Below are 72,089 nucleotides of genomic sequence, written 5' to 3' on the forward strand. Positions count from 1 at the left end.
CCACTTACAGGCCAGTACTAACATCCATAAAATCGTTTTCCTTTGGTTGGTCCTTCCATCCTCACAGTCCTCAGAGGTGTGATTTCATCATGGAAGCACAACCCTTAGACGACACTATTCGACCTTGTCAACCTTGACATAAAAGAAGATCATTGAATTAAAAAGCAAGAAAATGAAGGAGGAAGAAAGAACATGGAGTTATATAAGAAGAAAGAGAGAGATGCGCATAAGAGGTTGGATGTGAGGTAAATGGTTGGAAACGATCATATAATGAATCTTAGAAAGTTTTTTTTTTCTCTTTTTTTAAAGAATTAAATGAAGTTGGTTGATTATCCGGTTCAATAAGGGATTCAACCTACATTAACAGGTTAACATTTGACAAACCATTTTAAGTAGATGAAACCATTTTAGGATTAATCTGAAATTAAGTTAATGGAGGATTATTATGAGAAGACAACCAAAATGTAGGATTATTCTTTTCTATTTTTCCTTTTCTTTTTATTAAACTAATTAATTATGGTCCATAGTATTTGTTGTTCTAGTATGAACACTAAATCAACTACAAGAGGGAAGGGTGAATTGTAGTTGAGGGGTAATTTTCGAATTTATAAAGCGGAATAGAAATAACTTTAAAACTTAAGAGAAAAGACACACGAAATTTTACAAGGAAAACTTCTTAGGCCCAATAGGAAGGGATTTGAATCTCAACTTTCTTTAATTAAATAGGCCAAAAGAATCTCTCTTTGCAACCTAACAAGGACCTTCTCTGTTCCTCTAGTAACTTGTTCTTAGTCACTCAGTTCCCCCTGAACTGATGACACTTACTTTGACTTCACTAGAAGTCTTCTCTTTTCTCTCGTTCTTTTTTCTCTTTTTATCTCAAAGATATTCTTTGAATTTCTTTTCTCACGCAAACACTTAGAATATTACAAGTAAAAGTAGAAGAAGAAAATTAAAATACAGAAAAACTTTCTAAATAATAATTGAGTTCTAGAGCTAGAAAGTTATATGTTTTTCTTCGACATATCTTCTTCTTATATAGTTGTTGAAATTGACCATCTTTTTTCGAAATCTTACTACTCGCTCCATGATCTCCTAATTTCATGCTTGTAAGATCGTGTGGATCATGGCCTGAATTTTGTTGTGTATGTTCCACAAATTTAGCAAAGATAAAATAGCAGCTTCCACTATTCGTTAGTGGGGAGAGATTTCAGCAGGTAGTTACTTGTGCTTAGCCGGTTGTTACAAAGGTTAGAGATCTTCAAGGAAGTGGTTCCTCCTTTTATGCACCACTTCATCCAACCAACTTGTCGAGTAACTATTTACTCCAACGCGAGTTTTAACTGTAAAGCAACAATAACAACTATACCTAATAACTAAGAATCTTTAATGCAGAGATTTTAAGTTAATAGATCATTAAATATACCTTATAATTTCAAGTGAAGAAAAGCAATATCTTGACTTAGATTATAAAATCTTTCTCTACAAGATATATAAAATTAACATGACAATATTTTTGGTATTTTACAATTTTCTAAAATAAAATAATATTATTACCTACATATTTGACATCATTAAAACATGAAATACAACAGTATTTCTCAAATCCCAACACTTCCATCTCTTCTTAGCATCCCTAAATCTTCCCACCACACAAACTAGCATTTTTTCACGCTATGCATGCATGTCATATTAAAGTTTTTTTCTCAATTAGTTATCGAAATCATCAGTATTACAAAATTTTTGATTCGAATAGACATTTATAATTATTTTTAATTTTTTATATATGCTTTTCTTAAATTAATGTTTCATTGAATTTTTAGTTATTTGTTTATCATTATTCAAATATAGTTTGAGGGGAGGACATATAAAGCAGAAGAAAGCTTGTGCTCGAATAAAATGGAAGAATTTTTGTATCAGGTTCAATCGTTGAATGTTTATAAAGTGGAAGAATTTAATTTATATAATAGTAATTACTGAATGATAATCAATATTTAGATTTTAAAATATTATTAGTATAACTATTAATATGAAATTTGAGTTTTTACTATCAATTTAATTGTTAATCAAAGGATTTCACAAATATGTTAGAATAGAAAATCATTCTCCTTAATTTAATATTTACTTGATATTTTTAAATTCAAGGAAAAATTGATTCTAATAATCTCACCTTTGGTCGATCTGCTCAAAATAGTCCCAATTTTCGGTAATCTTAAAATAATCCGACCTTGACTTATTATCTTCTTACATTGGTCCCTTTCACCTAAAACATGTAAAACAAGTTAAATTTAATTCATTAAGTCCTTTTTTCATTTTTGTACGTCAACCTCAAACCCTTAGCTTTTTCAAGAGCTTTCTCTTTCCCCCACTTGAATCCACCATTAGCACAATCCAACCCACCCACCCCACCCAGTCACCACCACCATTCGAAGTCCCACCCATCCACTACCCCAGATCCAACATCATGCACCCTAAAGTCCTACACCGTACCACCACAAATTCCTACCCCACAACCCTGATATCTACCAACCGACCTATTTGGACTCCACTAATTCCAACCTCCTTCAAGGAGGACGAGGTCAATAGTTTTGATGGTCTAGTGCCTATGAACAGGGATAGGCTGGTTAGCGTGAGGTCGCGCTTTCATTTTTTTGTTGCATGTGCTCGTCTTACATAACTGGGCAGGTCCTCCATCCTAATGGTTAGAAATCAACTCTAGTGTTCTCTTATTCCTGCTTGTTTGGGTGTTGGTTTGAGCTAATATATATGGTGGTATTTTTGTTTGTATGTGGTGTACATGTGGGACTATTTTCAATGCTTATATTGGTGAATGGTGTGTTTTACTACTACAATCGAATATGAAGGAGAGGGGTGGTGGGCTTGTCTTGGTGGAAAAATGAGGAGGGGCTGGCAGTAGAGGTGGTTTAAGAGGGTGCGGGCTTTTGGTAGGTGGAAGTGTGGTGGTGGAAATCAGCTAACTAAATAATAAAATTTAGGTGTTTAATTATACTAGTTGTTGGCCCGCGCGCTATCGCGCACGGCCCCCCAAGAAAGCGAAAATTATTATGAATAGCTTTATAGAAATATCAGTAAATTGAATTTGAGGTATTTCAAAATATATGAACATATAGGTAAGATAATAAGGCTATTAGATTATATTTCATAAATGCATTGTTTGCAAACCGTTTGATTGTTACAAAAATTACTCAAGGTTTTGTGCTTTGTCTAATTTGCTATATCTATTACAAGCATTAAATAATGCCTAGCAGCAAAAGAAATTAGTTTATATTCATTAACAAGGAACATTAGGCCGCAAAGCAAAATAACAAGCAGAAGAACATGATACTGCAATCTTCGTTGTTGAACAGCTACCGAGCGCAAGTTTCAAGCTACAAGAAGGCAAAGACAATTTAAATGAAGCAATGGAGAGGAAGTAGAAGAACTTGAAGTGATTAAATAAGCAGAAATGTAATTTAAGTTTTGTAGAACTTGGTTGTAACTAAGCATGATGGAGTAATGTAATGTATCTTATTTTCTGGCTTCATGGTAATACTTTCTCCTTAGTCCTCACACATGTCAAATATCAAACCATTTATATATGAAATCAGATCCTTAGGCCTCAATCGTCAACAACTAACAAGCTAAGCTAAGTAACTAAAATAGAAAGGAAGAGAGAGAATGAAACTCACCCTAGAGTGTTCTCTTCTTTAAGCTGCATCAAGAACAAATAATACACATAATCAATCAAAACGTCCAAGGAGAATCCAGTAATAGAACTATTGTTTAACACAGAAACACTTTGATTTCTGTTAACATACGATAACCCATTTCGGAGATCAGATCAAAACTGGTGTGGGTATTATCAATAAAATAGCAGGGTGAGAATAATACTAATTGGAATATTTGCTTTCATCGCTATTAACATTTCTTTGACAGGTTTTGGACATTGATCAACAACTCTTTAGTCAATTAGAAGCCAATTAGAATCCTAGATCCTTGAGTGAAAATATGACAACAATGAAAGGCACAAGTACATGTATATACAGCCACTGGAACATACAGAGAAGAATAAAGGACATGGCCATTCACATTTGCATCCTTTGAACAAGATTTTAGTGAACTAAAACATAAATTAAAGGCAAAGGTGAAATACATTCATAAATAACATGAAAACCTAAAAAATGCAATCATAAACCTCCACTCTAAAGAATGAAATTTACCGGGAAATGCTCAATGCTTGAAAATGATGATCCACTTGAGGTTTGTTTAGCAGATGCCTCTCTCTTTTTAGCGTTTGTTTCCTTTAAAGTAACTTCACTTGACTTGGCCATTAGAATTATCCATCACATAATTCAGATAGAAATGAAAGAATTTGGCTTACGCCTCGCTCTAATTTAGGAGGGACAACCCTCCACTTTTCCCATTCTTGTTCCGTCTTCTTGGCTGCTACTCCTGATAAATGGATAAACAAGACTGACTATCTCGAGATCGCTGGATAATAATTTCTCCCTCACATATTACTAAATGTCATGTGCAACATATTGTATAAACTAATTTGAATTTCATTCCAAATGATTCCACATTTTCATATTAACTATTGCTTAGAATAGAAACACCATGTTAATTGAAAAATGGAAACACATTTGCCAACCAAGTTTTTAAGATATTGACTAATTCTTCTTTCTTCTGCTTTTTTTCTAACCAGACCCCTGTTTGGCTGTTTCCAAACATTGCTAACCAGAACTTGTGCAACAAATCGATATAGAGCATCAGGGATGAATAAATAAGCAACTCCAAATATGTAGCACCACCACAGCAGGGTAGGTCAGTTAATAGTAATGTGAGAGAAGAGAGGTAAGTTGATGGGTCCAAGTGAAACTAAGATTTTAAGATTGAAATTGTCACTTCTCCATTTTCTTACTACATAGACGGGCTAGAATACAATTCGAAAAATCATACTACAAAACTTGCTATACATAAATGGAATCGAGACAGGATCAAAATGGAATCGAGAAATTCATCATGGACTTCACCTGGGATACAACAAAGTCAACAGAATCTGTGATAAATGGCTCATGGGGGCCATCACGAATACCCTTCAAGACATATCGTTTCAAAAGGAATGAAGGAGTCCAGCTTACACTGCATAATTGCATAATAATCAGAGCATTTCCTATGTAACATGCAATATAAAGGGGGAAATCGTGTGAACAAGATATTGGTACAATACAATAAATGGTTCCACTAATTTGGATAACATTCTCACTTGTAACCAACAACAAGTTAACATACCAGGTATAGTTTGCTACACTCTGAGCAATGTTGTAAAAGATTTATGGCCTTCTCAAGTGCCACATGCAGAGAACACAATGCCTGGATTCTTGACCTACTACGTGGGGGTGCTGCTTCTAGAGCAGGAAAGATATTCAACACTTTACAGAATATCTTGGATAAAATCTTGCACAATCCTCCATGTAACTGCAAAAGAAACAATATTTGTAATTTCAACTGGAAGCAGTAGATCAATTCATACAAGAAAATTCTTGTAGACGTAGCAAAAAAGAAATTTAGAAAACAAATATCAAACAGCATGAAAATTCAAAATAAGTTCAACTTTCTTCTTTAGGGCATGAATTTAGACAGCAACAAGTACAACTGTACAAGCAACTGGTCTATTCATCCATTCCATCTCAGACCATGATAAAAGTTAGTAGGCATCTCCAGTTTTACTGATGAGCTCAATATCATTAGTCGTCTTGAAATAGATTAATTAACCCACAAAGAATATTCCTGAACAATTATTGGTTCCTTCGCAAAGGGTAACAGCTAATAAACCTACACTTTTCAACCGCCATAACCATCTAAAGAACCACCATATCCAGCTGAGGACTGAGGTACCTATGCGAGCATATTGCCATCACAACCATTTGAGATACCATTATAACACACACCATCCTAGATACGGCCACACGCCGCAACTATCCAATGTACCACCACAACCACTATAAAAACATAGAATAGGACACTAATATACCTCCCTCAGATCGACATATAGGTTCCTGAACACAACTATTAAACAACAATTCACAGGTGAGAATGCAATAATCTAACATTTAAAAAGAACAGTAAAAAGAAGCAAGATGAACAATGAATACCTGCAGCTTATGTGTTGCCCAATGAGAAAGATTCATTATCAACAGACTCATATAATGCTTAGGAAATTCAAAAGTGTCCTTGACTTGTAAGGACGGCGTACTTCTACCTAGTCATCTTCTGTGTCAGTGAAGTCTAGCAACAAACTGCGCGCATGATCCTCTCTCCACTCTTTGCAGCCTTCTGATCTACACGGTGTAATGTTGCTGAATTGTGTCGATATCTAATCCTTTAAGTTTCACAATAGACTCAACGTGGCCTTTCAAAGTGTGCAACTCCCTCAGCCTGCATTCATACATTATATGGAACTGTTTATATCTGGATAATTCATGAAACAATTATCATACTACGCATGTCAGTGCTACTCTGCTAGATAAATTATTAGAAGTTTCTCCATAACACAAGAGGGAAAATAGACGAAATCTTGTGGTTTACAATCAAGATTAGGTAAAGTGGCAGATGTTGATAAAATTGATTACGTAGGAATCAATAATGTTAAATGTCAATCAACTTCATAACTTTATGCATTTGCGTATACCTTTTTAGAATATAGTTCATCCAATACAGGCTACAACAAACCTTGGTTTTATATGATCTGAAGCCTTTATTGCATAACTTAGCATGATTTTATCAATCCATGTGATTTCACAATCAAAGGCGGCTACTGAATCAATAAAATCATAATGGTAGTAATTTTCTTCATGCAAACATAAAGGGTTAGGTCTTACCTAGAAACTTCATCCCTCCTCTATGCTTGTTCAGCAATCTCAGAGAGTTCCCTGTAATTGCTGCTCTCATTGAAAAAGGTGTGGTAACTGCAGGTTGAAGAACGTGCGGGCTTCTTTGTTCAGTCGCCCATTGTGCTTCTTTCTCTTCTCTTCCGTAGTCCTTCTTAGTGGTAAAAGCAGTCTAAGCAAGACAAAGAAACCAATCCAGAATCAGTAGCAAAACCAATAAAGAAACTTAAATTGTTTTTCTGACTCTAACAGCAATATTAACCTTATTGTCCAGAAGGTTGTTCCAAACCCTTCCACTCAGCACATAACGAATAATGAATTTCAGAACATCAAGGGATATGTAAGTGACCAGACTGTAAACCCATACAACAAGAGCCCATCCCCATCTCATAGCTTTGATCCTTGCAAAGCGAAAATTGGCATAGACAGCTATGAGAGCCGCAATTTGTTGAGTGTAGCACACCAATATGTTATTAACGTCAGAAAAGCTTTTAAGCAAAGCAAAGGCAGAAAAACTGTCGATAATATAAAAAATCCCAGATTTACTACTACTTTGAAATTGAAACGTCCAAACATGTGTACAACAACGTCCTAAAACTAATGTCAACAACGCTATATTCATCTAATAAACAGTCAATAGGTAAATAAAGTAAAATAAACTTAAAGACACAGTACAAAGATGAATATTTGATGGAAAACAACATATATATATTGCATCTCAGAGTTTGCTCTCTACCTACTATGAACATTACGTGGAATACCCACTCCCCTGGGTGGTAGCCTATTCAGATGCAATGAGTTCCATAACTCGTTTCCACCAACCAGGAATGAGATAGCAAACCAAAACAGCTATATAACGCAAATCAGTTTAATTAAATCAGAATTTTTTACATCAATACACACGAGATAGCAACACAGCAACAATACAACACAAGCTGGCAAACAACAGGAAAAAAACGAAAAATTAGAGCAAAATTGAAAAAAAGAACGGAATAAATTTGAGTAATACCTGAGCCAATAAATTCCAGGAACACTTGGATGATTGAAAATATCGAATCACTGATAATTTAATAAAGCATAGGTCACAGAGCATTAGGTCAGAATCGCAATTGATGCAATCGAAGGAAGTGCAGCACCATTGTAGAAATTTCCCAATTAAATGGCAAAATTACATTAGGACTAACCCTAACAAGATAAATTGACAGAATTAGAAACAAAACAATCAAAACTCACACTCGAATACAAACCCTAATATGACAGAACACAACATTTGACGAACATGATTATCGAAGAATACAATAAACACCGAAACTTACAGTGAATTTGGGACAAATTCTTAGTGATTCGGAGCTCGAAAATTTTCTGGAACGATTCTCCCGAAATTTCTGGAAAAGAGAAGCAAATGAACGGTTCGCCGGAAAACCGTATCACAAAGGACCAAAAGGTTAGAGGTGGAAAGGGAAGGGAAGAAATAAGGGAAGAGGCGATGAAGATGTGGTATGGAAAGAGGACAGAGGTGAAAGAAGAGGGAAGAAATTAGGTTAGAGAAGATGAACGATTGAGAGGAAAAATGGGAGGAAGAGATGACGAGAAGAACATCAGAAGGCAACTAAGCAAAGCAAGGGCAAAACAGCCATTTCACTGTAACTTTGGGTGGAGAAGAAAGGGCAAAACAGACAATGTACTGTTACTAAGCTACAGTAGTTAGAAGTTCCCACTTTTTAATGGGTAATGGATAATGAGGGTATTACATAATTAAATTTGTTCCTAATTATATAATTAGGGTAAAAAACCTACATTTGTAGGTTATCAATAAGTAATGACTTATTTTTGGCAGATATACATTAAAGTTGAAATTATTCTCAAAGTATGAAAAGTTGTAATTATTCTCAGATTATGAAAAGTTGGGATTATTTTCATATTATAAAAAGTTGGGACCATTTTTAGAATATGGGATAAAGGTGGAATTATTCCTATCAATTTATCCTAAATTTAATTTCATTTAACTTGTTCAATATAATATATAACAAGTAAGATGAAGAAATTATTATTTAATATATATGACAAAATTCATTAAGAGTACTTCCTCCGTAACAAAAAAAATACATTTATTGTCATTTTGGATGTAACACAAAAAATGCAACAATTTAAAATTTACTTATTTAGTAAGAAAATTTCAACATATTTACAACAATACCATTACTAAAAAACTCAAAAGTACCATTATCATTCGTGCCCCATTTCTCTCTCTCCTCCTTTTTCACTAATTCAGCTCTCTAACTACAATTACCAAATTTTGATTAAGAGTTCGTGCCGAGTCAAATTGTTACCATAATTTTTTATAAAGGAAGTACATAAGATCTTTTGCAAGAGAACACCAATCTTCCTCCCTCTTCATTTATATAACTAGTTTTTTTTTGCCCGGGCGATGTCTCGGGTCAATTACAATAAAAAAATATGTTATTATTTTTATTTTGCTACTTTTCGTATTTTTTGTCCATTAAGAAATTGAAAAGCTCACGTTACGACGTGATAAGTAAAAAAAAATTGAAAGGTTTGAGTTTGAAAACAATACTTAAAAGGAATTGTGGTAAGAGAATATGACATCAATATTCTCTTGTAAGTTACGTAATAAGAGTGTTAGAGATGTATATGCTTGTTTAAATTACCATTATCATCCGATAAGAATAAGAATCTCTCTCCCCCCACAACTTGTCTCAAGACCTCCCTACACGCGCAGTCCTCTTTCTAGGGTGCCTTCTCTTCAACTTATTGGCCATGAACTTATCTGAACTGAACTTATTGAACCTGAACTGAATTGATTGGAACTTATTAAACCTGATTGGACCTGAATCAACTTATTGGACCTGATTGAACCTGATTGGAACTTATTGGACCTAATTGAAACTTATTGACCTGATTGAAACTTATTAGACCTTATTGACCCTGATTGAAACTTATTAGACCTTATTGGACCTGATTGAAACTTATTAGACCTTATTGGACCTGATTGAAACCTATTTGACCTTATTAGACAAAAAAATTAACGAGTAATAACATAAATATTACCCATAACGTAGATACTAGCCCTCAAAATTTATTATGAAGTAATAATTATTAAAATTCGTCCTTTAAAAAAATTATTATTATTAATTATCTCTTATGATAAATAATTTAACAAAAATTTTTTACTATTTATATATTTTCCTATACATAACTTTCACCACTAATATATCTAGTAGTCTTGTTTTTATTTCATAAAGCACTTGTAGAAAATCAAAAGTTGATTAAATATCTTTCATTTTTATTAGTAAAGAGAACATGTTATCTCTAGTTATTTAAAGACGAATTGCAAAATATTGTAATTATAATGATTATTATTGTAACCTTATTTGACCATGATTATAATATTTTTTTAATAATAATATAATCAGCTAATAGTAATATGAATAATCAAATAATAGACAATAATACAAGTATAATACTATATAATCATTGTGGTACTTTAATCAAAATTCTAATAATAACACAATCAGCTAATAGTGATATGAATAATAAAATAATGGACAATAATATATATATTTATTGAACATTGAGTATTTGGACCTTATTAGACCTCATTGAAACTTATCTCTATTATATAAGGGAAGGGGGGAGCTATGGTGTCCCCGAATGAAGAGACTATTTTATTCTCCTTTCCTTTTTAAATTACAAACTCACTTACAAACCAAGGGGGCTTCAAACAAAAATACTTGGAATAAAATTATAACAATCACTCATAAGGCAACTAAAATCATAAAATTGCATAATTTACATTATACAAATCACTCAAATGAGGAACTTTACAAAAAACTGAAAAATTCACTTTACTGCAACCAATACACTACAACGTCAATACATACTCACAAAAATATTCACAAAAATTTGACTTGAAATAGTTTCCACTTCCTTCACAATCTATGAATTAGTGTAATTAATTCAAAAATCAACAAAAAAATTTCATATTAGAAATCATAAATAAATTCAATAAAATCTCTATTCTGTTCATAGAATTTACCTTTGAATAGTAAAAAAAAAAAAATAAAATTGGTGAGAGATTTAAGTGATAGAGACTAAACTAATCAATTTTGCAACTAAAAACAATTATACTTCCTATGTCTCAAAATTTGCCTCTTACTTGTGTCGAAAAAAACCGAGTTTCTGTCTCGAAAAAAATCTAAGCGTGCAAAAAATGCTAGTTGCACCTTATTAGAACTTATTGGACCTTATTAGACCTGATTGGAACTTATTGCATCTGATTGAAACTTGTTGAACCTTATTAGATTTGATTGGAACTTATTTCTTTAATTGGACCTGATTACAACTTATCTAACTTATCTGAACTTACTTATTTTTTTTTAAGTTGGAGAGGACGCACCCTACTCCGAACACTACCGCTCTCTGCTCCCATTCCAGTCCACCACCAGTCCACCACCACCCACTTTCTCTCTATCTAAAGACTAAATATCTGCCCCTCTCCTCCCGTTGGCTCAAATTGTTTTTGGTTTCTAATGAAGCAGCTTTAAGGAGAAGCTACGGATTCAAGTGGAGCAACCATGAATGTCAATGAAGTTGTAAAGAGACGTTTTTTTTAGGAAAATACAGGGCGGGGAATAGCAAAACCCCGAGTTATGATGGCCCTTTCTCATCCTACAATAATCCTACTTTCTGGGCCTAAATCATTTATTTTCCTACCTTCTTCAACCTTAAAACCATGGAAGATGCATTTGAAAACCCTCAAAATCCACTGTAGTGCAGCTAGCAGTAATGGAGAAGTTCATGATTGGAGAAAATGGGTGCCCAAAAAACTCAACTTTGGGCCTGATAAAGTACTACAGTCCATTGCTGGGGCAACTTCTAGCCCAATTTGTCAGTACATCTCTTCCCCTCCAACTGTCTTGCATTCTGTTGATCCTAGAATTAAACTGGTAATCTCTTATTCTCTGTATTTGCTTTGTGGTTGTTTCTGTTATTCTCAATTGTATTAGAATATGGTGGTACGTGTAATGAATTTATTTGTAATAGAGTAAGAGACGGTAATGGCAATGGAAATAATTGGTTTTTGGAGAATTACAATGGTTTAAGATTTGAAGGTCTCATGAACTGCTATATTCGCTAGGTAGGTTAGAATTTAAGATTTATGTGTTGCCTCCAGCCTCCATCGTGTATCTAGTTTATGTGGTATTTGGGAAATAATTGGTGTTTGGAGAATTACAGTGGTTTAAGATTTGAAGGTCTCATAAACTTGTAATATTGGCTAGGTAGGTTAGAATTTTGTAAGCAATATGCATTTGCGAAACAAATTAAGGCATTTGTTTGCTTTGTTTTTCGCTTTATATATTAATACACTAGCTTAGCTTTCATTTGAACTAAAGCTCTCCTTTTGAATATATGTAATTGAATTCTATGAGAAGCAAAATTGATGTGTTTGAGCATTTCTGTAGGTTGAAGAATGTTTTTTTTCACCTGAATAGAGTAAGTTTCAGGAACAATAAGCTCTTTGTAAGCTCTATTAAGTTCCGATATTGCTACCTAAGTTCAATGGACTAATATAAAATGAGGCCATAATGAGGCTGTTGATTGGTTAGGGGTAAAATGTTTTCTTGGAATGTTATGCGATTTTCAATTGGTTTACGAAAGAAACGAATAATTTTTCTGTGGATTCCCCAATGAACCTTCTTTTCTTCTTTTTGCCTAATTGAAAAGTGAGAAGTTCATTTCATTCTATGCTCTGTTGCGGTGACCAACTTCAAATCTCTCAGTTGTAGCTAGATTTAGTACTTGGCTAAAGCATGTTGTAACGCTTTGCTCTTTCAGCAGTTGTGACCACATTGAGCATATAGTATTTACTATTTACAAGCTATTCAGTGCTTCAAGAGTGCCGGTTCTAGTCTATAATGGCAGCAATGTGAGAACCCACTGAGTGCTTCTCTCCCAAACACTACCAAGGAGGGAGATAGAATATGGTTTGAATGGTTGTAATAAGGTTGTTTTTGTGGTCTAGAAGGCCTAGGTGACGACCCTTCCTACAAGATAACCTCTCTTTTATTGTTTTGTTGAGTTGATTATATCAATATTGCTCCTTTACAACAACAACAAAGCCTTAGTCTCGAAAATGATTTGGGGTCAGCTAACATGTTTATGTGGCAAATGAAGCAGTAGCAATCAATTAAAGAGTGTAAACAAAGAAAAATGAGAAAGTGAAGTGGAGTGAGGAAAGTCGGACGAGAGAAAACATAAGGAAGAAGAAACTGAATGAGTTGTAAAGTGCAAACCAAAATATATGAAAATAAAATTTGAGAAAGTTTTGTAGATCGGTATAAACAAAAACTCACTATATTAGGATCTTAATTTCGAAGTTCTATAAAAGAGGGTAAAGAGAGAAAAACAAATGTGAAGAAAAGCGATGAGAGATTCCATATGGGCACTTGGAAACTTTCTTACTTAAAGAGCGAGTTTCAGCTAACATGTATAATGCTGTCAATTGACTAGATTGTTGTCTTGTAAGTAGCTGTTAGGCAGTACATCATACATAGCTCTTTGTGGCCTTTGCATATATAATAATATTCAGGGGTGATCAGACATAGCCATTATGGAGTTACTTTGATTGGTTCTATCCCTAGATCATACTTTTTTTTCTCCAGATATGCAGTGAGGATTTTTTTCACAGGCTAAGGTGTAAGGGTTTCAGCCTATCCTCTTCCTTTCTCTCTCCCTTCTTACATTGTAAGTCAGACTAAAGGTGATGCACTATTTTGTATATGTTCAGGGATTTCATGTTGGCTCTCTTGTGCAATAATAAGAAAAGGCATCTGCTGTATACAGTATACTAAATCGATTGCAATGGGTTAGGCTTTAGAAATCATTGGACATTTTGGGGACTTTTTTCTTTTCTTTCAGCGAAAATATAAATGCATGGATGCACTCTTTTTATCGCTTGTCCTATGTCAATGAGCATCACCATATGTCTATACCATCAAACCTTTATGTGAAGTTTGATGATTAGTTGTACTTGATGATTGGATGATCCGATTATTATTTAGTCACTTAACATCTGTAGTACTGTTGAGCTGCTGCCCCTACAAATTAAAGAGCCTAAGCGGAAAATTGTTTATTTTACTCCCATTAAGTTATGTGCTTGCATTTGCTAAGTGTATTTCAGCCATCTTAAGTCTATGGTTCTTCTGATGTCAGAAATTTTGTTTTTAAATCTGTGTAAAGCAATATGGAAAAAGTGAGCTTCTAGCCTTGATTTTCTTTATTGCTCCTTGGCTAATAGATTAGCAAATTGAGTTTGTGGTATGTATAGCTGATGTATAAGGGATTAACATGTAAATATGTAGGCTTCAATTGAAGATGTTCAATTGTTCATTATGATTAATATTGGAGCGTTGTTGTCTTTCATTTTGTTGTGCAATACGGCACATGACAGTCTTAGACTCTTAGGCTTTCCTTATTGTTTATGGGTCTATTGCATGGAACTGCAATTATATGCAAGTGTTTTAGTTACAAACATTTATAGATGGAATAAAATGTTACATATTGCGCGAAAGGTTTCCAAACTACTTAAATATGAAGTTATGAAAGGGAAATGTTTCTTTGGATGTCCCAGCTTCTAATACAAAAGAGAAGCCCCGTTCAACTTAGCCCTTAGTTGACAAAACTCCCAGCCCATTCTCTTTCTCACTTGTTGGTGGCGGTAGTGACTTTGCCTAATTCCATTGGCCATGATCTTTTTGGCATAAAATACACCTCTCCCGAAAATCTAAGATATTTTCTTTTTTGAAATTATGACTGAAAATAGTGATATTTTATCTTTGTTGTGAGTTCATTTTTGATAAGCAAACTCATGGAAGAAATCTTGTTAATTATTTTTGTAACATTTTTTTTTTTGTCTTTCTCATGTATTTTGGAATTTTTTTTCTATGTTTTAAGGAGTATGTGTACTTTTGCAGGTTTGGCTTCTTGTGTTAGTTTTTTTGCCAGCACGTTCCAATATTTACATGCGCTTTGGGATTGTTTTTTCTCTAGCTCTTCTGTCCACATGGATACTCCCTGCAGATGTGTGCAAAGTAAGTTTCAATCTTTAATTAGGAATTCTTTTGGTGCTGCTTTGGTGTAGCTTGCAATTTGCATATATCTCCAAGTATTATTTATGTCGGAAGAAGTCTCATTTTTTACTTTTTAATGATTTACTTCTTTGCTTTTGACTCGTCAACTTCTCTTTAATACTCCCTCTATCCCAAAAAAAATCTACGCAACATTTTGACTTGCACATTTGCCAACGAAATTTTTTGACTATGAATTGTTACCTATTATAAAATAATATGAAATTATCATTCAGATAATCTAAAAGCATCTTATGGACTAACATCTGTTTTAATATTAGTAATAAATTATGGTCAAAGTGATGTATGTGAATAGCTTAAATGTCAAATACTTGGACTGAAGGAGTATATTACTGCAGTGGAATTGGTTTCTTTTTTTAAATTTTAGGAGTGGAGTTTTGTAATGTGATGTTCATAGCTAATGAGTCGTGCTTGATGCAAGGAAAAGAAAGAAAGGAGTTGTGTCTAAGTTTTATATCGGAAAGAATTTGGTTTAGATTGCATTTATCTCTTCTTCTAGATAGGCCTAAAATGAAGGGCATTCTTTGAATAGTTAGAGAAAATGAATTTGTGTTTTGTTTTTCTTTTGTTACTTTTCTTCGTAATGTATTCAAGGAGTGAGTTTTAAATCCAAAGAGGGAACTTCAAATAAGAAATAAAGGGATTTGAAATGACAATGATTTAGGGTCACATAATATGGGATTGTGTGAAACCTCTTTCCCCAAACAAAATATTTTAATGAAATGATTTGTGCCCTAGGTTTAAGACCTTAATATTCCTTTTCAACTTTCTTATTTAAACAGTGTTTCATGCAAAGTTTATTAGGTTTTCAGTCTGACATTACAGAAGCATGTAAATTTAGACTCTTCTAGTGTCTTCTTTATGTTCTTTATACTGGCAGAATATTCATACTCAAATACTTTCTGGACATGGGACTTAATTTTGGATCCAGCTAGTTCAGAATTATCAGATTTTGATTCATACATGTACTACATGACTAACACTCTCTCCCTCTCCCCCTTTTTCTATTTCTAAGAGTTCTATATTGTATATCAATATACTCCCTCCGGTCTTTATTAGTTTACCCCTTTCTTTTGCACAGAATTTTAGGAGAAATAATGTTGTATGTCATAGAAAGAAAGAGAAACTATTATTTTATATTAAAGTTGAATGTATGTGTGATGAAAAGTTAGTGGTCCCATTCCAAAAATAGAAACAAAAGAAATGGGTAAACTAATAAGTGACATCCCAACAAGAAATACGGGTAAACTAATAAAGACCGGAGGGAGTGCTATTTTTCTTCTAAAAGGTTAGTATCTCCATCTCGGAGGCATTTAGTGGGCGATGCTAGGGAAGATTCATTGGATCGTTTCTAATATGGCATAAAATTTCTTGTTCTTGTTGTGGCTGGAATCACCATTTCATGGTTTGGTTTAGTGGTCTTATGATCAAACACAAATTTCAAACAGTTTTGGGTTTCAACATTCACATGATAATGATTTGGTGCAGTGAACTGTGATTAGCATTGTAAGGTATAAAAGCACAATTGCTTTGCTTGAACTTTATGTATCTGTTTCAAAAAATAACTTTTGTATTAAACGAATACGTGAATGATTGAATTGGAGACTACAATCATTTCAGTGAGCAGTAGTGTTTCATAAGTCGTATATTTGGGATTATGCCTTAAATGGAAACGCATATCAAACGAGCATCATATCTTTCAGTATTAGCGATGCCGTCCCTTTTTACCAGCCCATATCTGTCTTATTGGTCTATGTAATTTACTTATGGTGATCCTGTACAACTCAGGCTATATTGGTTTAACGAGCTGAAAGTCAAATATCGAGCTATATAAGAAGCCATGAATAAAGTCAATAGGGCTCAATAGACTTGATGAGAATTTAAACTGCTGGCCTCGCTAATTGTTTCATTTTTTGGGAGAACCTTACTAGAGGAGCCTCTTTAATGATTGAAGTTTTGAGTTTGACTTGGAAATGTGAAATCAACCTTGTATTTGTGTTTAATTTCTATTATTTTATTCAAGCAATAATAATATGTTTTTTTTTCATCTTGGGTCTTTTCTGACTTGGTCCCTCTTTTCATCAAAAAAATAATTAAAAGTGAATTTGCATCTATCTTGGTCTCCCAAGATTCCAATAGAAGGTGCCTGTATTTTTGGGGTCCCTCTTTACATGCATGCACTCAATTTGGCATCAAGGAATTCTTTCTGTATATGTATTTCATATTGTGGAATTTCTGAGATCATGTGAAGTGTAAATATGACTGCAAGGAACTTCTGGTTCAAGTATTTAAGCTTCTTTCAAGATTCCCTCGCTTGAGTTTCTTCTTTCCATTTTGCAGGATCAATTGGGTAGAGTGGCATTGTTGTCTCTAATTTTATTTATAGTGCTGGGACTGACTGCTGATGGTGTTCTTCCCAGTGTCTCTAGGAGGACTCCACCACCATCTTTGTCCGGACTTCCAAGTATTCCTTCATCAGTTAAAGGTTATACATATATGCTTTTTAAGTTTGGACCTTTACAGATGACAAGGAAAGGACTCTCGGTAGCAAGTACATCTGCATGCCTCACATTCACGGTAAGTTGTTTTCTCCTATGCTTCCCAAGTTGGTTATATCAATTATCAAGGATGCCTAAGGTGTAAGGAATTCCTCTGCTGAATGGAATATCCTTCCTCAAGGCCTGTGATTTTCTATCACTTATTTTGTAAATATTGTAGCCAACTTTCTCCATACTACCTCTTCTGTTTGCATTTTTATTTACCTTATACTTATATTATTTTTCTTCAACCTCCTTGATCATGTGTGCTCAAACTCAAGTTATTGTATTTTTAACTGTCCGTAGAAGTGAGTGTCTGTTGTTGTGACAGATCTTACAAAGTGCTAGCCTCTGTTTGTCAACAACCCCCCCAGAGCAACTTGCTTCAGGATTACGGTGGTTCTTGCTCCCTTTTGCACCTATTGGTGTTCCAGTAGATGAAATTGTTCTGACTCTTATGCTTTCACTAAGGTTCATAAATCTTATTTTTGATGAGGTATTTTTATTTCCTCACTCTGCTCCTTTTCTTTTATGGGACAATTGGGGAGGGGAGGCTGTTTTGCTTTCTCTTTTCACGTCCTCTGTTGAAATTTTAGTTTCAGTTGCCTTTGATCAAATCTTTATGTTAAGTCCTCTTACCTTTCTCATATAACTAGCTTGTGGCAGGTCCGAAATGTAGCTCTTGGAATTTTATCTCGTAGAATTCATTGGCAGGACTTGACACTCCTGGAGAAAATTGATGGTATGTTGAGGACTCTAGAAACTGTTTTCAGGAGTTTGTATTGTCTGGCTTACTGAAAATTGTGCCACACTTTGTGGCCATATAATTGGTGAAATCCTTCCTTTTATCTCCATACATCTCATGAAATTTTCTAATTGGCCTCTTTTTCTTCTTTCTTCCTTTCGCCTCCTATGGTATTCTCTTTTTTGCTGAGAAATCTGGCACATTCTGTGGCCAAAGAAGTCAGTCTACTCCCCGCTTTCTTTCGAAATCAGTGCCATTGGATTCTTTCTCTTTCTTATATCTCTTTCTGCACTTCCTCAGGCTCCCCCCTATCTGCCCTTCACATAAAAATTCTTGAAATGATTCTTATGCCAGACAATTGATGCTTCTAATTTATTTTCCTTTATCTTGCAAAGAATTACTATCCTTGTTATCGTTTGCTGTAGAGCTCTCTGCTGGCACCACTATTTATTTTGGTGGATGGTAAATATCACAGAACTTTTTTTATATAGTTTTATTTCTGCTCTTTATTTTGGTGGATGGTATACAGGTGGTATATAGGGACTTACGAAATTCTGTTCCCCCCTTTTGTAAACTTCCCACTGTGTTATAATTTAACTCTGCTTTTAAAGAATGCCATTTTCTTTGGACATGCAGTCTTCGTAATGTATATCAGACGGATCTTCAAGAATATTTTTAGCCATGCAGAGCAAATATCACAGGTAAAATAACATCTAACCTAAAACTCCTTTAGTTTGGACAACCTACTCTTTTTTTCCCTAAAAATTCTTCTGAGATGGTTCATGCAGTACGGAATGGTGCTGTAGATTATTTAATTATGGCCGAGTGCTTGAAATTGTGTATATCTGGTTGGATGATAGAAATTGATCAAATGTAATTGAATTATCTGAGTGTTGTTTTGGAAATTGGATACAAACAAATTTATAGAAAGGAGAAAGAAAAAAGAAAAGAAATTGAGTACTCTAGCTGTGACATCTCTGCAATGCTTCCACTGCCTCCGGTCAGTTAGTAACCTCAATCAAATGAAAAACACACAAATAGAGAGAAGAAAGGATTGATTGAGTAATTAGCAAAAAGAGGAAAACGATTACAGTGAGCTTTCGAGAGGCTCCACTCTCCCAATAAACTACTACTACTCAATACTTTCAGGATAGTTTTCTCTCTCTTCTACTTCCCTTTTTATTCCCAATTCCCTGCCCCTAACAACCAGAGGACACCTCATCTTTTCTCTAACAGAATTGGCAGACAACAACTTTCCTCTCCACTCACCTATTTACAATCATTGCCCCTAACCAAAAATAGTAAACTCTAATCCTTCTTGTGTCCATCCCCTTTCTTGCGTCTCGCATAGGTGATCTTGATAGGAGGCCTGATTCGGTGCATTGCATTACCCTTTCCTGCAGCAATTGTTGAGCTCTCATAAGATGAAAATGTAAGTCATCCAACATGGCGTCCCTTTCCTGCAGCAACTCTTCTAGTGAATTAACTGGTGTATGCCCTCGACCTAGCCTCAACAATTGCGGAGGGTCCCTCCCATACACCACCTTAAACGGGGTCATCTTGGTGGACTGATGCACAGAAGTATTATGAGAGAATTCGGCCCATGGAAGCCATTGAGCCCACATTTTCGGGTGGCCAGCTACAAAGCAACGTAAATAAGTTTCTAGCCCTTTGTTGACCACTTCCGTCTGGCCATCCGTTTGGGGATGATAAGCTGTACTATGCTTAAGTGTTGTGCCCCGCAACCTGAATAGTTCCTTCCAGAAGTTACTCAAAAAAATTCGGTCCCTATCTGATACGATCGACGTTGGAAACCCATGCAACCGCACTATCTCCCGGACAAAAATCTTAGCCACAGTCACCGCCGAGAAGGGATGACGTAACCCAATGAAATGCACATACTTGGATAACCGATCTACCACCACAAATATCGTATCAACCCCTTTTGACAATGGTAACCCTTCGATAAAATCCATTGTAATATCATCCCAAATCTGAGAGGGCAAGGGAAGAGGCTGTAACAACCCCGCTGGATGCTGTTGTGACAACTTATTTCGCTGGCAAACTCCACATTTTTTCACATACTCCGTTACTACTCTCCGCATACCCACCCAGTACCATTCCGCCGCCATTCGTAGATACGTTTTAAGTTCCCCGTCATGGCCTCCAGTGGGTGAATCGTGGTACTCATGCAATAAATGAGGAATAAAGGATGAGTTGGAAGGAATAACTAACCTCCCTTTGTACAAGAGCCGATTGTTGATCACGTTAACTCCCTTATGTTCACGTTGTTGGAGCACCAGATCCTCTCTAATCTGCCTTAGAAGTTTGTCTCCTGCAATTTCCCCCTCCAACACTTCCCAATCCACCCCTTGTACAGTAGCCATCACTCCCAATTCCCTTGTACCGTTCTTCTTCCGCGATAGAGCGTCTGCCACACGATTGGATGCACCCGGTTTAAATTGGATTTCAAAATCGAACCCAATTAGTTTACTTACCCACCTCCGGAAGTCTGCTCCAATTTCTCGCTGTTGGGCCATGAACTTCAAGCTCTGTTGATCGGTTCGTATTATAAACCTCCTGCCGAACAGATAATGCTTCCACTTTTGCACAGCTAGACAAATCGCCATTAACTCCTTTTCATAAATCGATTTTTGTTGGAAACGAATGCCCAGAGTCTTACTATAAAACGCAATAGGCCTCCCTGCTTGCATGAGGACTGCACCCAATCCATACCCCGAGGCATCGGTCTTAACCACAAACGGCTTGTCAAAATTGGGCATAGCCAACACTGGAGGCTGGGTCATTGCCTCCTTTAGCTGCTGAAAAGCCTCCGCTGCCATTGCATTCCACCCGAAACTATCCTTGCGAAGCTGAACAGTTAGTGGTCTTGCTATCATAGCGTACTTGGCGATGAATTTTCTATAGTACGCGGTGAGACCGAGAAACCCCCGTAACTCCCTGAGATTCTTCGGCTCCTCCCACTCCAACATTGCCTTGACTTTCTCCATATCCACTGATACACCAGCCTGTGAGATTACGTGACCCAAATAAGCAACTTCAGTTTTCCAGAACTCACATTTTTTGAAGTTTGCAAATAACTGTTGTTGTTCCAATATCCCCAGAACCTTTCGTAAATGTGTGTGGTGCTCCTCCTCACTCCGGCTGTAAATCAATATGTCGTCGAAGAAAACGAGAACAAACTTCCTCAAAAAAGGCCGAAAAATCTCATTCATAAGAGATTGAAACGTTGCCGGGGCATTAGTGAGCCCAAACGGCATCACCAAAAACTCATAATGGCCTTCATGTGTGCGAAAGGCTGTTTTATGAGTATCCTCAGGTCTGACCCGTATTTGGTGGTAACCGGCCTTTAAATCCAACTTCGAAAAAATTACTGACCCGTGTAATTCATCCAACAATTCGTCAATAACCGGTATTGGGTACTTGTCTGGAACCGTTTCTTTGTTGAGGGCCCGATAGTCCACACAGAATCGCCAAGACCCATCTTTTTTCTTCACTAGTAAAACTGGGCTCGAAAATGGGCTTGTCGAAGGCACTATAATTTTTGCTGCCAACATCTCTTGGATGAGCTTCTCAATTTCATCCTTCTGAAAATGTGGGTATCGGTAAGGTCTCACACTAACCGGGTCACTGCCATCTTTGAGTAGTATTGAATGCTCGTGTCCCCGGTGAGGCAAAAACCCCTCTGGAGTGGCGAAAAGCCCCCTGAATTCTGTGAGGATTCTCTCCAATCCCTCTGGTTGCACTTCTCTGCCCTCAGTTTGTTCCTCTATCTCCCTTTTCTGGACCTGGTTAACTTCCACCCAAAAACCACCCCCTTCCTTTTGTAAAGTTCGGATCATGGCTTGTAAGGAGACTCGAGACCTGGCCAACATAGGATCCCCCCTTAAACGAGCAACCTTCACTTCCACCTTATACTCCATAACTTGTGTTTTCCAATTAGTGACCACCGCACCTAACTTTTCGAGCCACTGGACCCCAAGAATCACATCGGAATTTCTAAGTTCAAGTGGTAAGAAATCCTCCAGCACCTCCACAACCCCGTTCAACACCAACCGAACTTGTTTACATATGCCTGACCCTCTAATGGCCTCCCCATTGCCCAAAGATACTCCAAATCCTCTTGACCCAAACACCTCTATTCCCAATTTTTCCACAGCCAACAGTGAAATAAAGTTATGCGTAGCTCCGGGGTCAATCATTACTATTACTTCCGATTCGCCAATTTTACCCACCAATTTCAGTGTTTTGGGACTAGAAATTCCAATTACAGAGTTTAGAGATACCTCGGTGGTTAAATCTGCCGGTGGTGAGGGCGGCGGCTCCGACTCCGGTTCCTCCGTGTCTTCCTCCGTGTCTTCCTCCGCGTCACCCTCTAGCAGAATTACACTCAGCTCCTTCCTACGGCAACGATGCCCGATACCCCACTTTTCGTCGCACTTAAAGCATAATCCCTTGGCCCTTTTTTCTTGTAGCTCGCGGTCACTGAGTCGCCGGACCTCCCCCATCGATTTCGTCGGAGTGATGGTGGATTTGGGTGATGAGAATGAAGACTAGGAATCCGTCGCCCACGATTTAGTGTTAACCGAGTTCGTGGACCCCCCATATGAATACGTGGAGGCAGCTGGTCCTCCCACTCTAATTGACCCTCCATTTGGGCCAGCTTTAAAAGAACCCCCATAAGTCTTCTTAGGCCCCAAGCCCATCACCCTGTTTTTCTCTTCTATTCTGCTAGCCATCTCCATGGCCTGTTCCAAGTTAACTGGGCCCAATAGTCTCAACTCAGCCTTGATTTCATCTTTCAGCCCATTTATGAATTGACCCATTAAAAGAGTCTCAGGTATGCGCTCCAAGGGAGCAGCCATCTCAATGAACTTCCTCTTATACTCCGGCACCGTGCTGGTCTGAGTCGTCGCCAGCCACTGTTCATACAACGAACCGGCATGTTCCGGCCGGAATTGTCGAAGAACAAATCCTTTGAAATCTTCCCACAACCGGATCGGGTGGCGTTCGTTCTCCCACTGCCACCATCGAAGGGCGGCTCCTTCCATTGCTACCACCGCGGCTTCTAACCTCTCTTCGTTCGACAACCGATAAAACGAAAAGTAACGCTCCACGCGCAAAATCCACCCGTCAGGATCAGTTCCATCAAATATTGGCATATCTAACTTCCGGTAGCGCCAGATTCCACCACCGGGCCCATTTCCTCGGTGTGGTCCACCACCCTGACTTCCTACAAACCCCGATTCCGTGGCTTGAAAAGCCCCATACCCTTCATTTCCTCCGTTCAAACCACCCATCGCTGCTATCTCCGTGAAATTCGAGTTACCCTCTGTTTGAATCTGGTTTTGGAGGTTCGTTACCACCGTACGCACCTCCTCTTGTAACTTCAATTGATTTTCCCTCAATTGATTAACCTCCACCCCTTGATTCTCTCTAGTTCTACCCAACCTCTCTTCCAGACGAACCACCACCGCTTCCATATCTTCCCCCAATTTCTTGGACACCTCAGCGTGCCCCTCCATAATTTGCTCCGACAAGGTGCCGCGCATAGCCGAGATTGCCGCTGCGATGGCTCTTTCCACCGCGGCATCCACCTTCGCTGCGATCGACTGGTCAAGGTTAGCCAATCTCTCTTCCACCATATCCAACCTATGCGAAGCGTTTGCCGGTGCCATGATCGGTAGTCTGATACCACTTGCAATGCTTCCACTGCCTCCGGTCAGTTAGTAACCTCAATCTAATGAAAAACACACAAATAGAGAGAAGAAAGGATTGATTGAGTAATTAGCAAAAAGAGGAAAACGATTACAGTGAGCTTTCGAGAGGCTCCACTCTCCCAATAAACTACTACTACTCAATACTTTCAGGATAGTTTTCTCTCTCTTCTACTTCCCTTTTTATTCCCAATTCCCTGCCCCTAACAACCAGAGGACACCTCATCTTTTCTCTAACAGAATTGGCAGACAACTTTCCTCTCCACTCACCTATTTACAATCATTGCCCCTAACCAAAAATAGTAAACTCTAATCCTTCTTGTGTCCATCCCCTTTCTTGCGTCTCGCATAGGTGATCTTGATAGGAGGCCTAACTCGGTGCATTGCAATCTCTTACTACCTTAGCAAATTGGTGATGGAAGATGTAAAGCATTGTCTTTGATGCTGTCTACCTGCACTGTTTACTTTGTGCTGTCTGTGTGTGTCTGGTTCAAATCCAATCTTTAGTGAGGCATGGACAACTATTTTGGCAAAATCTCACTTTTTCGATTTTGCAGGCCATGATTGTTCGAGGTTTCCGAGGTGATAGCAATTGTCACAAGATACACTTTCAACCCTCGTCCATTACGATGGCAAATGTTATTTCCTTGTTGGCTCTATGTGGTGTGATCGGTGCTACCAGGCTGTCAGGATCGATGCTGGTCTAAAAAGCAGCAAAGCCTCCATTGTTCTGGAAATGTTTTCATACAGCCACCCAACACTCACCACTCCAAGTTTGATCCTAAATAGCATGTCACTCATATCTTCAACCCCGTAAATTGCGGCTCTACCTCACGGCTCTGACTCTGGAGTTTTCCAAATGATGCTCAATCTTGTCTGGCATACACTTGGAAAGACAGTTGACTTGGTTGAGGCCTCGAAGGGGTCATCCTTAAGACTGCGACAAGCAACCCAAAAATGGATATTTGAGGATTTCTAAGCCTGCTAGTATTCTTTTCAGAGTTATGTTAATTTGCTGAAGGAATTATAGAGTATAATCGGTATATTTTACCGCAGTTTACTTCTGTACATCTTCCATCTATATATTGTATAAAAGAGTTTGACAAAAGTAATTCATGCTATGGTATATCATTGTTGTCAAATCAACTGCAGCGCTAGGTACTAACACGGTTAGTAGATGGTAGACTCGTGTCTACCATGAGAATGGTAGACACGAGTCAAAACGCAAGTCAACGCAACATAAAACGCACCTTCATTTAATATAAACGTGATCATTTTGAGTTAATATCTAACATACCCCTAATACCTGCTTCTTTTTCCACACCAATTGAAGCAACAGGAAGATACTTTCGTTCAAAATTCCCACCAATTGAAGAATACAATATGCAACGAAACTCACCTTTTCCCCCTCCTTTCCCAACAAACGAAGAAAAATAATTGAATATCCAATTCACCATTCTTTCGCCTCATACTTGGGCAATTGAAGAACACTAAATTCATTACAGAATTTGAAGCAATTTGGGGAATTTAATCTTTGGTTAGCATTTTAGTATGTTTTATTGATGAATTTGTGAAAATGATTAATTTGCTATTGTTCAAGCAAATTAGCTTAGACAATTTCCTTATTTCGTTTACTATACTGAATATAGGTCCTTTACTTGATACAAATTGAATTAAATAGCCTATTTTATTTCATGTAGATGTAATAGTTCAATCTCTATTTCTTTATTCAACTGAGTTGAAAACAGCCTCTATGATTTCATTTAGTGGGGTTGAAACGGGAGTAGCTATTTCATTGCAGTATCATGAAATAGCATTAGCTTTTTTCACCTCGTTTGTTCTAAGGCTCCGTTTGGTAGGGCGTAAAATGTTTTCCCGAAAAACTGTTTTCCTCTATTTTCAGTTTTACATTGTTTGGTTGGCAAAAGAGTGTAAAACCATTTTTCCTTGGGGTAAAATTACTCTCCCAATGATGGAAACCCACTTTCCTTTCAAAATGAAGGGAAAACTATTTTCCTTATCTCTCTTGTACACTCCTCTCACTACCTCCTTACTTTCCCTTTCATTTTCCTTTCATTTCATCATTTTTTTTACATCGAACCAAACAACGGAAAACTAATTTTGGAATTGTTTTTTCATTGTAAATTGTTTTCCATGAAAATAATTTTACACTGAAAATGTTTTACACCCTACCAAACAGAGCCTAAATGCTCCATGCTATATTCACTAGAACATACTCGTAAGTTTATTTCAGTATTAGTTTTTGTTGTGAATCTAAGTCAATGTTATTTTAATGATGATAAACACATGCTATTTTGATGATGATAAACGATTTGTGCCATAACTTGTATGAGTGTAACAGTGAACTAAGAAAGTCATGAAGACTGGACGTTCATGAAAGATTGAAGAACTTGAAGATATGGAAGCTTAGATTTTGTTATACTCTTAATTATGTAATGTAAAGTATTGGAACCTTGTGCTGAACTTTGTGCTAAAATTAGAAATGTGAAATTAGAATGGTTAATTATTTTCTTAGAGTTAAGAAAATAGGTAAGCATATTAATTTCATATATCTATATAAAAAGGGAATCTTAGTTTCGAAATTAAGATATTAAAGAAAATGTTTTTAAAAAGGATTTTATAAAAAAAGATTTTAAAAAAAGGATTTTAGAAAAACCGAGTTTAAATATATTTTGTAAAAATCGATTTTAAGAAAAATATTTTATAAAAGAATTTCGAAAGCAAAAGGATTTTTAAGAAAAAGAAAAACTAGTTTGTGGTAAACTATTTTGATAAAAAGGATTTCGAAATAAATGAGGAATATGAGATAGAAAGAAATCAAATTGGTTATCAAGATTATAAATAAACATTAATTGAAAGAAAACTTATCTTTTTGAAATAAGGATAAAGATGAATAGGATAAAGTTTGTTTTCTTAAGAGAAAAGGTTTTATCCCTTAATCTTAGGAGTAAAAGATAATCATAACTTAGAGAAAGATTTTCAATCATAATATATGCTATAAAAGGGATTGAAAATTAGTCTTATAATTCACGTTTTCAGAGAGAGAAAATCGGAGATATTCAGAGCTGAAAACAGTCTCCTAAGACACAGAGTATAACAATGTTCTAGTCAGATTGAGTAACTATTCAAAGTTTGTAATTGTCCTCTATTTGCTTGAATAAGAAGCACGCTTTTAAGGAATCATTCTTTCGGTAATTTCATAATTATAAAGAGTGGCAACACTTAGAGTTAAGTGTTGGGGAGCACTACTAGGGTTAATAGTGGGGGAATCTTATTGTATCAAGGGTTTGATATTTTAGGACTCAAAATAATAAAGAGTCTGGTTTGTGTGGGCGTAGATCTCAGAGGTGAGATTGAACCACGTTATATCTTATGTTTAAGTGTTGTTTCATATTGTTTTAAGTTTAGTTTTCGCAAAAACTCAAATCAGCGATTTACAAGCGAATCGCATAGTGCCTGGCACAGTGTCATAACCAAGGTTTTGCGAAAATCAATTAGATTTAGTCACTCAATTCAACCCCCCCCCCCCTCTTGAGTGTCACCTTGTGTTCCAACAAGTGGTATCAGAACAGGCTATTCTCGTAAGACTAATCTCTAGAGAATAGAAATCATGAATATGCAAGATGACTCTTGAAAGAGACACTCAAAGTGTCCAATTTTCAACGGAAAGGACTACGGATGGTGGAAGGCTAGGATGAGGATCTACATCCAAGGATTGGACTATGAATGCTGGAAAATCATACGAAAAGGACCAATCATTATCCAAGCCAAAAATGCTGAAGGAAAGATGGTCGACAAGGATGAAGACGACTACAATTCAGTTGACTATGCAAAAGCCGAAAAAAAACTTCAAAGCTATGAGTATTCTCCAATATGGAATTGGATCTGATGAATACTCAAACATCTCAGTTTGTACTACAACAAAAGAAATATGGGACACACTGGAGTTGGCCCACGAAGGTACGAATGAAGTAAAACAATCTAGAATAGATTTGCTTGTCCAACAATATGAATTGTTTACTATGAACAAGGACGAATCTATTAAAGAGATGTTCACTAGATTTACATTAATCAGTAATGAATTACGTTTCTAGGCAAAACATATACTTCTGAAGATTTAGTGAGAAAGGTGTTAAGAAGTTTAACCAATCGATGGCTCCCAAAAATAACCACTATTCAAGAAGCTAAAGATTTGACTAAACTTTTACTAGAACAACTTATTGGATCATTAATGACTCATGAACTTGTCTTAAATTCTAAAACTAATGAACCAAAAAGTAAAGGTATAGCCTTGAGAAATGAATTGGAAATTGAAAATAATGATAGTGATGATGATATTGATTTTCTTACAAGGTGATTTAAAAATTTTCTCAAAAAGAACAAAAACAACAATCCTGGAAAAGATGAAAATTTCAAAGGTAAGAGCGCTACCTCTAAGTTTAAGAAAGTGCTACTAATTCTGATTGTTTCAAGTGTGGTGAGTACGATCACAGGATAAAGGAATGTCCCTTATGGCATGATGAGAAGCCTAAAGAAAGAAGGGAGCAATCCAAGAAAGAATTTAAAAAAGCTATCATAGCGCTGCCGTTTGGGGAGATTCGGATTCTGATGAGAACAGTCAGAGGCACAATGCCATGAATCAAAATTATGTCTAAATGTTGTACGGACATCACAGAGAAGGGCCCAGTGCCAGGACGACTCAAGCTTGTCTTTAATGGCGAAAAGTTCGAACTCCCAAGATGAAACTGAAGACAATGAGTTAAGTCTCCTTTCTCTAAAACCAATACATCTTCTATCAAAAAACCAACTTGTTACTTTGCTTGAAAATGTCATTGACGATTGTCAAGAAATGAATGATGATTTTTCAATCATGAAAAAGAAGTGAAAATTTTAACTAAGCAAAAGATTGGGTTGGAACTTTAATATGAAGATCTGTTAAAAGACATAAGATACTGATAAAAGAATGATGAACTTGAAAAATTTGTTGAAGAGAAAGATGTTGAGTTAAACGCACTAAGATACGAAAAGTCTCTCGCTAAAGAAATCGTTAACCACACAGTGCCATACACTGTGCTAGAAGCTGAAAATTTCGAGTCTTGAAAAACAAATTGAATCGCTAAATCATGAATTAATCGAGTTAAAAGAATCAAGACAAAGATCCAGAATTGTTCCACTCATGCTACCTCATGATGTTAAGTTAAGTGACGAACTTGATAACTTGAAAAGAGAATTAGAAATTTCGAGAAAAAGAAATAGTGATCTAATTAAATACTTCTGTAGAATTCTTGGAATCACAATTGACTATTGCTCGAAAAATGTATGAAAAGTGGTCATATGGTCTAAAAGCTCTCGATAATTTTTCTAGTACAACCCACAATCGAAACAAAACTGGTTTAGGTTATATAGGTCAACAACACAGGGTACGGCATAATGCCAGAAATTTCGAAAGATACTTTCGCAAAAGAAAATATGTTGATCTACCTGAATATTTGATTTGCAACTTTTGTGGAAAAAATGGACACCTTATGGATAACTGTAATATCAAGAAAAGGAGTTTTGCAAAAAATGTAAAGAACGTAAATCAAATATGGGTTAGAAAAGACTAGTTAGAAGCTTAACGAAAGACAAAGGGACCCAAGCAGATCTGGGTTCCTAAAACTAACAAGTGATCTTTTTGCAGGCAAAATTAGTCTTATAATTCACGTTTTCAGAGAGAAAAAAATCAGAGATATTCAGAGCTGAAAACAGTCTCCTAAGGCACAGAGTATAGCATTGTTCTAGTCAGATTGAGTAATTATTCGAAGTTTGTAATTGTCCTCTATTTGCTTGAATAAGAAGCACGCTTTTGAGGAATCATTCTTTCTGTAATTTCATAATTATAGAGAGTGGCAACACTTAGAGTTAAGTGTTGGGGAGCACTACTAGGGTTAGTAGTGGGGGAATCTTATTGTATCAAGGGTTTAGGATTCAAAGTAATAAAGAGTTTGGTTTGTGTGGACGTAGATATCAGAGGTGAGATTGAACCACGTTATATCTTGTGTTTAAGTGTTGATTTCATATTGTTTTAAGTTTAGTCTTCGCAAAAACTCAAATCAGCAATTTACGAGCAAATTGCACAGTGCCATAACCAAGGTTTTGCGAAAATCAATTAGATTTAGTCACTCAATTCAAGGTTTTTGGTTGCATTTCTTCAAATGATTTCTGGACCGCTTGCAATAGCATAAGAATTGTGTTTGGCCTTTCTTTATGCTGGAGTGTTTGATAGTCAATTAATTTGTTTTTTTTAGGGTTTATTCGAAATTATTTTTTTCTTTATTTTCGGATTGTAATTGTTCTGTGATTTCACTATTTTTTTTTTTTGCTTCTTTTTCAGTTCATTGTGTGTAATTTTTTTTTTGGCAATTTTTTGGTAATTGTTTGACTAGTGTAATTGTTTTTATAATTATTGGTTATTAATTAGTGTAATGTTTAGTTTCATATTTATTTGATAAAAAAAATATTTATTTGGATGTAGATCCTTGTATGTGTGTTGGAATGATTGAGTTAGAATTGCGTTGCATTGTCAATTTATTTGGATGTCTTATTTTCTGCAAAACATCCATAAGATTGAAGGGATACTCTAATCCTATCTCCTTTTTTTTCGTAAGAGGATGAGGTTACATTTACAAAGTAAGGATCATTTATGGCTACCTCTAAATTCTGAAATACAATGCAAAGTTTTACTCTTTCTCTCTCGCTATATATATATATATATATATATATATATATATATATATATATAGAAATAATTGAATTTTAATAATTTTGTTAGGTTTAGCGTACCAATAGGTCGTTTGAAATCAAATAAGAAAGATCTTATTTTATCTGTTTCAACTGAATTATAGTTTAATTTAGATCAATTATAAAAATCAGGTTGAGGGAATCTACTAGGTCTAGTCGGGTTCTGGGTTAATATCTGGTTGGGTTACGGTTAGGTTTGGGTTTGAATGCATGTATGTATGGCAGGTCAAAATATGATCTTGTCAGGGGCTGGTTAGGGTAATCTCAGTTTAGATTCTGGTCACGTTTAGGGACTGACCTTCATCGGTCGAACCAGGTTCAAGTTGATTTGATATCAGTTGACCCATCGGTCAAGCCTGTTTCTAATACCACTAGTATCAAGTATGGCCATAAAAAATCTACCGGTCCAAAGTGAATCGAAAATTATTAAAAGAAATTGCATCTAGAATTATTCTAAATTGGTGGGTTTTAAATGTCATATCTAACATCACTTATTATGGTAGTGTGGAAGAGTGAATTATAAGTGTTAGAAATTATTGTAGTAAGTTAACTAGTGTTGAATGATCAAATCTTCATGTTATTGGTGACATTGTTTACCTCCATCCACTCTCTTATTCAGCATCATTATTCCTTAGCATGTGTTTAAGATCTTCTTTCAGCATCCAGTTGTGGATATGAGGATGTAAGGGCTTTTATACACATCTGATTGTTGGAGTCTTAAGGGCCTTTTCGTTAAATAATCTAGTTATACAAAGGGGGCAAGTATTTTCAATCCATACGCACTTGTACTTATTAGTGGACTATGCACTCGAGAGCATGTGGAGGACTATGCTCTCAGCCTAAAACAACAATCCTTTACAAATAAAACATAGAGAGTTAGGAAAAGATTTATACTATCCCATGATTTGCGGTCATCAAAATCATTCTTATTTGGATTTTATTTTATCGAACTAATGTGAAATGTCTTGGTAAAACCCTTGATCTGTTTCTGGAAACTTCACTACATTATTTTCATAAAGGATATTTTGATAATTAGATTTTTATTCCTAAATATAGCTGATATCGGAATTTAAAGGATATATTTACCAAAAGATTAAAAAAAAAGAATCTTAAAAGGATATAGAACCGACCAAATCAACGTTGTGTCTTACGCAACACATTGCGCACGACAATGACCATGCCGTACACAAAAACGAAAAAAACACAAAGCTAGTATGTGAGATACACATATCGTGCACCAAACACACAGGCCTTGTGTCTGGCGCACAAGCCGTGCATCTGGGAATAGTCCGTGCGTCTGGCGCACAAGCTGTGCATTAGACACACAATTTTCTTTTAGGGTTTTTCTACATAGTACCCTTGTGTTTTACGAAATTCTATGTTGTACCCGACTTTTTTAAAATTTCCACGTTGTACCCCTAAGATTTCTTAATGTTACCCACAATACCCTTATACACGATATCAAACAATAGATTTTGGGACTTTCTTACCTTGTGGGGATAGAGTAGGATGTTTTAGCCTTATTGGTTGACTAAGGTTTGGGATATAATCTGATAAATTGAAAACTAAGTGAGGTTTGGAGTAGGATTTTCTATTAGTAAGGGTATTTTGTGTGACGTTTAGAAAGTTTAGGGGTACAATGTGGAGAGTCCAAAAAGGCTGGGTACAACGTAAAATTTCGAAAAACACAGGGGCACTACGTAGAAAATCCCTTTCTTTTATCTCCTCGCATTATTTTTGGATTTCTTTACTTATAAATAGGTGGCTTTCTTCAAACGTTTCTAATACTTTTTCCCTACGCTTCAATACTTCGACATACACTTAAACATACTTGACAAAACACATTGGTCAGATACATTCAAAACTCTATTCAAATTCATTGAAGCTTCAAGATTGCTCCTCAAAAAGATTGTTACATATGACCTAGGCAACAAAGATATAATTTCCCGAGGGTTAATTCCAGTCAATCTCTTCTTTTACTAATAAACTACTTGTCATAATGTAGATCTTGAAGGAATTCAAGCTATTCTGGTATATTCTTCCCTAATCTATGATCTTTTCATTTCTTTTCTATTCATTATTATTCATATGCATGATTATATGATTTAATACTTTCATCACCTCACATGATTATTTTTGCTAACTACAAGACCTAAATAAATGTTTCAAAATTCGATAATTTGGACAATTAAATTAGGTTCCTAGTTATTTAATTGTTTAAATAACATGTCACCCAAAAGTTAGTCTTTTATGTGTTCAATGAACCGACATAGATTAATTTTTAGATTGCATTAACATATTACTTAGTTATTTAATTTCATACATCTTGACATCAATCGATATTACATATGGGCCATCAATGAGCGAATTTGATTCCTGGTCATATTTTTGTACCCTCACCCTCGGACTCAATTTTTGGTTCATTGACCATTCATGGAGTCATGATAGGAAAATCTACATTGAGCAAGTCCCTAATTTTTCCCTACGATTTCCCAATATCCACTTAGGCTTATGAGTCTTTCGATATCTAAAGACTTGTTGACGAATTCTTTTATTTCAAAAAAAATTCAATAAAAAATCTACAATGAGGTAGTCAAATACTCGCTCATTCTGCGTAGGCAATAAAAACACGTCTACACTAATATTGTGTCTTCATAGTCAACAACTAACAAATAGTACTCAAAGAATACCCAAATTCTTGTGTGAAATCCCTAAACATTGTAGATGTGTAAATTTGACCAGCATGTCTCAACATGCCTGCCATAGGTAAATAATACTTAGGGACAAATATATAATCGACAAACTCATCATTGGTTTCAGTTTGTCTCCATCTTAAAATAGTGCTATGGAATATACCACAAAATTCATACAAGCTCGTTATCTTGGAAGCTTGAAAGTCTATAGCATGCGTTTTAGTTTGTCTCCACCGTAAAATATGCTCTGGAATATACCACGCACAAAATTCATCTAAGCTCGTTTATCTTGGAAGCTTGAAAGCTTGAAAACCTATAGCATTAATATTACTTTCACTATGTTGAGAAGACAAAATTCCAACTGAGAATAAGTCTTTGCTCAATGTTATGGACCACGTATCCTTCAACTCATACAAATAAGCAAATCACTTGTCTCCTATGAGGTCATACTTCTCCATCATATACTTCCAACTTGCCTCAAACTCAATACTATCATAACAACCACGAATACATTTCTTAAAAGCATCAGAAAATGTGTCATCGCACATCAAAGTTCCAATGTGACTCGATGCATTATTGATGAAGATGTCACCGACATAGCCTCAACCTTGTGTTCGAAAACACCTACATACCACAACTCTATTAGAAATATATTTATCATTATAGTACCTAGATAAAACCATTAAGTAACCAATTCACGTCATTTGGTGATGAACATAGTCCCTATAGATTACAGAGTAATTTAAAGTCATTTAGTGTCTACTTTATTCATTTCGTACCCAATATACTTTTATAAATTACCAGCTTAAGTCATTTTTTGACCATTTTTACATATAAGAAAAAAATTCAACAAAAATACCCGAGCCAAAGCAGTGGTGATGAACTAACCCTGGTTTGTAAATATTGAAATAGGACAAACTCCACTCATGCATACATTTCTTGAATACCTCAAAAAGCTACAGAAATAACTCAATGCAGCCTCATTGGACAAAAAAGCAACACCCAAACATTACATTTTTCCAGTGATTGTGTTACGCCAACAAATGCACCACATATTAAACTATATTTATTTATATAATACGTGGTATCAAAAACAATAACATGTCCATACAATTCATAATCATCCTTCATAATATAATCACACCAAAACAAATTACACAACCTACCCAATTTCATTTAGAAAAAATCATCCTTTTTAGAACCCTTTGACTAAGCTCATCAATGACAGCATATGCATCACCTACCTCAAGTGCCTTTCTTTTAAGCCTATTCACAAAGTTGTAATGCTCACCAAAAGTGTGCCCAAGGGCCTCTGCACCATCATCCATACTGGTGACGTTTGTAATGATATTGTAAAAAAGGTCGCATTGATGCTTCTGTCATCACAATAATCTCATCACTTTGCCATCCCAATGGCCCTCCCGAACGGTGGTAATGCTGCTACTCAGGACGCGTAAACTCATGATTATGCACAAGCACATGAGATATCACTTTATACATTCCTCCATCATTCAACTTCCTCTCATTGGCATCGTCATCAACAACAACATTAGGAACAAAAACAAAATCACTTTGACCATCCGATTCTCCATGACAAGAACAAACAAAATACTTCTCCTTCATTAAGTATACATTCTCTTAAACCCTCCCAACCCTAAACATATACTTCCTAATGCTAAAACCAACGCTCCGAAATGCAGCGGATACAATTCATACATTTTCTCTGTTGTTTTCCTTTGCACACCAATAAGACTACCACTAACATTAAGATCATGATTAGCAGTATTTTCTTTCACACAAACATAAACACAAAGAAACCGGAAAACCTTAACAAGTTTAGGCAATAAAGTCATCACTATAACAAATTATATAATCTACTTCTCGAAAATAAAATTAACACAAGCCACTGCAGTTAGGACAAATGATAAATACTAACAATCAAATATATATTATAACATAATAAGAAGCAACAATCAAAGTATAAGAAACACTACTAGAAAATCAACACATAAATAAAACAAAAAAAATAAGTTTAATAATCATTGCATTCTTCAAATTAAATCAACTAGTTGTAGTTGATTATGCATAATTGAATCAACTGATTGTGCTTCATTATGTGCTAGATCTGTCAATAAAAAATTCTTTAAAACCTTCATATATTTCGTAATAAATTCTACAAACTAGAACAAACATGTAGTCAAAGAATTGACCAAAATGTATTCAAATTTCCGAAATCTACTAAATTCTAACTCATAATTTGAGGTCTACAAAGAATACGATTTGTTGGATTTACAATTCTAACTAATAATTCAAAAGGATTACTAATTCTGTAGAGAGAGAGTTGATTGCACGATATAAATCAATTTGATTGTATTCAATAATTACAAATTGAGTAAGAACAAAATGTATACCAAATACACTAAAATCTTCTCTAAATTGAACGTAATACATTTAGGATTATGAATAAAGTACCTTGATCGAGCTAGAAATTATAGCACAAAATTTCAAAACTGAAAATTCGAGATTATATGCAGCAGCTATTTGCGAAGAGATTTTGTGCAAAAAATGCGATATTTTCGAACACTTGATTACTCATCTTGTGGATTGAGAATTTATTGCGAAAAACAAAGATCACCATCGTTTTTCTGGTTTTTCAAATTATGTAGAGAGAGAATTTAGAGAATTGAATGTGCGAATTGTAAAACGCGACAATATAAATGAGGATATGTGTTAAATGTTAAGAAATAGGAGGTGAATATTATTGATGTGACACGTAAAATGGTATATGTTGCTGCATGATTTTGGGCTTGTCGACTCTCACTTATATGGACTTGACCTCCACCTCATCTTAGTGTTACTAGAATTTTTTGCACGCGATGCGTGCTTGAATTTTTTTCGAACATAAACTCAATTTTTTTCGGCATAAGAGTCAAAATTTAACATATATAATATAAATGGTTTAGTTGCAAAATTTGATTGGTTAGTTTCTGTCACTTAAGTCTCTCACCATTCTTTTTGTTTTTTTTTTTTATTTTCAAAGTCAAATTCTATGAATAAATAGAATTTTTTTGAATTTTTTATGATTTCTAATATTATAATTTTTAGTTGATTTTTGAATTAAGTACAGTACTTCATAAATTGTAAAGAAAGTAGACACTTTGATTTCAAGTCAATTTTCATAGGTTGTAGTTTGTAAGTGAATTTTTATTTTAAACTTTCCTCATTTTAGTGATTTGCATAACGTAAATTATGCAATTTTATGATTTTAGTTGACTTGTGAGTGATTATTATAATTATATTTTTGATATTTTTTTTGAAGCCTCCTTTGATTTGTAAGTGAATTTGTAATTTAGAATGGGAAGGGGGTAAGATAGTCTCTTCATTTGGGGACACCATAGCTCCCCCCTTCCCTTATATAATAGAGATATGTTGTACTTTAAAATTCTTGAATGATATTTATATAAACCTTTTTGATAATTTATCGCTATTATATAATAGAAAAAAACGTCAAATATATGTAAGAGTTTCATTATATATAAAACACTATAAAAAAGTAAATAATTTTTTTTTCTAATTTCTAAATTCTGATTTCACTACAAATACACCTCTATTTTTTATCATGACCCACCATTAATTGTGAATGGTTCTTGAGAATAGTGATTTGTTAGTAAATTTTTGTAAATGTTTTTGTATGTATTGACGTTCTAGGTTATTATATTAATTTTAAGTTTTAATAAAGTTTCCTGATTATTTGAGTGATTTGCGTGATTTCTATAACATGATTTTCTCAATTGTATGGGTGAAGTGTTGTAAATTTATTTTCGGTATTTTGATTTTGACATTCCTTTTGTAATTTAGAAAGAGAAGGGGGGCAAAATAGGCGTTTCAAAAGAGGACACCATTGCTCCCCTTCCCTTATATAATAGAGATAATTCTACAGCCTAACCTAATAATTTGTGATGAGTCAAAACATCCCGTCAACCGAGGCAGCATAAGTTGCCACTTTCAAAATAGGCGTTCTGGGGGGCCTTGGTTAGGGTCTTAGGGATACACCCAGAGTCCAGACCCAGTAATGACTAATGAGTTATGAGTATGCTCTAAAACCCTTAACGAGCTGAGTTCTACTTCTGAGTCTGTGAAATTGGAGAGAGATAAAAGATGTTGTATCTCTGTGTATTTTTCCATAGATTGTTAGATTATCGTAAATCGGAAGTTGAAGCTCTTGCTGAGCTCTTTGGTGCTTTTACAGACCCCAACAATGGCGAAAACCACTATCTTCATTGGAAACTTCCAGATGATTTCCATCCTGATTGTCCCTTTCACTTCGTCAATATCCCTTCTGAAGACATTGCTCGCAACATAGCTCATCGAAGTGAGTATTACTTGAAAAGATTTACAATTTTCTTTTCGTCATGATTTCTTGTCTACTACCTCTTTCATTATGTGGACAAAATGTCAGGATTTGTATGCTATTTAGTATTCAGGTTTTTAGTTGCTCAGTTTATTAATTGAAAGTATGGTGATGTTAGGTTGTTTGTTTGTTGGCAATTGAAAGTATGAACTCGTAGTCAAGTGCTTGTAGAATTTGTAGCTGTTCTAGTTGTCGTAAATAATTCGATTCCATAGGGTTATGCTTAGGGACCGTTTAGTTTGATGGAGAACATTTTCATGGAAAACATTTTCTGGTGGACCATGCAAATGAAAATTAGCTTTCCGTTGTTTGGTTTGGTGGGAAACTATTAAGCTAAGAAGGGAAAATGGAGATGCTAGAAATGAGAGAGTGATGGAAGATAGTTTTTTTTTTTCAAATTTTGGAGGAAAATATTTACAAAGGGATGGAATACTCTTTTGCACCTTCGTTTTCCTTTTCAATCCCCTGTCCAACCAAACAACGAAAATGGGGAAAATTGTTTTCCTGGAGAGCGTTTTCCTCGAAACAAACGGAGCCTTAGTATAATTCTTTTGGCATGAATTCAAGTGAAGAGGATTTTTAATGGTGATAGTAGCTAGTTACTTCCAATTGTTGTTCTCCTATAGAGGATATTTTTGTGATTTGTGGGAACTACATGAAATAGCAACCATTTTGAAACAACTACCTGTAGTTTTTTCCTCCGAAAATGATCTACCTATAATTGAGTTTTAATTTATGGTACTACCAATTGACGGCATGTGAAAAATGGTTTTAAATTTGATGCACTTGAGATTTCCTTAGAATGTAGTATGCAGCTGGTCAATTGTGGCACTTTATTCCATGTTTCTGCAACTGAAACATTTTAGGGATTGCCATTAGCAGAGAGTTGTGCTCTTTAAACTTCAAAGTACTTTAATAATAATTTTTTTTGTCAGAGAAAGGGTGGTATATGAAATCTACGCTTGATGCAAGCTAGGGGATGTAACATTTACTTGAATCTCTTCTACCTAAGACTTCAAAAGTAGTCATTTCTGCGCAGTACATAATGTGTACGAGTTTTAATGTTGCAGGTATACTTGTGAAGGGAATGTATGAGATATGGGGGGAAGGAAGTAGTTATGAACAGCTAGAGGAGGCTGTGAATGCCTATCCTGATGAGAGAAAGTCGCCGTATTTGACATCTGGAAGCACTTTCAAAGTAAATATTGACAGCTTTGGCAAGACTTTCAGCACCCAGGAACAAAAGAAACTCCTCGACAGGCTTGCTTTCATTCCATTCAAGGTATATTTTAGTGCATTTATCTGACTTATCATTTATATTCCAATACAGTCGAGCACAACAATGCATAATTTGATTCTCTGTATCCTCCAGTAATGTGGCACGGATAACAACTGTCGGGGTTAAGTATTACTATTGTTTATATGATTTACTTGATTATGGAGTTGGAGTCTTTGTACTTTCTCCATCATGTAACTGTGAACCCTCTTCTCTAGTTCTCTTTGACGAGTAAATTATTTGTATGACAATGCCATAACAATTCCCAGCACAATGTCTAAATTTGTTACCCTTTTCATGGGAGAAGTAAATGTAAATTGTAATCATGAAATTGAAATGAGAAGGCGAGATATCTGTTCATTTATGAGAAGGTGCAATATGGAGTCCTAGATATTCTGTGGATCTGAAAGAGGCATTCTAGGGAAAAGCCTCCAGCGTTAGTCCAAAAAATATGATGTAAGTTACCCTTGAAGATATTTAACCATTATGATAAGAAGCATCATCTCATAAACTTATATGGTTCCTTTTTTTTTTTTGGTAATCAAGTAAGTATATTGATCCCAAAAAAAACACCAAACATCTTAAAGGAAGCTAGAAAAAACTAGCAAATGCCCAGCTATTTACAACCCTTTAATTTTCGAGCTTAAAATTTGTACAATCCTATTCTTCACCATATACTTAATGTCTATAACTGTTTTATGAATAGTCATGATCACTTGATTCCAATAAGCAGAATTTTGGTTTTTCCAAACCATATATACAGTTGCAGCTATGGCAACCATAGCCACCATTCTTCTGAACTTTGTCCCTCTGTAACGATCCTTGAGCCATCTACACAATTGTAGCAGCCCTCTTCTTCCCCATCTAATTCCAAGCCAGCTTAGAACTCTTGTGATATATTGTTCACTAAACACGCACTCAAACATCAGGTGCTTTGTTTTTTCAGTATGCTATTGACAAATTATGCAGGAATCATCCACACACAAGCTCATATTCTTCAGTCTCTGCCTAGCTTTCAACCTGTCTTGCATAGCAAGCCACATTATCAACCTGTGCTAGGGTTGAGTATATCTGCTCCAAACAAACCTACTCCTTTTGAATCTGACTGTCCACACCCATCAGGTTCTTGTATTGCTTTTTAATGCTGAAATTCCCATCATTCATCCACTGTTCACTGTGAATTTTCTCAATCATTTCATTCTTAGCTTGGCTCACATATTTCCAAGCCCAACTAGCATTATCCAGGGCTGCATTTATATGTTTTCTTTGCAACCATAGACCATTTTTCTCTTTCTACCACTTAGCACTTATACGGGGAGGGTTACAAGTACCCGAGTGGGCATACTCATGACAGTGACGCTACCTTGAGAAGCCTGTTAACTAATAACCCGACATCTTTTATTTAGAAGAGTGAAATTCCCTCGTAACCAGAGTCTTGCAACTCAGTGCCTTTGTAACCTTATAATGTCTTGATCTAAGGCGATAGAGAAGATGTAGACCCCACGGGGTGCTAGCGAAGGAGACAACAAATGGATGGAAATTCTCTACTTTTTTATGGCAGTCGCCGCTTCTATCTTGGATCATTGCGGTTGACTTTCGACTCTGTACGACCAGTCGGGAGCAACGATCCGGGATCCCACTCCTAAAGAAGCAAAAAGGAGGTGTTCATGATTCATGAATCGATGACAATCGGGTTTAGGGTTCCTAAATTTCTTTCCTTGTTCCACTTTAACATTAGAATAATAATAATAATAACGAGGCTACTTTCCAGCCCAAATTTAATTAAAATAATAATAATGAGGCTACTTTCCAGCCTAAATTTCTTTCAAGAACGAATCTAAACCCCTTTCTCAACCTTGCAGTTGACTGGGCAAAAGAATTGGCAAAACCTGAGCTATAAACTTCTATATGAGGGCTCTGTTTTCCAGAACTTCATAAAGATGTAACTTATTGTTGCTTCACTAATTGCTCTTCGTATCCTTTGTTTGGCCACAATTATTAGAAAAACCACTATGTAATCTTCTTACATCTTTTCCCCCTCTTCAATGTGTTGTCTTAGCCACTTATGCCTCTTCATAAGATGTAGATAAATAATAATAGGGGTTGGCCTGATGAAAATATACGTTATTGCTCATATAGTTTTCGAACATAGAAAACTGAAACATCTGAGTGGCTAAAAGGAATGGAAATCAACTGAGAGCCCCACTAAGTCAAACATGTTCCTGGTGCAAGACATGCAGTTTTCTAAAAGTGGCTGGATTGTGGAGGAAAATAAGTCATTTGATTGGGTGATCCTGAAGTGAGAAAGAGGTTCATGGTGAAAGTAGTGAAAGTAGCAACCTGCAAAAGCTATGGCCATTATTTCCCATAATGCTATGGACTAAGGGTAAGAAAAACAATTTCAATCAACACACAAGAAAGGTTAGTCACCAAATACTCGGATAATAATTGTATTGATCAAATCAGTGAGACCTAATCAAATAGAACCATTCGAGAGGTTTGAGACTTTGAGTACTCTCCCAAGGATCCACTTGTCTCTCTAGATTTTTGCATACCTCATACAGCTCACCTAGCTCTTTATTTATACCCCTCAAAGAGGCCTAACTAACTACCATAACAAACTACTGACAACATCTTCTTTTCCTCCTATTTTAATTAAAAGCTAATTACAATAAGTATATATTTAGCTATAATAATAAAAGACTCAAGTACCCTTCCAGTTTCTTCTAGAATACGTGTATCTGAGAGGTATGCCATGCTGATGTGTTGCATTAACCGATGGGAACAAGAGGCGCAAATCTTCATCGGGTTCCCAAGTAGCATCAAAGTCAGGGAGGTCCTGCCACTGGATCAGTACTTCAAGGACATGAGGAGAAGGTCTAGTGCCCAGGACTGCAGCAGGTTCAGCCTGTAATACCATGTCTGGGGTGAGGTGTGGTTGAATAGTAGGAGCCACCTGTTGTGAGCCCACAGCAGCCTTCAATTGGGAAATGTGGAATACATTGTGGATCCTAGCAGTGGGGGGAAGGAGCTTGTAGGCCACCTGCCCAATCTTCTAAAAAATCTCATAAAGCCCATAATACCGGGGGGTGGCATTAGCTCTCCTAGCCAAGGAAGTTTGTCTGTATGGTTGGAGTTTGAGGTACACCTTGTCACCTACCTGAAACTCCAACTCTCTCCTCTTGTTATCTTCCTATTGCTTCATTCTCTGCGGAGCCCTAGATAAGTGAGCCTTTAAGTCATCGAGGATGGCATCTCTTTCTAGCAGGATTCTTCCAAAGAGGCTACTGCAGTGCTGCCTTGTGTGTATCTAAGAAGGTGAGGGGGATCTCTGCTATATAAGGCTTTGAATGGAGTGCAATTGGTGGATGTATGAGTGGAGGGGTTGTACCAAAATTCAGCCCAAGGTAACCATTGAACCCTAAGAGGTAGGTTTTCCTTTAAAGCACCTTAGGTAGGTTTCCAGGCATTATGCACCACTTCTTCCCATCAGATTGTGGATGGTAACAAGTACTTTGCTTTTGGAGCTTGAAGAGTTCTTTCCAAAATAAGCTCATGAATATTCTGTCCCTGTCTGTAACTATAGTGACTGGAAATCCATGGAGCCTAACCACCTCTTTGACAAAAATCATGGCCACTGAGTGTGCTGTAAAAGGGTGTTTGAGGCTCACAAAATGACTATACTTAGTCAGTCTATCCACAACCACAAAGATGGTGTCAAACCCTTGAGACTTGGGTAGACCCTCTATGAAATCCTTAGAGATATCCTTCCATACTTAGAGAAGGTATGGGCAAGCCACCAGAGTAAGGTACTTCTGATGTTGACAGATTGCAGAATCTCACATAAGAAGAGATGGTCTTGCTCATGCCCACCCAATACCACTCTTAGAGCAATCGTTGGTAGGTCTTAAATTCTCTAGAGTGACCCCCTATTGGTGAATCATGGTATTCACTCAATAAAGTAGCAATCACAGGTGATTGTTTTGGAATGACCAATCTACCCTTGTACTTGAGTAGATCAAATTACATTGTATACCCAGGTGTGACTTGTCTAGAAATGAAAGGGTCCTGTTGTAATTCCTTGTACAAGTCATCCCATAGAATGGAACAAGAAGTGGTGAGTGCACATAGTTTCTTGGTGTGGGCAAACTCCTTGGATAGGAGATTTACCACTGTGTTGTGACTCTAGTTCTATAACATATTATCAAAATCAAACCCAATCAGCTTACTTACCCACCTTTGGTATTCAGATGCCACCTCTATTTGCTAAGTAAGAACTTCTTGCTAGTTAGTCTTCACCAAGAATCTCCTCCCTAACAAATAATGTCTCCATTTAGGCACTGCTAATACTATGGCCATCAACTCCTTTTCATAAATAGATTTCGTTCTTGCTCTACTCCGTAACACCTTACTGAAAAATGCAATGGGTTCCCTCCTTGAGTGAACAGTTGCGTCTGTCTCAACAATGAAAGGTAGGGAAAAATATGGCATTTTCAGTATTGGAGCTTGGGTTATGGCTGTTTTGAGAGTCTCAAAGGCTGCAGTAGCAGCACGTGTCCACCTATAATTGTCTTTTTTCAACTATTCAGTGAGGGGGAGGGCTATCTGAGCATAGCCCTTGATCAATTTTCTTTAGTAACCACTTAGGTTGCGGGGGAATTGGAAGGGCATCACCAACCATTCAGCTGTCTTGTGGATATCTTGTTCTCTCATTCTTATCTGGTGATCACCAGATTTGAGATCCAGCTTTGTGAAGATGGAAGCTCCATGCAATTCATCAAGTAACTCATCTATGATGGGAATAGGATATTTGTCGGGTACATCGACTTTTAAAGCCCTATAATCGACGCAGAATCGTCATGATCCATCCTTCTTCTTCACCAAGAGCACGGGATCGGAAAAAGGACTTTGAGAGGGTTGAATGATCCCAGCTCCCATCATATCCCCAATCAATACCTACATGGCCTAACACTCACTGCCAAAGACTTGTTTGTACCGCCAACAGCAGGTGGCACCTGGGGCCACTCCTCCTCAATGGCTTTCCCCTCCATAGCTCCTTCTAGGAGGTTACACTCTACTAGCACCCCATGTTTCTCCTTCCCTAAGGTCCTGATCATGGCCTTGGAGATATTCTTGCTCTCCCAAACCTGGGGTCCCCTTATAAGGTGAAAGTGTTCCCTCCCATTTGGAACCTCAGAGTTTGAGTTGTCCAGTTTGTGGTCATAGTCCCTATCTTCTCCAACCATTGTATTCCCAAGATCAAATCTGAATTTCCTAAGGGTATAGATAGGAAATTCACCTTAACAGTAAGACCCTTTGTATCTTTAAAATCACTCCTTCACACTCCCTTATTCCTTGCACAACCTCCCTTATTGCCAAGGATACCTCAAAAGTGCTAGTTGGAGTTAGTGGGATTCCTAACTTCTATATGGCTTGGGTAGAGATGAAATTGTGAGTGGACCCTAGGTCCACCATCACCAGTACCTCCCGGCCATGTATTGTTCCTAGCATTTTCAGAGTTCTTGGGCTTGTTAAACCCATCACAGAGTTAAATAAAATTTCTGGTTGTATTGAAGCATTAAACTAATGTGGGTACTCACCAAGGATGGTATGGTCAGCATTCAACTGTTCATCTTCATCTCCATCGTTGGTGAGTAAAACACTCGATTCCTTCTTTTTATGGTGGCCAGGCCCCATTTTTCATCACATTTGAAGCACAACCCCTTCTCCCTCTTGCTCTGTAGGTCAACCCCTTCTCCCTCTTGCTATGTAGGTCAACCCCTTCTCCCTCTTGCTTTGTAGGTCCTGTTCACTCAACCTCTTAATTTGTCCCATGGTGTCTACTTGAAGAGATTGAGGAGATGGATTTTGGGCTGTTAATGGAAGCATTACTAATGGAAGAATTCCCAGAATATTTATTAACTCGGGTTCCTTGAAAAAGTCTAGTAAAACCCCCTTTAAAACTCGTGGGTTCGAGCCCACTTGTCCTTTCCTTGGAAATTTTCTCCCGCTAACTCCATCACCTGGTCCACATTCCTTGGGCCCAACAAACGACTTCAGCCCTAATCTCTTCCTTCAACCTTTTAATGAAATGCCCCTTTAATGAACCGCCCCTTTAATGAACTGCCGGAGCTATCTCCTCCGGTATCCTAGTCAACGAAGTGATCATTTCTATAAACCTCCGCTTATAATCCTTAACAGATCCTTTTTGGTACACCGACGATGGTGGGCCGGAACTGCCGTAATAGGAGGGTTTTCATTTCCTCCCACCTTTCCAACCGGTCGGCGAGAGCTTTCCCATTGGTACCGCAAAAACGCATCTCCCTCCACTGTGACCACCGAAGCCTCCATACACTCCTCCGACAGTCTATAGAATTTAAAGTAGCGTTCCATCCTAAGGATCCACCCATCTCGGTTTTCCCCGTAGACTTCTTATGCTTCCATTGAGACCTTCCGCTTCCACCATCGCCAATCTCCTCATCCCCAGATCTCCCAAAGCCTCCGCCAAAACCACCGCCAACCCACCTCCGATTTGCGATCCTCTACCTATCCCATTTAGCTTCTTCCTCGTGATTTGGAATTGGACCTTGACCCCTCAAGGTTCGGACCTCATTCTCTAAATTTCTCATGATTTGCATCATTATATCATACTGTTCCTTCGATTTCTCTATTTTCTCTTCCAAGTGGTGGGAGCTGGCCCCCAAATCTTCCTTAAACTACGCAACCATCTTTTCTAAAATCGACGTCATGTTTTGCAATCCCTTGGTAACCTCACTCACCGCCATAGTAACGTCATTCTCGGTGGTGGAATGAACTTGCTCTGATACCAAGTTTGCTATGAACTAAGAATAAGAAAAGTGATTTCAATCAACACACAAGAAAGGTTAGTCACCACATAGTAATTGTATTGATCAAATCACTCAGACCTAATCAAATACAATCCTCAACAAAGGTTGAGTACTATCCCAAGGATCCACTTCTCTCTCTAGATTTTTGCATACCTCATATAGCTCCCCTAGCTCTTTGTTTATACCCCTCAAAGAGGCCTAACTAACTACTGACAGCATCTTCTTTTCCTCCTATTTTAATTAAAAGCTAATTACAATAAATTGATATTTAGCTATAATAATAAAAGACTCGAAGTACCCTTCCTGTTTCTTCTAGAATACGTGTATCTGAGAGGTGTGCCATGTTGATGTGTTGCACATACATAGCTTGCACAGTTGAGAATTTGATGCTATTTTGAGATCACTCTTTGGTGGGCTTAGGTGTAGCCCGGTTCTCAATTCTCATACCACATCTAGAAAGCATGTATGCCATCATTTATGTAATTTGCTTCTTTGTAGTTTTTTTTTAAAAATAAGGTAAGGAGAAACCTTGATAAGTTGAGGGGACTAAAGGGGATCCCAACTTGCCAAGGGTGAGAATCGATCCCAAGACCTGGAACCGAGAGGGAAGCTCTAACTACTAGACTATCCCTCACTCTCTGTTTCTTTGTATTTTAGTAGCATAGAAATTCTTGTGTATTCTTAATAGGAAATCTTTAGAAAGATATATGAATTCTTCTGCTGCTTATTGACAGCCTTGTATAAGTCCATTTTTTGGGAACTTCTAAATAAAGTATTGCTTATCAACTCTGCACCCTAGACTGGATTGATCATGTCGGAAACCCTCATTTTTTTGGGAACTTCTCTTTAGTGTTTTTCTCTCCTCGGGGCTCACTAGTCACTAATATGTAAATTTTTATTTTGAACACGTAGATTTAGCACCACTGTTATTATCAAATGTATATCTAATATCTGTTTTGCCTCATAAGTTCTTTATGAAATATCACGTTTGCCATCATCATTTACTGTGTAAGATTTTGTCAAAGGATAGTTGAAGATATACTAGTAGTTGACATAAGATTTTCCTTTCAGGGCAAAGTGAATCTTCGGAATCCAGATCATGATTTTTGGTTTATAGAAATTGATAATTATGACTCTAATAATGGTCTGCCACCTATTGTGGGGAAGAGAATTTTCTTCGGACGAGAGATTGGTGCAGCAGACAGAAAGCTCTTGCCAACTTATCAGCTAAAAAGCCGTGTTTACATAGGCCCAACAGCCATGGATGCTGAATTGGCATTTCTAATGGCCAACCAAGGACTTGCTGCCCCCGGGAAGCTTGTATATGATCCATTTGTTGGCACTGGGAGTATATTGGTAGCTGCAGCGCATTTTGGCGCAATGACAATGGTTGGTCCTTCTAACACTTGTTGTGCTTTTGGTGTAGCACTTTATTGGGTTTTTGCCGATTACTATATGGCTTTCTGGAATGGGTACTGATGAAAATTTCAGGGTGCAGATATAGATATAAGGGTGGTTCGTGATGGACGAGGACCTGACCGTAATGTTTGGAGTAATTTTAAGCAGGTAACCACAAGTCCTGGTTTTAACACGGCTAAGAATTTATCTGGATATGTCAAAAGATCACAAGTAGCACCTCATTTGTTTCGCATACATCAAAAATATTTTGAGTCTGAGAACATGTAAGCTGCAATTTTTTTTGTGGCATGTAGAATTTGAAGCTTATTCAAGCCATATTCTCTCAGCGCTTCACTTTTTCTTTCTTTTCATATCTTGAAGAAAAAAGATTGTATTTTTTGGCTTTGTCTTGGCAATTTTCCTCACGGTTGTAAATTTGTTTTATGCAATTTCTGCAGTATGGTTTGCAAGAACCGATATCCTTGTTAAGGGCAGATAATAATCTTCCTCCATGGCGTGTTGGTCTTAAAGAGGTGCTTTCTTACTCTTTCTTATGGTGTACATAAGTCATATCACCACTGAATGTTGGGCATATACAGTTAATTGAAAGTCCAACATGGCGTTTAGATTCTCCTAGCTCTGGGTCTGGCTGATTTTTGGGGTAATCATACTATTGGTATAAACATTGTATGCATGTTTTGTCAGTATTCATGAGGCCATTCAGTAGTCATGAGGCTATTGTTCTGATTCTGTATGGAGCTGCCATTGTGAAAATTGAATTCTTACCGATCTTGGTAAATGTTGGTACCTTTGTGAATACTCTGAAATATTCTTTAGCTGCTTCAGTAATTATGTTAAGAAATAGCTTGTAACACTTCCTGTGTTATTGCTCTCCACATTCCACTTGGAATTTTTCATTTGGACACATGTGAGCATAGTTGGACTGTTATCTAATCCACACTGTAGTGCAAAATTTCATTACCGTTGTTAGTGTGGGTGTATGAAGTTGGTCTCTATTTCACAGGTCTTAGTATCGTGTTACGACTTCCGATCAAAGGGATCTTTGTGTCTTCTCCAGAGTGATACAGGTCTAAGTAGATCCTAATGTTACCTAATTCGCTATCTAATTCGCCTTTTGAATTCGCGAATTCACCCAAAATGAGCCAAAAATGAACCAAAACCAACCATAATTCGCTTTTCTCAATTTCGCAATTCGCGGGGGAATTAGGGAATTAGGTAACACCGGTAGATCCTATAATTGAATGTGTCATTAGCCACTCATTTCTTTGAATTGAGTAGTCCAAGGAGATTTTAAGCTTTCTACGTTAATCTTGATGCTTAAGTGATTAGTGGCAAGTCTAGTTTCTATACAACTTTTATCATATATCCAGCTTCTAGTGTATCGTGGGCATGGTATACGTAAGCATAATGGGTAGAGCTTAAAATGAGCGAATGAGCTAAAAGAGTAGTTTTGGATGTACCATGCACATGGTACACTATGAATGCACTTTCTACTCGATTAGTGTCCAATTGCAGTTGTCAAGTGTTTGTAAATATTCTTGAAAAGCTGGAACGTGTAAATCGTTGCACTACGTGATAATCAATTTGCTATAGTGTTGATATGTTGCCATAATTCTATGTATTATTCTTTCCATTATTTTTGTGTTAATCATTTCCATTATATTGTTTACGTACAAGTTTGTTTCTTTTGTTCACTTATTAATACACGCGTCACATGGATTCATGATGTATTACCACCTTAGTTTTAAAGGCGCGCCTAGGTGGACCTAGGCGACGGCCGAATCGCATCCCAAGAGTGAGGCGAGGAGGCGCGCGCCTTGAACCGCCTCCCGCAGAGGCGCAAGGCGGTCGCTTTCGGTAGAGGGGCGCGGGAGAAGGGGGTAAAGAGTAGATCTGAGTTTAAAAGTTGGAAAAAACCAAAAATTCTTCAAATTTTAACTTACCTTGGCTTTGATTTTTAGTTTCGAGCAAAACCCCTTTGTGAATTGCATGATATCTCATCAAAATCGAACCCTAATTAAAAACCCTATTTTTTGGGGAAGAACCCTTATTAATAAACTAAAATCACTTGATTGTCACCAACTAGCCAGACTGATAGAGGACGCCGGCGAGCACCCTCGAAAGTCCGACATCTTATCTCTGGTGAAAATTCAGGTTAGTCTTTCTCTCTTCTTCGATCTTCTCTTCTCCGGTCCTCTTCTTCTATTTATATCTTCGATCTTTCTTCTTTTTTTCCTTTGAACTTTTCTGGCGAGCTTCTTTCAGTTTGTCCGATCTTCTTCTCTTTCTTTGCTTTTCTCATTCTTCTTTGTGGAGCTTTCGAGGCTTCTGGCCTTCTGGTTCTGATCTGTAATAGGGCTGTTACATGGTCAGATGACCAAGTCACGTGATATCTTTTACCTTTTTCTTTTCTTTTTCTGTATTTTTTTTATTCTTTTTCTCGCCTCCTTTTTTCCCTCTTTCCTTCTCCTTTCCTTAATTTGTTGCTTCTATTCTTCTTACCTATGGCTAGTTTTTAATTTTTTTAAAAGAATACCAGCCCCGCAACTACATTGGTTCATTGTAAATAAGTAATCATAAATTTTAGTATTTTACAGCACCTTTAAAAAAAAATAACAATAGCTCATGTATATTTCAAATATTGTGTTCTTTTGAGTATAAAAATATCGTTTTATTAATTAATTAAGTTTTTGGCACCAAAGGTGCGTCTCGCCTATGAGATGCGTGTGTCTTCGCCTTGCACTGTTCTGGAACAAGAGTGAAGGGGAGGGGAAAGGGATGAAGATATGTAGGGCATATTTGGATTATGTGTAAAAATCTCCTTATTGTATTGCCTGAAATTAATGGAGTTGTTCATAGTTGTATCTAATTTTCTCGCATATACCCCCCTTCCTTCAGTACATTTTATTCCATTGACATTGCAAAAAGAAATACTTATGTTGGTTCATTTGCAAGGTGTTTGATGCGATAATTTGCGATCCACCTTACGGTGTTCGTGCTGCGGGACGTAAATCTGGAGGTAGGAAATTGCTCAAGGGTGTTGTGGGCCCTTATACAGTTCCTGACGACAAGAGAGCTGGCCACATACCATCAACTGCAGCATATAGCTTGGTTGAATGTGTCCATGATCTGCTTGATCTAGCTGCTAGGATGCTTGTTATGAGTGGAAGGCTTGTTTACTTCTATCCTGTTCTTAGAGAAGAGAATTCACCTCATCCCACTTTTCCAGAACACCCATGTTTCAAATTAGTCGCTGTCTCCGAGCAAATAATTAGTTACCGCTATAGCCGAGTGTTATTGACAATGGTGAAGGTAGCAACATATACCGAAGAAGTTGCTGAGGCAGCTAGAATTATGCATTTAGATTTCAAAGCAAACCATTTGAAGTGGCTAGAAGAAGGCAATCTTCACTCTGTCATCTTTGCTCCTGCTACGGATAATCTCAAACAGGAAGAAAATGGGGATGAAAAGTTCTACAAAGAATCGAAGCCCAAATATAGAGGGAAATATGTTTAGGGCATGATTTTGAGGTTGATTTTTAGATGTTGTTGCCCACTTTTGATATGTGTTTCCTCTTCAAGATGCCATCTCTAGGCCTAACCTGTTCATCCATATTTTGTTGTCTGATGTGCCGGTCTTGGGTTAGCCTTGGAAGTAAAAGAATCCAAGTATGCAACTTTGGCGCATACTTAGTCCCCAGGGGGTTGCTAACAAGTAACACATACACAAATACTTCAATGGTGGTTTTTTCTTCAGTAGAAACGTACTTTCTCTTTTTTTTTTTCTTCGATTTTAGCATTTTGACTCATGCTGTTTGCATCCTAGTCTTGATTGGAGTCATCGCATTGTATATTTTCAGTCTGAAATTGTCAAAGCTGGACACTGAGAAATGTTAAATTCATAATGATGCATTAAAAAAAGAACAAGAGGAAGAATGATTTTATTCATACTAAAAATTTCGTTTTGCTCAATGGGAAAGACAATTGTCTTCGAACTTAGGTCAATTTTAGTTATCATATCAAGTGCAGATTTGCATTGTGGCTTAAAAAACTTCTTTCATGGTTCCTATTTGCTTTGTCATGAGTATATTTCTAAAAATACTTAGGGTTTTTTTAGTTGAAATTGAATGAATTTTTCTTAATCTTTTTGAACTTTTCTTTGTCAGCTTCTCCTAGTATATTATAGATTTAAATTTTCATTTTTTTTTTGAAAAACAAGTAAATAAAAGTTGAAAGAGAAGACCCTTAAGTTTTTTTCGTATGAAAGCACAAGAATGGATAACGGTTGTAAAGTGGGTGGATCATGTACAAAATCCACCAAATAGTATTATAGAAGCATATTACCAAATGTTTTGGGAGGGGATATAACGTGGTACGTTGCCAAAGAAAGAGCAAGCAAGCACAAGACTAGATAATTCTTTTAGGGTATACTCCTACAATATCTACCTCCTTGCATTTAGATAGCGTTTGATTGAAAGAGGGGAAAGGGAAAGGAATAAAGAAAGGATTAGGTAAGAAAAGAAATCTAAAACCTTCTATGTAGCCTAGATGTTGGGTTAAAATTGGGTAAGGGTTACAAATTCCTTCCTTCCATATGTTTTTCTCCTCGCCCTGATTCTCTCTCATCCAAACCAAATTAGCGGCACTGGCACCAGCGTTCTCCTTCAGCCCAACTGGCTCTCTCACACTCTTATCGCTTCACCGAGGGTTGTCAGATCAAGGTTTCGTGGTAGTTGCACTAAACTGGGGATGAATTACAAGGCGCTGAGGTTTTTTGAGTGAGTTGGGTGGTTTTCAAGGAGCTGGGGGTGGGTAACGGGGTGGTGGGGTTTTCTTTTGGATTGGGGGTGGGTGTGCTACATGGGAAATTTCTGGTGTTTTCGGTGTGGGAGTGATTTTTCATTGAGTGTGGTGATGGTGGCTGGGGTGGCGTTTCTGATGGCTGGTATGGTAGTGCTGGTGGCTGGAGTGGCATTTTTGATGGTTGGTATGGTAGTGCTGGTGGTTGGTGTGGCAGTGTGGTGAATCTGAGGCTGAAGTGGTACGGTTGGGTGGTAGTATGGTGGCGAAGGTGGCAGTGCTATATGGTGGCGAGGATGGTGAATTCAGGTGGTGGTACGATGGTACTGTGCTGGTCAATGGTTGATGAAGGTGACCATGGAAGTAGAGGAGTGAAAGGGTAAGTGAAACCTTAAGGGGGTAGGGGAATGAATGTAGAGGATTTTGGGGGAAAGAAGGGGGTAAAGAGAATGATTAAAATGACCAACCATGAAGAAAGGGAATCAAGACCTTTGTTTCTCTTACCCTTTCTTGAAGCCCTTTAACCAAACGTCCCCTTAAAGGGTTTAATTGAATGGACCAAATTGGACCTTGTTAGCTCCAAGATAATAGCACACTAATTCATGAATTGAATCAAATAGATATTTTCTTTTTTTTAATAAAAAGTTGTTGAGTCACACTCTATAAAGACCTTAAAAAAGAGGCTTAAGTATTCACTTAAAATTCGATAAAGGGGTTACACGAAACTCCTATCTCAGTCTCCATATTTTATGTTATGGATTGGACCTTAATTTAAAACTTGAGTGTAAATTTAGTTTAAACTTTTTACAAGTCAGGTAAAATATATTTTTAAAAAAAGTTTTGAATTCAGATTTAGTCCAATATAATGTTTTATAAAACTTTTTTTTTCGCTTGTAGGTCATAATTTTTTTTAGAGAAAGGTTATAATTATATAAAAAAGAAGTTGAATTCAAATCAAATTAATTGGTTACCTTGGTTGATTTTAAATTATAGATTGAGAATAGTGATGGCCATTGGTTTAACACCTCGATAATTCTCTCTTTTTAAAAAATACTTTTCAAATATAAAACTTAGAGAATCATCAAACGATTATCTCCCGTGTGATAACGTATCGACTTATTCAGAATTTTGCAGCGAAAAACATATATTTAAACTTTAGAATTGAAATATGATAAATAGCAAAGTAACTTTAAAACCAAACAACATTGTTAACTTCAACTTCAAACCAAACTTAAATATAAATGTATCAATATGCTACACAAGCTCTCTATTCTCGAAATCCCATGACGCATCATTTGCACACCTATAGCTGTCAATGCACTAGAGAATCTGCTCACTAAGAATGGATCATCACAGGATCAATAAGGCAAAACCATGATCAACACATACAAACAAAGCACGTAGTCAGCAAAGCTGAGTACTACATAATAATAAATAAACATTCATAACATGATACTAATAAATATAAAGTATGGATAAATAACAACATAACAATCTGCAGATAATTTTTTACTGAACTAAACTTTAACAACTTTTTTATTAGTTTAATGGAATAGTCATCGGACCGAGTTGTCTAACTAAAACCAGCCTTCGCCTAAGAAAATGAAATACGGGCACGACTCCATATTCTAAATGACCTACGATATTAATGAACCTTTTAAATAAAATAGGAACGGTGATCAGTCCAATTCCCAGAAAACGCCATGGCACGCTCACCATGTATCCCAACTCCGGATTGTCTAACTTCAGACGTGCATCAATCTAAAGTTTATGATTATCCAAGTTTCACTTTACATGATTTACCAATTATTACTTGTTATGACACACAAGCAACACAGATAATATATAATCAAACATCCACAACTTTATTTATTTTATCTTAGAATTAAATAAGTGATCATACAATACCCAAGATTAATTCCTTCTTTAATCCAATCCTTCTTATTCGTTGAACCTAGCCAACAACCAACTTATCTTTCAAAAACATAGATTATCAATTTACCAAATAAGGCCCACAATCCTCATTGAGTAGTGAAAATAATGATATAAAGGGAACACATGATTCAATCATGATCCAACTAATAAATATACTAATTCCCTCATGTGAATTAATAAATAAAGTTCCCAACCAACATGCTTGCATCAATATCCATACAAACATGATATCAATCTCATAATTAAATCTCATACTTAACATATTCGCACACATGTATAAAACATGTAAAATCCAACATAATAGCAATCATATATGAACTCACAAAGTTCCTATACATGATACTACATAACGTTCCTTTCTAAAATCATGATACTACATCAAACAACACATAGGTATGTACGTACCTTGTGTAGAAAAATTGATAGGCCAGTTTTAACAACTTTAGAAGTCGCCTACAGAGAAATCTCCGCCTAAAACAACCAACAGAATTTATAATCAATATTCCAAATAAATTCCAGCAACTTTAAAATACTTTAAATTCCCTTTAAAAATATTTAAAAGTTGTTTTATTATTAAAACTTCAATTACTTATATTCCTAGCATAGTATTACTATAATAGTCATTAAAATCCATAAAACTCCATTAATAACAATCTTTCTAAAATTTCAGCAACTTATAATTTATTTAAACTCCCTTTAAACATACTTAAACATGCTTAAATCTATAACTTAAATCATGTGCTACTATGATTTTCCAATCTTTAACACCCTATAAATTCATGCTTTGATAATTAAAATTGTAATTTAAACATAATCAAATTTGAATTTTTATTCTTTCAATACATAATTTATTTAATTATAGATTCATCACTAAAACAGTAAATTAAAACTTCTAATCATAATTAATACTAAAATAAAACATAAAATCATAATCTTTAATCAAAACTTGAGGAAGAAGAAAAGAAATCAAACCAACACAAGCAAGAAGTACAAAGGAAGAACGCCGGCCAAGACAGCAGTGGTACAGGCAGCTCAGTGATGGTGGTTGGTGGTGAAAATGGTGGCAGTGGTGGATTTCTTGGTGAAGAAGAAAGTATTTCTTGAAAGAGGAGAAAAGAAAGTAGGAAAAGAAAAACGTGAAGAGGGAAAAACTTAAAGATACCGTCGGTTATTGGGGTGAGGGGAGGTGAGAGAATTTTGTGTGGGTAAAATATTTGGGTTTAAAGATATTTATAGGTAAATTTTCGTTTTGGGCTTAGGAAAAGGCAATTGGATTTGATGTAGGATTGAATCATGAATAGGATTGATGACTCCTAACATCACTAGAAGTTTCTTTTCCTATTAGTATTTGGGTTCCTCAAGCCCATTTAAACTCCTTTTTCAAATCGAAATAGTGTTTCACATATTTTTTAAAGCATGCCTTAACAAAATATTTTAACTTTCTTAAATACTTAAAATAATTACTCTGACTTTCAAAATAGTCAACCTTTTAAATAAATAAATTATTTTAAACTAAATTATATTTAAATATAAATATATATACACTAAAATATATTTATAAAATCCATAAATTTCAGGAGATTACAGTCTACCTCTCTTAAAAGAAGTTTCATCCCGAAACTTGACACAAAACTCCCATATTTCGAAAAATTTGATCCAAATTTTCATATGAGAAATACTTGCGTTACTTCTTGAACACACTTTTCTATGCGGAGAATCTATTTATTTTGCACCAATATGTGCAAATCGCCAAAATAAGCATAAAAATGCATAAAAGATCTCATAAAAATAGGTAAAAAGGCCGAAATTCTATCACATTCTACCCCCCTTAAAGAAAACGAGTTACGCCCTCATAACTCACCTCAAGGAAGAAGTCTAGATATTTCTTCTTCATTTCATCTTCGGCTTCGTTGCCTCTTTAGACTCGTGGTTAATTAGACCAAAGTACTTTCATGATATGGACATCCTTATTGCGTGTGCTACGCACCTTCCTGTCAAGGATCTTCACAAGCCTTTCCTCATATGTGAGGCTACTATCCATTTGGATCCGCTCAGGCTCCAGAACATGACGATCATCATGGATATATGCTTGAGTTGGGAAATGTGGAACACATCATGCATCTTCTCAAACTTCATTGGCAATGCCAACCTGTAGGCTACTTTCCCAATTCGCTCCAAAATCTCATACGGGACTACATATTTGGGACTTAACTTGCCCTTTTCCCAAATCTCATGACGTCCTTAGTTGGTGATACTTTCAAAAACACTTTATCACCTACTGCAAACTCATCCCCGCATCGTTTTAATTCGGCATAACTCTTTTGCCTATCTTGAGCAGCTTGAATTCTAGCCTGAATCAGTTTGACATTTTTTACGGTTTCCTCAATAAATCATGTCCCCAAGACTATATTTTCACTAAAATCATTCTAGTAGATGGGGCTTCTACACTTTCGTCCATATAGTGCGTCAAAAGGTGTCATCTTAATGCTCGCATGATATATTGTTATAAGTTCGATCAGGTCTAATTAGTCCTCCCAACTACCTTGGAAATCAATAACGCACGCTCTCAACATATCCTCCATGGTCTGGTTAGTCCTCTCAGTCTGACCACCAGTCGCAGGGTGAAAGGTTGTACTCATCTTTGATGTTAGCCAAGATTTATTTGGACCTTTTTCCAAATTTTCGAGAGGAACCTCGAATCACGATTAGACATAATATCCCTTGGAACCCCATGCAATCTCACTACATGCCTAATGTAAGTCTTTGCAAGTTGCTTCTTTTTCAATGTCTCCTTAATAGGTATGAATATGGAGGACTTCGTCAATCGGTCCACAATAACCCAAATTGTATCATTGCCACTCCTCGTTCTAGGCAAAGCAGTCACAAAATCCATAGAAATAGAATCTCACTTCCATCCAGGAACCTCTAAGGATTGAACCTTCCCCATGGGTCTCTTGTGATCTATCTTCACTTTCTGACAGGTTAGCCACATAGACACATATTCGGCTACCTCACGCTTCATGTTTGGCCACCAATAGATACCCTTAAGGTCTTTGTACAACTTGTCACCCCCAGGGTGCATAGAATATGGAGTGTTTTTCCCGTCATCCATAAGATGTCTCTTAAGGTCATTAAATTTTTGTGGTACACACCTTCCCTTAAACCTCAAACTTCCATCATCATGGATCTTAAAGTCGGCTTCCTTACCTTGCTTCATTTTCATTCTTATCTAGGTGCTCATTCCAACTTGACCCTCTTTGATCTCGTCGAAAATTGACAACCCCAAAGATAAAGCGCTCAGTCTTGCCTCACTTTCTCCAGCATTTAAAAATTCTAGGCTCAGCCTTTCCATATCTCGACACAATTCATCAGGGACTATCTAGGCACTCACGCTATGGCTCGACTTTCTACTCAAGGCATCGACAACTATATTTGCTTTCTCCTCATGATACTGGATGTCTAGGTCATAGTCTTTAATCAATTACAACCATCTTCTCTGCCTCATATTAAGGTCTTTTTAGGTGAAAATGTACTTCAAGCTCTTATGGTCGGTAAATAATTTACAGGTTACCCCATAGAGGTAATGTCTCCAAATCTTCAATACAAACACTATGGCGGCTAACTCTAGCTCGTCGGTAGGGTAATTAGCCTCATAAGGTTTCAACTAACGCGACGCATACGCGATCACCTTCCCATTATGTTGTAATACTCATCCCAAACCATTCTTATAAGCATCACTATACACCTCAAATCCCTGATTCTCATCAGGCAGGGTCAAAACAGGTGCGAAGGTTAAACATTCCTTCAAAATCTGAAAGGCTTTTTCACACTTTTCATTCCACTCAAATGTTGACTCTTTCTTCATCAAATTGGTCATGGGTTTCGCTATCTTCGAGAAATCTCTCACAAATCTTCTATAATAGCTAGCTGACAAGCTAAAGTTGTATCACCTTATCAAAAGTAATCCTAAAGTCCTCTAACAAACAATAGTCAGGGAAGTAGGGTCGAATCCACAGAGAAACAATGTTCTTTTCCTAATTGTCAGTCAAATCTAGAGTATAGGAACGAGTTTTTATGAGTAATTATACTAAACTAGACTATAACTATATAAAGAATTATCAATAATAAGAAGTCTAGGGCATAGGTTCACCAATGATCAATATTTCGGGATGAAACACAAAAAATCAACAATTAATAATGCAGTTAAATAGGTTGATTCGCTCTCTCAAGTCTAAATCAACCATAGAACGGTATTAACAGGCTCTCGCAATTTATTAATACCAACTCTACCTATTGAAACTAGCCCTAATATCAAGTTTATACCTCTTGGCGCATAACCTAATATTGCAACACTATAACGATCAAATCTGGCCAAATTCGATTGAATAGACATAAAAACATTCAATAGGAATCAATATACATCAATAAAAATCAATACTTTATAAACATCCCTTCCTAATTGATCATGGATCCCTCTAAACCCTAGAAATAGACTACTCAATCATAATTGGGGAAAACATATTCATAATTAAATAAGCAAACATGAATTAATAATCAAGGATTGAATAGGAATAAGAAGAGAAGAGAAATAATACCAATTGTAGAACCAATCTTGCAAAATCAAAGCTTCTATTGAAAATTCAATGTAAATTGGGGAAAAAACTAAACTAGGGTTCTTGACCAATTGAGAGAAAAAGAGTTCTAATCTCCAATGAATTAATGATGGAAAACACCAAATAGAAAATAAGATAGGAAATAATAATATTCCCCCGAGTCTTTATATCTTTCTATTTCCTAAAACAACTAGAAAAATAGAGTCTAGTTCGTCAAAAGATAAGGCCCTATTCGACTAAACAACACGGAATAACCCGCGTGCGCGGGTTTTCGTCCTGCAAAACAGCGCCAACTTGTAAAGACCATATCTCGCAAACTAGAAGTCGTATCGGGGCGTGTGATACATAGTTGGAAAGCTCTTCAAGTCTAGTTTCAAACCCCACTGGAATCACTAAATTCAGATCTCTGGATAATGAGTTATGATCAAAAGAGTGCACATGACTCAATTTCCATACTTCTTTTAATATGTTTCCGCTATGTTTGGGTTGCAATCTGACTCGAAGATGCCCTTTGGACTTCTCATTTGACTTAGCTCCTTGCTAGATGCTTCTCATGTTTAAGCTTGTCCAATAATACTCCAATTGTGTTCTCAATACCTGAAAACTATCAAAAACACCGAAAACACACACAAGAGTGATATCTTCTCAACTTAAGTAACTATATGCAATTATGGACTAAAAATGCAACTAAATGATCCTAAAATGCAACCTAAATGCATCATGAAATACCTATATTCATATGACTCATCAAACTCCCCCAAGCTAAATTGTTGCTTGTCCTCAAGCAATCAAACAATAGACACAGGAAGAAAATGATAACCTACAGTATGGGACTAAAACAGGGTTAAGTACACAATCCAAAACACGAGAGATATCAATACTACACGAACCAAGCATCGAGTATCTACGAAACAAAGCCACATAGCACGTCATGTGACCAATCAACTCAACAATCTTACCACAAACCCTTTCCCCCAAGCTGGACTTAACAAAACTTGACAGACCTCACTATAGATATGTGCACTAATACCCTCTTGTGTTTAGGGCAGAAATCAATGACACTCAACGGTCTCAACCTATATATATCAAGTCAGAAGAAGCAATACTCTTTAACTTTGACCTTTTGACTCACCTTCAACACGAAAACGCAACACACAAAGATCAAGAGGACTTTCAAGGGTTGTAACGAGGCTAGGGTTAAGGGTATGGATCATATTTTGGGAAATGTGGTGGAAAAGCCAAGAAGGGAAGCAAATATCAATGTAAAAATGGCCGAACAAGGCATTCACAACTTCATATAACACCATCATTACCAAAATATCGCCACAATATCTTCCATGCATAGTAACCCATATATGACCTTTTCACTTTTCTTTCAAAATATGTTCACTTCCTTTGTTTCTTTCATTTCTTTTTCTACATTGCCAAAATCTCTTTGAACTACATTCGAATTCAATGATAAAGCTCATTAATAACACTTTCCTACAACAAAACCACGCATCAACTACATCTACGTAATACAGTATGACCAAAACTAACACTTGCTCCCCCAAGCTAGGCTTGGGACAATAATCAAATGAGGTTAAGGGTTGTAATATGGGTGAAAGTAGCAAACAAAGGTCAGGAAATCTCAGTGGGGCTAGAGACGGGAAATATGTAAACAAGTAGAACTCTGGAGCTAAAATCATGAAATGAACGCTTCAATCATATCAAATAGTGTACACAATCAAGTATCAAGGAGTACCAGGTCAAAATCAAGACCAATACATCCATTGAGGAACTAATCACTCATGAAAGAACATAACTGACAGTAAAGTCAGTTTATTAGGCACATAAGCTCACATGGGTCAATTTTGTCTGCACAGTAAAGTTAAAGCCAGCCAGAGAGATCAAACAGTCTTACCAAGGCCAATCAATCGTATCACAATTATGCTATGAAGAATCATGAAACCACTGTACAACAAAGCTGAAGAGCTGTAGTAGAGATATCCACAAAGTTCTCGAAGGTGTGCCAACAATAGTCCCATAGATGAAAACTAGAATGAAATGAGCTAGCTAAAATGCAACTATGATGCAACTAAGAAAGCAGTACATTTTTTCGGTTACAAGTAAAATCCTATTCCTAATGAACAGGCAAAAGCGTGTAACAACTACAAAGCAATAAAAACTACACTAGAAAGCAATAGAGGATATAATATCCCTCCCCCAAGCTAAATAAAGCACAGTGTCTCACTGTGTAAAAAGTAAGGGAAGGGAAAAAAGAAAGCTAACGCAACGGGTGCTTCGTCCATCGAGGATGGCTCAGGAGTAGTGTCGACGCTAGAAGCGATGAGGCCAGAAGCGTCTAGCGGCCGACGTAGATCACGGACCTCGGCACGAAGGTCCTCCACATGACGCTCAACAGTCTCGAGGCGAGATAATATCGTCGTCTGAAATAATGCAAAAGAACTCATGAAGCGACTAAAGCGGGCTTCCATGGTCTCAGGAAACATAGTACTACTGGACGAGGGGTCCTCGGAAACTGGAGGTGGGGGTGCTGCGAGTGTGGGAGAGACGACAGCTTCTGGGGTTGATAATGCAACACACTGAGGGCGCGGGAATGTCCCCTGAACTATGCCGCCTACCTCTATAGTTTCAGAGATAGCACGGGGATTCCATAACCAAATACTAGAATCCTGAGGATGAGCACTAGGGAGAATATCATAGATGATTCGCTTTTCTGTGTAATGACAAGGCTTAACGAACCATATATACATGTTCTTAGTGTGGTAGACGAGCCATCCATAATGATCCATAGAGGTGAGGTTAAGGAGGTTGGTGGAGGCAGAAGTCACTTTAAAGGCTAAATCGATGCCTCTGTCCAGAGCAAACACGGAAACAAACCCACCCATGGAGATATCACCTTTTTTAACATCCCGCTCCCAACGAAATCCACCCATAAGGAATTTAGCAAAGTTCACTTTCCGTGCACAGTCACGGGAGATAGAGAAAGAAACCACAAAAGTTTCAAATCTTGTAGAGTTACTTGCTCTGATTCCGATTTGGGACGGAAAAGTTGAAGTATAAAGCGGTGAAGCAGGCGGAGAGCAGGACAACCAATAGATGAGGAGTTGCTAGAACCCGATGCCTAATCAGAACGCCCAGTAATCTTCTTCCAAAAGGAGATGGGATCAAAATTATCACAATTTGGGTCATCTTGTAATTGCATGAAGGTAGATGGACCGACATGACCCCCTGTAGGCCAACCAAACAGAATATTTATCTCATCCCAAGACATGATATGCTCGGTACCCTCAAGGGTGAATACTACACCACCTTTCGACGTCCCCACTGCAAGGGAATCCAGAAATTCAACCACGAGCTCAGGACAAATCCGCTCGTTCAATCGGAATACTCGGCCCCAATGATGTGTCTGCTCAACGTACTCAAAAGCCCAATCAAAACCTATCTTAGTCACGACATTCAGAGAGAAATAGAGGGTGGGGGCGATGGTGCGCTTTTGGAGTGTAGCAAGGCGCATTTGGGAAGTGGAGGGTGAGAGTGAGGAAGAAGGTGGAGGGGGTGGAGGGGTTGAAGTGGATGTGGTGGCTTTGGAAGTGGTGGTTTCAGAAGTGGTGGCTTTAGGTGCTTTGGATTTTGAAGTTGTGGAAGTCATTGAAGGTGGTTTGGAGGGGTTTTTTTTATGTATTTTTCGTGAGTGCTAATTGGGATTGTAGATGGGTTTAGGCTTAGACAAGACTCTCGCGGATGATCTCATGACACTTTTGAGCACACAACTAAGAACAATCACCACGAAACAATCACAATAACTTCACAATCAATCTAATCACCACACAACCAATGTGATACCAAGCAATTCAATCTCAACTATATGTCGCCACCAAGGGACCCAAAATACTGTCAATTGCAATTAGAAATTCAACACGATCTAGGCACCAATCAAGATTGATCAACAATAAACAACTTGAATAGCAACCAGGTACCAATAATGAGTAGTAGGCACAAACAATAAGTGTTCAAAATTCGGAATGAAAGTGAACAAATTGAAAACTTACTACCACGTGAAGTACAAGATGGATTGATGTAGGGGACTTGATTGTGGAAATCTAAGTATGTGTCCAAGAGTCCCAATTGAAATTTTAAAGCACATTCAAGAAGAAACCCCAATTCAATGAGAAAGTTTAGGGTTTGAAGAGTATGTGAATGGAAAAGGGGGGAGGTGGCGTTGTGGATGGGCAGTGGCCAAGGGAGACGCTTCGCCGGCGGGTCGGGACTGGTCGGACGCCCGCCGGTCGTCGGTCGAGATGAGGGAGGGTGAGGGCGAGGGTGTGGGGTCGAGAGGGGTCGAGAGGGGTGCGGGGTCGAGAGGGGTTGAGAACGGTTGAAAGGGGTGCGGTCGCTTCGCCGGCAGGTCGGGGCTGGTCGGACGCCCGCTGGTCGTCGGTCGAGATGAGGGAGGGTGAGGTCGAGGGTATGGGGTCGAGAGGGTGTGAGGGGTGGTTTTTTTTTTATTTGTTTTTTGTTTTTGGGTTGTGTTCGGATGGTATTAGGACACTCGAAAACCTGCGGGCGCAGGCTCGACCCCGCGGCCCGGCAGAATATTTGTGAGATGGGAAGAGTGTTGGCCGCGGGCGCGCTCTATACCCCGCGGGCTGGCAGGAGAATTGTGAGAGTGGTTCGTTGCTGGCCGCGGGCGCGGGCTATACCCCGCGAGCTGGCAGAAGAATGGTGAGGGTGGAACCGAATTCCTGCGGGCGCGGGCTAAATCCCGCGGTTGAGCAGTAATTGTCAATGTAAAGCATGTGAAATCCCGCGGGAGCATGTTTGAGCTTGTGCTTTCACCTAGGGTCAAAATTAGCTCACCAAAACCACTAAACAACACTTGTTAGCATGGTTAGTCTAATAAAAAAAAATGAAGATTGAATTCAAGTGAATTCAAAAACTAAAAGAAACTACGAAAGAAACTAACTAAACTAAAAAATAAGAAACGAATTCAAGTGAATTCAAGTGAATTCAAGATGAAAATATTTTTGTTCTTTGCTTTTTTTTTTTTTTTGAAAATAGGTAAAAGAAAAGGAAGAGTTAGAGATTCGGGTTGCCTCCCGAATAGCGCTGGTTTATGCAGGTCCCGCACGACCGTTTACCTCTTTTCAATGACTAGTAAGGGGTAGGTGTTTGGAGGTAGAGTACCTCAACTAGACCCACAGGAGCGCCTTCATAGTACAACTTCAGACGTTGACCATTCACCTTGAACCTTCACCTTTTTCGTTCATAATCTCACAGAACCGAACATGTTCACTCTGGTAACTGTGAAAGGGCCTGACCATCTAGACTTTAACTTTCCAGGAAAGATTTTTAGCCTAGATTATAGAGTAAAACCTTATCTCCAATCGTGAACTCCCGAGGGAGGATCTTTTTGTCATGCCACTTCTTGGTTTTCTCCTTGTATACTCGTGCACTATCATAGCTACAACCGAAACTCATCAAGCTCATTGAGTTGTAGAAGACGTTTCTCCCCTGCAAGCTTTTGATCCATATTAAGCTCCTTGATCGCCCAAAAAGCTTTATATTCTAATTCAACGGGGAGGTGGCACGCTTTCCTATACACAAGCCTATACGGTGAAGTACCAATTGGTGTCTTGAATGCAGTTCTGTAAGCCCAGAGTGTGTCATCTAATTTCGTGCTCCAATCCTTCCTAGACCTTGCAACTACCTTCTCAAGAATGGACTTAATTTCGCGGTTTGAAACCTCTACTTGCCCACTCGTTTGAGGATGGTATGCTAATCCGTACGGTGGTAGACTCCATATTTCTTCAAAAGGGTGTCTAAATGTCGTTCATGAAAATGGGAGCCTCCATCACTAATCACAGCTCGTGGGACCCCAAACCTTGGAAATATGATCTTCTTGAACAAAGCTATGACTACCTTAGAATCATTAGTAGGAGATGCCACGGCTTCAACCCATTAGAGACATAATCCACACAACCAATATGTAGCAATTTCCATTGGAGAGGGAACGGTCCCATAAAATCAATACCCCAAACATCGAAGATTTTAACTTCTAGAATACCTGTTTGGGGCATCTCATGCCTTCTCGAAATATTGCCGGTCCTCTGGCAAGCGTCACATGACATGATGAAAGACTGTGCATCCTTGAACATTGTCGGCCAAAAGAAACCCGACTCATGGAGCTTTCAACAGTCCTGGAAGGGCCATGATGCCCTCCATAGGTGAGTTATGGCAACGATTCAGGACTCGATTGACCTCCCATTCACGGGCACATTTTCGAAAAAGACCATCTGAACATTCACGAAACAAGTGAGGATCATCCCAAAAGTAGAATTTAACATCATGGAGGAACCTTTTCTTCTGTTGGTAGGACATATCAGGAGGTACTACACCGCCTACCAAGTAATATGGGTAGTCGGCAAACCAAGGAATCTGTGCTGTGACTGCATATAAATGATCGTCAGGAAAAGAATCATCTATAGGAGTTGAGTTCATACCATCTTCATGCCTGATCCTTGACAGGTGGTCTGCAACTACGTTCTCTGCGCCCTTCTTATCACGAATTTCTATGTCGAACTCTTGGAGTAAGAGAATCCATCGAATGAGCCTAGGCTTAGCTTCCTTCTTAGAGAGAAGGTACTTCAAAGCAGCATGATCTGTGTAGATAATAACTTTAGAGCCAATCAGATAAGATCTGAACTTCTCTAAAGCATAGCAATAGCCAAAAGCTCCTTTTCTGTAGTAGCATAGTTGACTTGAGCCTCGTCCAATGTCTTGCTAGCGTAGTAGATTGCATGCAAGACCTTATCCTTGCTTGACCAAGTACGGCTCCAACCGCATAATCACTTGCGGCACACATTATCTCGAAAGGGAGTTCCCAATCGGGAGAGCAATAATAGGTGCAGTTATTAAAGCTTGCTTGAACCTGTCAAAAGACTCAAGACACTCATAAGTAAAAACAAATGGAGCATCCTTAAGAAGGAGTTGGGTCAGTGGTTTAGCAATTTTTAAAAATCCTTGATAAAACGGCGATAAAATCCCGCATGACCAAGGAAGCTTCGTACCCCTTTAACATTAGCTGGTGGGGGTAATTGCTCAATCACTTGGACCTTAGCTCGATCAACTTGGATGCCCCTATCAGAAACAATATGGCCTAAGACAACTCCTTCAGTCACCATGAAATGACACTTTTCCCAGTTTAAGACCAAATACACTCTTCACATCTTTTCAGGACTTTAGTGAGATTAACTAAGCATGTATCGAACGTAGAACCATACACACTAAAATCATCCATAAAGACTTCCATGATAGACTCGATGAACTCAGAAAAGATACTCATCATGCAGCGTTGAAAGGTGGCAGGGGCATTACACAAACCAAAGGGCATTCTACGATATGCAAAAGTGCCATAAGGGCATGTGAATGTGGTCTTTTCTTGATCATCAGGATGAATGGGAATTTGGAAGAAACCTGAATACCCATCCAAATAGCAAAATATTTATGACAAGCCAACCTTTCAAGCATTTGGTCAATAAAAGGTAGAGGGAAGTGGTCCTTTTTAGTGGCCATGTTGAGTCTCCTATAGTCTATACACATACGCCATCCAGTCACAGTTCTAGTAGGAATTAACTCATTCTTTTCATTTTTCACAACAGTCATGCCACCTTTTTTGGTACTACTTGGACAGGACTTACCCACTTAGAGTCAGCAATAGGGTAGATAATACCTGCATCGAGTAGTTTCATCACCTCTTTCTTGACCACTTCCTGCATGTTTGGTTCAATCTCCTTTGTGGTTGAATGCACGGCTTATGTCATCCTCGAGGTGTATCCTGTGCATACAAAAATCGGGGCTAATACCCTTAAATCATCAATACTGTACCCTATAGCCTTCTTGTGATTTTTCAGAACAACTAGAAGTTTGGAAAGTTGGCTATCATCGAGTGCAGCACTGACAATACAGGATCTAACTCTTGCTCATCTAAAAAACATACTTCAAGTGAGAGGGGAGGTTTAAGTTCGGGTTTCTTTACCTCAACATTACACACAGATCGATCGAACCTCTTTACCTGTTGGCATCCATCAAGGTCAGATTCTTCACTTGCTAGCATCTTCTCAATAGCATCTACTTCATTGCTCCATATACTGCCATCACCTGTGGAAGAATCAAGACAAAGTACCGCCTCCAAGAAGTCTCCATAGAGAGCTTGGGGCATGTTATCATGGCAAATTACATCAACCACATCAATACTACAACACTTTTCCTCTAGCATAGGACTTTTCAAAGCAGTGCTTAGATTAAAAGTGACCTCATCATCTCCAACAGATAGTGTAAGCTTACCATTTTTCACATCAATCACGGCACCTGCAGTATGAAGGAATGGCCTACCCAAAATGATTGGAATTTGCCTATCTTCCTCCATATCAAGTACAACAAAGTCCACGGGAATAAAAAATTTACCTACTCTAACAGGACATCCTCTAAAATACCTAGGGGGTATTTAACAGAACGGTCAACCATTTGTAGAGTAATATTGGTAACTTTCAAACTTCCCATATTCAATTTTGAGGAAACAGACAATGGCATAACACTCACACTAGCCCCCAAATCACATAAAGCTTTATCAATGAACAAACTACCAATGTGACAAGGTATAGAGAAACTACCAGGTCTTTTAATTTTGGTGGAGATTTATTTTGTAAAAGGCACTACATTCTTCAGTAAAAGCAACGTCTCCACCTCGTTAAAAGCCCTTTTCCTAGTCAAGATATCTTTCATAAATTTGCATAAGCAGGCACTTGAGTAATTAATTCCGTGAAAGGAACTGTTACCTGAAGATTCTTGACGACTTCCAAAAACTTACCAAATTGCTTGTCTAGCTTACTCTTGAGGTGACGATTGGGGAAAGGAAGTTTGATAGGAGGAACCTCAATAGCAGGCTTTTTGGCTTCATTGGTCTCTTCATGTTCAGTGCTTGCTTAGAGTTCTCCTTGTCATTTTTGCTTCAGCTGGGACCTGTTCCTCATCATTTTTCACACTCAAAGTATCATCAATAGGCATGGGTGGTCCATTATAGTGAGAACCACTTCGGAGAGTGATGGCATTTGCCGAATCTGTAGGCTGAACAGGTTGTGCTGGAAGAGCACCTTGTTGGCGAGTAGAGTTCGAAGTAGCCAATTGTGCCAACTGATTCTCCAACATCTTATTGTGAGCAAGAATGGACTCAATTTGTGCTTTGTCAGCTTGTCTATCTTTTTGCATTTGTAGCATCATATTTCTCATCTCAACCATCATTGGATCGGCAGGAGGTCTAGAGAAACCAGGAGGGTGTTGAGAAGGTTGTTGGTAATACCGCTGGTTCAATTGTTGTGTTTGTGGTTGTGGTGTAGGAGGATTTAGGACATTAGTGCTCTTGTAAGACAATTAGGATGATTTCTCAACCCGGATTGTATGTGTTGGAGTATGGGTTGTTCGGCCGATATGTTTGAAAAGCATTAACTTGTTCGAGAGAACTCGACACTCTTGTGCCCAATGTCCAACTATGACCCAATTATCACACAAAATCTCGGATGTAGTACCCAAAGCACAACACTTGCAGGAGAGGAGAGTGTGCATATTGTCAAGCTTATTGATGATTGCATTCATCTGTGCAGCTAATAGGGATATAGAATCTATCTCATGCTTTCCACCCTTGTTAGCTAGTCCTCGAGGATTGCCATATTGAGAGTTGTGAATAGCCATCTCCTCGATTAAATCATGTGCAGCATCAATTTCTAGTTTCATTAATCTCCCATTTGCTGCAGAGTCAAGGATAAGTCTCGAGTTGTTCCCCAAACCATTGTAGAATCCCTGAAGTAGGAACCATTTTTGTAGACCATGATGGGGACATTCTCTCTGAAGATCATTAAATCTTTCCCATGCCTCATGTAAAGACTCATCAGTCCCTTGGGTGAAATTTGTAATCTGACTACGCAACCTAGCAGTCTTCTCTGGAGGGTAGTACTTTCTGTAGAAAGCTAGGGCCAGGGTATTCCAATTAGTGATCCCAATAGTGGCTCGATTAATCCCATTGTACCACATCTTTGCCTTGTCTCGAAGTGAAGATGGGAAGAGAATCTCCCGAATCTGATCTTGTGTCACTCCCTGCTGCTTAATGGTAGAGTAATATTGGCAGAAATCCTGATAATGAAGATTAGGGTCTTCATTAGGTCCACCACCAAATTGTTTTCTTTCGATCATGTTTAATAATGCAGGTTTGATCTCGAAATTTACAGCTTCGATTTCAGGCATTTGATTGCTCTTGGGAAGTTCAGCCAAAGAGGGTGGGGAAAAGACAGTAAGCCTCTAAGCCATCTCTGATTCTGGTGGAGTAATAGAGACAATGCTGCTAGAATCAGAGTCAGAATCCAAGGGATTATCTTCCCTTGAATTATCTCGCAACTGTCTGGAAAAGTTCTTCTGTCTATGAAAGGATCTTTCGATTTCAGGATCAAACGGTAGACAATCTGAACTCAAACTCCTGTGCATAGAAGAACTAAAGAACAAACAATTAAGAGATTTCGTCCCAAAGAACAAGTGTGTTGAGTCATGTAGTATTTTAATGATTGTAAACAAATGATGATTATCTAACTAACATGTGTGTTTGAGATGTGCATATTACATTAACATTAAACAAGTCATCAAAGGTTGAATATATCACATCATGAAGGTTTCCACAAGTGAAGTTCCTAAAAGAGTTCCTATAAGGAACACAAATAGAGCGGTTCCTAGGTACATCCTATGAGGAACATTGAATATGAAGTTCTGGAGCAGTTCCTGAGTGGGAGCAGCAATATAACGTTTCAGAGTTGAAACAAGAAGTTCCTGAGCAGGAACTATGAGTGCGAAGTTTCTTAAAGGAACTAGCACACTGAAGTTCCAAAGGTGGAGCTATCAACATGCGGTTCTTGAGTTGGAGCAGCATGGAGCATGAAGGCAGAAAATATGAGTTTATTTTCTAGGATTCATGTAAGTATATGGAAACATGAAAGGTAATGGAACAAGGTCTAAAGGAACTCGTAAGGTCAAAGGAACTCGTGGAACTTAGAGTCAAAAGTATTTAAGAGTCAATAAATCTGATGCATATTATTATCTTAATCTATAAGAATTTATTAAGAGTTTATTTCTTAATAAATCTCTACGTGGTTAAATATTTATAAATAATATGTGTTAGTTGTTTTAGGATAAGTTTTAGTTTTAAAATAAAAGATAAGTTTTTAATAAAATCGGTTTCTTTAGGAATCTGATTTTAATTAATTTAATTTTATCTTTTTAGTTTTTGGAAATAAAAAGCTAGATTTATAATACGTATAATGAGTATTGTTAAAGAAATTGTCTGTCTGTTCCTCTCTAAAGGAACAGACGTGGTAGTCTATTAATCTAAGTTAAAGGAACTAACTATTAAAAGGAACTAGACTTAGGATGGAGCATTACAACGGTACAGTTATGTCAGTTGAGTAAAATATGCCTAGATTATGGTAACCGTTTTATTTAAGGAAAAATCTGATTTTATGGAAAATCTTTTTAAGGAAAAGATTTTATTTTTAAAAGATAATAAAAATATTATTGGTTTTTAGGAAGAAATTTAAAGATAATATTTTTATTAAAATAATTTAATTTCAGATTTAATAATTAATATGTTTTTAATTAAATCAGATTTTCAAATTAATGCTCAAAGTGGTTGCTAAAATTTAGGAAGCAGTAACTTAATTCTCTCCCAGTTTAACAGTGATCATGGAGATCATGGGATGTGTTAAGGAACGTGTTCCTTAAGGGAAGGAACATCATGGGATAATGGTTTAACCACTAACACATGATTCATCCCACGTTCATTCTAAAAGACTGCTATAAATATACAAGTTCAATTGAGTTTCAATTGTCTGACTATGTCTTCCATAGTGTTAGTCTTCATAGTTTAGACTTATGTCATTCCATAAGTTTGGCTTAAGGAATAGCGTTACAAAAAAATATTTTTTTATTCCTTGTTTGAGTCAGTTCCTTTGAGTTTCAAGTTCCTACGAGTGCCATGTTCCTTTACAGTTATTCAGTTTCTATATACTAGAGTTAAACCAAATTATCAAGCGTCTGTATTTGAGTTTGGGGTTAAAGGGTTTGAGTGAACTCTTGTAATGGGAACTTGGTAAAGGGTTTGAGTGAATTCTTGTATCAGTTCGAGTTAGGAACTTGAGTAAGTTCGAGTTAGGAACTTGAGATTAATCTTGTTGGTATGCGTAGACTTAGGGTGAAGTCTATCTAGGGGTGAAGGGTTTGAGTAAACCTTTTGTAAAGAGTTGTGGGAACTCTTGAAAGACTTAGAGTTAAGTCTAGAGTATAGAGTGGAGATTGTGAGAGAGTTGGAGTTCCGAGTGGAACTTGAGTATGTAATAGGTTGAATCATAGGAGATTTCCTATTATAGTGAAGAGTTTAAATCCTGAGTAGGTCGTGGTTTTTCTTCTTGTATTGAGACAAGAAGTTTCCACGTAAAAATCTCTCTTGCACTTTCAGTTCCTTATTGCTTATGTTTTAAATTCCGCATTATTTGGGCAATAAGTTCCACACTACAATTCACCCCCCTCTTGTAGTGTTCCTAGTGAAATAACAATTGGTATCAGAGCCGGAACTCATTGATAAGCAGGAAACCCTGCTGAGTTAAGTTCCTGCAAGAAGAAAGAACACGTACGAGAAAGGAACTCCACCCGATGTCATTCAAAGGAACAAGTGAAGGCTGACTTTTTATACACAATTAAAAGTCACTCAAGGATTATGAACAACCCCTTTGATGTAAGTATCTCTTCCTTGAGATATTCTTTATACGCATATATTACATTGGAACTTGTTCCTTATAGTATTTCTAGTAAGATTGTTTTATTTGGCTTTGATGTTTTTATAGAAATTTAGGATAACTTTAACATTGTTTTCTAAACAAAATTCAGATTTCCAATTTCTTTAAAATATCAAAGAATCATATACTAGAAATGTTGAAGGAACAAGTTATATGGAACAATGCATATTTGTGTCTTGGAACTTGGTTTCTCATCTTAAGGAAAATCCATTATTTTTGGCATGTTATATCACGCTCATATTATTATTCATTTGCCAAATGATAGTTTTATTATGCATCATGAATATTTGAAATATTTCTTATGTCGGTACATGATGTTCCTTGTT

General features: G+C 37.1%; 2 protein-coding genes, 1 non-coding gene and 1 pseudogene across 4 annotated transcripts; 3 read left to right on the forward strand and 1 right to left on the reverse strand.

Moving 5' to 3' along the window:
- Positions 1-3,917: 3,917 nt before the first annotated feature.
- Positions 3,918-11,340, reverse strand: LOC109136353 (plasma membrane ATPase 4-like; annotated as a pseudogene).
- On the forward strand, positions 11,300-25,220 carry LOC104907697 (protein ABCI12, chloroplastic). 2 transcript variants are annotated; one of them, XM_048643113.2, is made up of 8 exons: positions 11,300-11,857; positions 12,374-12,404; positions 14,885-15,001; positions 17,399-17,635; positions 17,927-18,091; positions 18,262-18,337; positions 18,977-19,041; positions 24,636-25,220. In XM_048643113.2, the coding sequence occupies exons 1-8, from the start codon at positions 11,697-11,699 to the stop codon at positions 24,783-24,785; spliced, it is 1,002 nt and encodes a 333-aa protein (XP_048499070.1). In that variant the 5' UTR covers positions 11,300-11,696; the 3' UTR covers positions 24,786-25,220. The 2 variants fall into 2 exon arrangements, with proteins under 2 accessions (XP_048499070.1, XP_010694966.2); XM_010696664.3 differs by lacking the exon at positions 12,374-12,404 and having other exon boundaries at positions 11,302-11,857.
- A 12,350-nt stretch (positions 25,221-37,570) lies between these two features.
- Positions 37,571-51,301, forward strand: LOC104907696 (uncharacterized). Its single transcript, XM_010696663.3, has 6 exons — positions 37,571-37,944; positions 39,054-39,265; positions 47,179-47,496; positions 47,599-47,673; positions 47,964-48,038; positions 50,482-51,301. The coding sequence occupies exons 1-6, from the start codon at positions 37,731-37,733 to the stop codon at positions 51,040-51,042; spliced, it is 1,455 nt and encodes a 484-aa protein (XP_010694965.2). The 5' UTR covers positions 37,571-37,730; the 3' UTR covers positions 51,043-51,301.
- Positions 51,302-68,753: 17,452 nt separating this feature from the next.
- Positions 68,754-68,860, forward strand: LOC125497157 (small nucleolar RNA R71). The gene has a single exon (XR_007273797.1). It is a non-coding gene; the product is annotated as a small nucleolar RNA R71 (small nucleolar RNA).
- The last annotated feature ends 3,229 nt before the right edge of the window (positions 68,861-72,089 follow it).

Source organism: Beta vulgaris, chromosome 4, assembly GCF_026745355.1.
Source record: "Beta vulgaris subsp. vulgaris cultivar EL10 chromosome 4, EL10.2, whole genome shotgun sequence".
Lineage (NCBI taxonomy): Eukaryota > Viridiplantae > Streptophyta > Magnoliopsida > Caryophyllales > Amaranthaceae > Beta > Beta vulgaris.

Coding starts and splice junctions, on each gene's coding strand:
- LOC104907697 (XM_010696664.3), top strand. CDS start 11,561: ATGATGGCCCTTTCTCATCCTACAATAATCCTACTTTCTGGGCCTAAA. Junction 18,338..18,976: donor ACTCCTGGAGAAAATTGATG/GTATGTTGAGGA, acceptor TTGGACATGCAG/TCTTCGTAATGTATATCAGA. Junction 19,042..24,635: donor ATGCAGAGCAAATATCACAG/GTAAAATAACAT, acceptor TCGATTTTGCAG/GCCATGATTGTTCGAGGTTT.
- LOC104907696 (XM_010696663.3), top strand. CDS start 37,731: ATGTTGTATCTCTGTGTATTTTTCCATAGATTGTTAGATTATCGTAAA. Junction 47,497..47,598: donor ATTTTGGCGCAATGACAATG/GTTGGTCCTTCT, acceptor TGAAAATTTCAG/GGTGCAGATATAGATATAAG. Junction 47,674..47,963: donor TTTGGAGTAATTTTAAGCAG/GTAACCACAAGT, acceptor CAATTTCTGCAG/TATGGTTTGCAAGAACCGAT.